Raw genomic sequence first — 72089 nt, 5'->3', positions numbered from 1 at the left:
GAATGGTATCTGCAAGCAGTGATTGACTGTTGTGAAGCTAAAGGCAATACAATGATTCTGAATTATGATTTAGGTTTATTTCTGATATTTTTGTTTTGGCTAGTAGAAGTAGATTTTTTTTTTTTTCTAAGGCAAATTTATAAAAGCTACTTAAATTACCTAATTTATCTAAGGCCTACTCTTGGCTTAATCTAAGCCCTGTCTCTGAAACCAGGCCTATATTATTAAGCTGAACTTAAACTAAATGAGTGCAGCAGAGTTCTAGTTTTTTTTTTTTTTTTTTTTTAATTAATAGAGAGAGAGATGTGTTAGCGTGTAATCTCCTGTTCCCATTCAGCCGGTCATGTTCGACGTACGTCTCCGTTCCCTCCTTCAGGGAACGAGGGTTACCTTTGTAACCGAGACATTATGTTGGGATTCAAAGGCGTTTCTGTTATGTTACAGTTTTAAAAGTTACCAAAATTTGAAGACTATGAATATGGCATGTTGAGGACATGCAAATGTAGTGATGGTCTCTTTGCTAGTTACATTATAATATAAGATGCAAGTGAGCTATTGTTAGCTATAGCTATAGCAGCTATTTGCAAGATATTTAAGATGAATGATATTTATGCAATCAAATTTGAGTTAGCTTTGTCAATATTTCAAAGAAATTGCAATTAAGATGTTTGTGTAGTACTATATATATATATATGTGTGTGTGTGTGTGTGTGTGTGTGTGTATATATATATGTATGTATATGTATATGTTTTACTAACTGCATCTTAGAGTTTGTTTACTCCTCTGCAGAGGAGAACTGGCCTCCCAAGGTTTTTTTCTCAATTTCTGTCACCTGATGGAGTTTGGGTTCCTTGCCACTCTCAGCCTTTGGTTTGCTTAGTTGGGGGTATTTAATATTCAGTGATATTACTGATTTGACTGCACTGACACTATTGGATGAGAATAACACTTGAACTGAATTGAGCTGGATTAAAGCAGTATTGTCATCTGTAAGGCCCTTTGGCAAGGTAGGTTTATTTATATAGCACATTTTATACACAATGGTAATTCAAATTGCTTTGCATAAAAAGGAAACAAATACATAAGAATAAAAATAGAATGCATAATAAATAAAAATAAGAATAAAAGCACAGAATACCCCTGGATCTGGATGGAAGAGTCAGTCAGAATATTTGTCAGGTAGCTGTGTGTTTAAACAGTACCCTTGAAGACAAATCTTCCTGGAACCACCAGGGCTAACTCAACTTTGTTGTCCATCAGAGCGGATCTAAATGGATCTTTCTCGTGCTAGAGGGATAACTGTAAGAATATTTATATTTGTCTGGTAGCTGTGTGTTTAAACAGTACCCTTATAGACAAATCTTCCTGGACTAACTCTGTCCAGAGCTCTATCCAGGGATAACAAAGGCTTACTTCCTAATTCTCCCAGCTCTTCCAACCAGACAGCAAGATTTAAAATGCATTAAAATAGTCAGAAATAAAAAGAGGATGCATAAGAGATTGATATAAAATGCATTAAAAATAAAATAAAAAATAAAAATAATTAAAAGAATAAAGAGGTGATACATATAAAAAAGTGCAATCAGTGCAGACATAGCACAGTGCTCATTCAGTAAATTAACGGTTAAACAGAAGTCTGGATTTGAATGTGACTACTGTTGGAGCACATCTGATCTCTTCAGGAAGCTGGTTCCAGCTGCGGCTTGCATAACAGCTAAAAGCAGACTCTCCTTGTTTTGAATGAACCCTAAGTGACCTAATCCTGATGATCTTACTGATCTGTTAGTGAGGTTTATATTCAGTGAGCATATCTGCAATGTATTGAGGTCCTAGGCCATTGAGTGATTTATAAACAAGTAACAGTACTTTAAAATCAATTCAAAATGCAACTGGAAGCCAGTGCAAGGACAGTTTATGTTCATATGATATGTTCATATTTTCAGGTTCTGCTCAGAATCCTGGCAGCAGTGTTCTGTATGAGCTGCAGCTGTTTTATGGTCTTTTTGGGAAGGCCAGTGAGGAGTCCATTACAATAATCCACCCTGCTGGTGATGAAAGCATGAACAAGTTTCTCTAAGTCTTGACTGGAAACAGGAAAACATTTTAATTGATGCAAACAGAATTTAATTCTGTCGTAAAACCGCTTTAAAGAACACAATAGTGTCATACAGCTGAAGAACTGTAGAACTGCTTTATAGCTGATTCAACTTTGTTTCATAATTTGCAACATCAGCACTGGTATTGAACTGAACTGAATCAACATTGAACTGACTCAAAGTGAATAACAGCACTATTGTCTTCTTTAAAGCTGCTTTACAACAGAATTAAATTCTGTTTGCATCTGTTTTCCTGTTTATCACTGTAAAGCTGCTTTGAAAAAAAAAATCTGTATTGTGAAAATCGCTAAATAAAGTTGACTTTTAAAAAATACTATTGGACTATACCTTTATGAAAATTGTGTTTGTCTATTGTTGTGACCTAGTTAAGCGTCAAATTGATCATGAATTTCTGCATAAATCTAGGTAAATCCAAAATGTTTTTGTAGCACATCCTGATTTTAAGTTAGGGTCAACATATTTTGTTGATCCTGGAACAACATTCCTGTCTGAAAATTTAATCCTAACCATATCCCTACCCCTAAACCTACCCCTACCCATAAGTTATCCCTAAAATCAGAGGGAAATGAAAGGTGAATAACACTGATGTAGAAGCACCTAACCTTGGTTGTAAGCATAAACTTGACATAAACTGTAAATTTGTCCACAAATCTGATTCGTTGATTGGAATGTTGTCCCAGGATCAACAAAGACTCACTTGGTGAAATCAAGTTCTGCGTTTTTGTAAGTTATGAAGCAACTGTATCCCATGTTGTTATTTGTGTATTTTTTTTTTTTTTTTTTTAATCAGCAGCTGTAATGTATGTTGCTAGTAAAGGGTTAGTTCACCCAAAAATGAAAATTCTGTCATTGATTACTCACCCTCATGTAGTTCTACATCCGTAAGACCTTTGTTCATCTTCGGAACACACATTAAGATCTTTTTGATAAAGTCTGAGAAGTTTCCCTCCATAGAGATCCAACGCAACTACCACTGCAAGGTCCAGAAAGGTAGAAATAGGATCATTAAAGTACTCCATGTGACTCCCGTGGCTTAGTCTCAATTTTATGAAGTGACGTGAGTGCTTTGTGCAAAAAAAAACAAACAAACAAACAAAAAAAAAAAAAAAAAAAAAAAACGCATAATTTACCACTGTTTTCATGTAGTTAATCATGTGAGTGGTTAAATATACTTGCACCTTGGTTCAGAATGCTTTTATGATGCAAAATTAAAATATCAGAATCGACCCAGATTCTTTGTATCGTGAATCGATGTATTGTCCCAGCCCAAGTAACTTGATTTGTGCACTGTAGTCACTTTGGTAAGGAAATGCTTGCTTACAGCTCAAAAGTAATAATAAGAACTTAATACATAAGAACTTAATATGTATATAATTGTATTATAACAAAATTTATACTGCATTTATGTATCAGTTAATGTGCGGCCTAATATATTAGCAAGAAAATTGTTGAAAACTTTAAATGGACAAATGCTACATGCAGTTCTATCTATAAGCAGAGATGGACATAATTTTAACATAAGAGAAAAGCAGCCTTTAGAGAGTTTGTTAAAACTGTTTTTAATGTTTGTTGTCAAAGCAATTAGCATGAGACCAGTGTCCATATATATAGCAAACCAAATCAAATGTTTAGGGAACACAATGGGAAACATAGAAACGGAGAACATGGTAAGATTTCAACTGTGAATTCTCAACAAAAACAGTGCATGCTGCCGTTAGAGGATATTTGCTTTGTGCAGCTGAGCAAACCTCACGTAAAAATGTATAACATACTTGGATAATATTATAAGTTATGTGGTGGGTTTTCTCATTTTCAGAATTCATGACAGTTTAAATGAATACAGCTTTTATATAATAATAATAATAATAATAATAAACTACTGCATAATAATTGCATATCATTCCAGATGCAGTCACCGCTGGAGAATGAGTCCAGTGTCTTAATATTTACACTCTCTGGACTAAATGAAACACTGGAAAACAGATTTGTGTTTTTTTCCCTCACTGCACTGTTTTATCCCCTAATGGTGTTGTGCAATGTAGTTGTTATTTTCACTATAATCTCACAAAAGATGCTTCATGAGCCAATGTATGTCTTTATATGTAATTTGTGCATAAATGCACTTTACGGCACTGCTGGATTCTACCCTAAATTCATGTATGATTTGTTAGTAGAGGATCACATTATTTCTTATGTTGGATGTATGATTCAGATATTTGTCATTTATTCATTTGCCTTGTGTGAAGTGTCAACACTAACAGTGATGGCATATGACAGATATGTGGCAATATGTAGACCACTGGAGTATCATTCAATAATGACCAATCAGAGGGTTCTTGAATGTATCCTTTTCTGCTGGCTGACTCCATTTTTTTGTATGTTTGTTTTAATTGTATTAACAACTAGACTCACTTTATGTGGCTCTACCATTGAAAAGTTATATTGTGAGATTTGGGCAGTTGCAAAACTGTCGTGTTTTTCTACCACTGTAAATAATGTGTTTGGGTACATTGTTGTTTTTGTATGCTTTGGACATGGTGTATTAATATTTTGCTCATATATTCAGTTGATTAGAAAGTGCCTAAAGTCAATAGAGGTCAGGCGCAAATTCATGCAAACATGTGTGCCACATCTGCTTTCATTGTTCAATGTGGCTATTGCATTGTTTTTTGATGTACTGTACAGTCGTTATGGCTCAAAGAATGTGCCTCAAGGTGTGCGTAATTTCATGGCCATGGAATTCCTACTTATACCACCCATTTTGAACCCCTTTATTTATGGACTAAATCTGACAACAATTCGGCAGAAAGTTTTGAGGCTTTTTTTCAAGAAACAAGTGGGAATATCTGAGTAAATATTTAGTCAAAAGATCCTATGCCTTTCTTGTCTGTGATCCTTATAATCTCAGAATCAGAATGAGCTTTTTTCACCAAGTGTGTGCAAACAAGGAATTTATTGTGGTTTTTCAGGAGCTCTTGATACATACATGCATGACACGAGAACAGAAAGAACACTGAAATAAGGCTAAGGAAAAAATAAACAATGATAGTAATAATGTGATATACATCTGGAACAGAAGACTTAATTACAGATTTGTGCATTGTGTACTGTATGTACAGCTGTATAAATAAAATCTGCTTATGTATTTACATAATATCTAATATTTGCCTCTCTCTCAAGTACTGAGTGCTGTGTTATCTGTTTAACCTGGAGATAGCATGGGGCCTAGATGTTCTAGTGGACAGAGATCTGTAACGTCTACCTGAGTGCAGAAGTGCAAACAGGTTTTGGCGGGGGTGAGACGGGTCTGTGATGATGTTACCTGCCCTTTTCTTTACTCTAGAGTTGTACAAGTCCTGAAGGTTGGGCAGGTGCACACCAATTATCCTTTCAGCTGTTCTAAAAATCCGTTGCAGTCTTCTTATATCTTATATGCTGGCTGACCCAAACCAAATCTAAAGCAAATTGTCCCTGTTAAGTAGTAGGCAATAAGCCACAGTAGGTTGTGTGTAAAAGTGATTTTACTATGATTAAGGAGTGTTCTTAGGAATGAGATGAAATGGAATCCATAACCCACAATAAAACCTTTTGGTTCTAACATTAAACAAATTTTCTGCCAAGTAATATTTTTATAGTTATTGTTTGTAGCAACTTTGCTTATTAATATGGAATTAATTTAATGTGCAGCCACAGGTACAGTAGTGGCCAAAAGTGATGTCCGGCCTGGGAAAATTGACATCTTCACTCTTTATACACACACATACAGTGCCCTCTACTAATATTGGCACCCTTGGTAAATATGAGCAAAGGCAGCTGTGAAAATAAATCTGCATTGTTTATCCTTTTGATCTTTCATTCAGAAAATTCTAACCTTTCATTGAAGTAAAACAATTGAAAGTGGGGGGAAAATCTCATTATGAAATAAATGGTTTTCTCCAATGCATGTTGGCCACAATTATTGGCACCCCTAGAAATTCTTATGAGTAAAATATCTTTGAAGTATATTCCAATTCATATTTACGTTTTTTTTTAGCACACCAGGGTGACTAGGAGCATGAAATTGTCCAGCCTGCAACTGTCCTGTTCCACAGAAGTACAAATATGAGGAAACACAAAGGCCAAATTTCCTTAATCATTCATCACAATGAGTAAAACCAAAGAATATAGTGCAGCAAAAGATTGTTGAGCCTCACAAAATAGAAAGTGGCTGTAAGAAAATAGTTAAAGCATTGAAAATCCCCATTTCCACAATCAGTTCAATAATTAAGAAGTTCCAATCAACTAAAGATGTTACAAATCTGCCTTGAAGAGGACGCGTGTCTATATCATCCTAATGCCCAGTGATCACAGCTGGAGAATTGCAGAGATTAGTTGAGTCTTGAGTCTCAGAAAGCCTAAAAAAATGATCAAACAGCACCTACATCCCCACAAGTTGTTTGGGAGGGTTTCAAGAAAAATCCTCATCGCTCATCAAAAAACAAAATCCAGCATATTCACTTGTCAGACACGACTTGAACATCAAAAGGGACCGGCTTCTATGGTCAGATGAAACAAAAAAAGAGAGAGCTTTTTGGCAGCAAACCCACCAGATGGGTTTGGTGCACACATGGATAAAAAGTACCCCATGCCCACGGTTAAATATAATGCTGGATCTTTAATGTTGTGGGCCTACTTTTTTGCTGGAGGTCCTGGACATCTTGTTCAGATACATGGTGTCATGGATTCTAGCAAATACTGACAGATAAAAAAACAAAACCTGTATGTAGCTCTACTATTAAAAAGTTATACTGTGAGATTTGGGCAATTGCAAAACTTTGTTTTTCTACAACAGTAAATAATGTGTTCAGGTACATTGTTATTCTTACATACTTTGCACATGCAGTATTGATTTTTTGCTCATACATTCACTTGATTAGAAAGTGCATGAAGTCAATAGAGGTCAGGCACAAATTCATGCAAACATGTGCCACATCTGCTATCACTGATCAATGTCACTGTTGCATTGCTGTTTGATGTACTTTACAGTCGTTATGGCTCAAAGAATGTGCCAAAGTGTACATAATTTCATGGCCCTGGAATTCTTACTCGTACTACCCATTTTAAATGCACTTATATATGGACTAAATCTGACAACAGTACGCCAGCAAGTTATGAGAATGTTTTTCAAGAAACAAGTGGGAATATCTGAGTGAATATTTTATCAAGTTAAAAGACCTTTTGCTTTTTTAGAATGATTGTGATTGTGAATAATCTTTTAAAATGTTTATTGAGAACATAATGGGACAAAAAGCCACAAGAGGTTGCATGTTATAATGATTTTAGCATGATTAAGTGGTATTTTTTAGGTAAATGCCCCTTAATCATAAAATGGAGTAGATGGATCTAACCCCCCCTTAGCCACTATAAAATCTCTGTACTACAAAGTCTTGACAAAACAAGTGCGTTTGGAACACCAAAAAAAGTTTAGAATTTTTATTTTGGGGTGAACTTCTCTTGCATTCAGGTACATTCAGTCAATGTTTTTTTTTTTTTTTTTTTTTTTTTCTCCATGTAAAATAAACAGCTGTTCAACAAATGTCTATGTGTGTATGTGTTTTAACCCTACTGTGTTTGATAAACACAGACCTGTCATCGTTGGGAAAATATTTTGAATATCACATACTTTTGCACTTCTTTGCTTTGCATATGGTCATTCTCCCACTATAGACCTATAAAGACCTACAGTTGTGAAGTTGTGACCTACAAAGACCTATAGCATGTATGCTTTTATAGCAATGTCCCAAGCCCTTGTTACTAGTTCTAAATTTATGCTTTCAAATTAGTAATGGCTGCTTGAGTGCAAGATACAGTACATACATTTAAAAAATGCATAAAGGTGTGGGTTAGTCTATGCAGTGTTCCAATTTAGTTAGTTAAGTAAGTAAACGTGTGTGTCACAACATATTCTCTATGCTGTAGACAAAATGTCTTAAATGGACATTTTTTGGTCCCCATGAGGAACATAGCTTACAAATATATATATATATATCAGAGCTCAGCGTAAATGAGTACACCCCCTTTGAAAAGTAACATTTTAAACAGTATCTCAATGAACACAAAAACAATTTCCAAAATGTTGAAAAGACTAAGTTTTACATAACATCTGTTTAACTTATAACATGAAAGTAAGGTTAATAATATAACTTAGAGAACAAAATTTTCAGTTTTACTCAAATTAGGGTGATTCAAAAATGAGTACACCCCACTGAAAGTCTCTTGAGCAAAGCTAAATTTTAGACTACAAATGTCTAATTTAACAAGAATTCAACCACAGGTGAGTCTAATTATTCATTACACAGGTGTCCAGCAGACAGTTGGCTATAAAAGGGTGTTAAAACCCCTTCCCATTTCATGCTGCCAGCAATGGCACCACATGGAAGAGAAATGTCACAAGACCTGAGAAAGAAAATAATTTCTTTACACCAGGAAGGTGAAGGCTACAAGATCAGCAAAGCTTTACTTATCAGTCAGAATGCTGTAGCAAAAGTGGTACAAAAATGTAAAAAAGATGGAACTGCAACCATCTCACAGAGACGTCCAGGTCATCCACGGAGGTTAACACCTTGACAGGAACATCTTCTGATGAGAAGGGTTGAAGAAAATCGGCATGCAAGTTCACTGCCATTATCTAAAGAAGTAGAAAGCCAAACTGGGGTGACTATTTCCCGTGACACAATATGGCGTACACTGCAGAGGAATGGCATGCATGGGTGCCGTCCACAAAAGAAGCCTCTCCTAAAGCCCAAAAAAGCCCTCCTAGAGTTTGCCAGGGCCCATGCTGACAAAGATGAAGACTACTGGGACTCTATACTCTGTAGTGATGAGACCAAGATAAATGTTTTTAGGAACTGATGGCTTCAAAACTGAATGGCATTGCAAAGGTGTTTTGAACATGTAAAAATGCAGAAAGTTTTCTGTGATGGGTAGGTTTAGGGGTGGGATAGAATTTGTACAGTATAAAAATCATTATGTCCCCATAATACATAGAAACCCAACGCGTGCTTGTGTGCGTGCGTGTGTGCGTGCGTGTCACAATGGTTTTGAATGTAGGCCTATTCATTGTTTTTAATTTCATGCAATTTTTTTGAGTTCAATAGAAGTATATTGGAAAGTAGTTTCTTTTTTTTTCTTTTATGTCAAAGTTTTGAGTAAATGTTATATATCAAATGAAACAAGAGTCTGCTGATTTTGTTAAACCAGTTTTGAAATTTAATGTACAGTATTAACATGATTGAATCAAATCAAATAATAAAACAGAAGTGAAATATAGATTTTTCTATGTCATATATATAGTTTTTATTCTTATTTGGTAGGAGGTAGGATGACGATTCTTTTTAGGTGATAGCATAAAGTAATCAAAAGTTACAGCATTTGGAACCAAGGTAGCCTTTCTGTTTCTGTTGGTTAGCGCAGCCCACACACACACACCATCTTACCTGGTCCGTCTTCTGTTCCCTGCTGGGGCGATGTGGGTGCACACACACGCCAATAGCACGCTGGTCTTCATACACTCAAACATATCCACGCTGCGCATAACACACACACATACCTTAGTTGTCTTTTGTTTCTATGTTTTGTCATGTTATCATGTTAATACATACCTGTGTTCCGTGTTTGTCAGCGTCTGTGTTGACGGTCTTTCGCGTTGCTTCTCCATCATCAGTTGGCCGAACCCGAGCGTCACCCAGCGGCCTGGATAAATAGTGCCGGGACCACTGTGTGTGGGCGCGTCGGTGCAAAGCAACCGGAAGTCAGCTCGTCCATTGCCTCGTTAATAAGGGGGGATAATGGAAATGTTGCATTATTATTATTATGTTTATTATTATTATTATTTATGTCTACATTTGTATTTGTTATTTTTGACTGGATTTTGTTTCTATAAATATTTCGTTATTTTATGTGTGTATATATTTATGTGATGTTGTGAAAATGTATATTCTCACCTGAATACTTACCCACTAATGATTGTAATGGTTTTAACAAAAGGGGCGGGGCTTGGACTATAAAGAGGAGCCCCAAAGAAGTATGTGTTGTCAGTTAACCTGGCGAGCGGGCGAGCGAGCAAGTGTGGTGCCGTGAGCAATTTATTTGTCATTGAAGTGGTTTGCGTGTATATATTGATATAATTTTTTTCTTTGTTCTTTTGTACAGTTTTGTCATTTGATTTTTTTTGTTTGTTACTTTTGTATATAGCTTTGGGTCGTTTGTCTACTGGGACTGTTTCACCTCTCGAGCACTGTAAATAAACATCACTTTACACCTTACATCTCTGCGAGTATTGCCATATTTTTGGGGGGGATTTTTTTATTTTATTTTTTTCCCGGGCAAACCCAGTTTCGCCTGACAGCGGGCCTGCGTAGACCCATTGTCCCACGTAACACCACCTTTTTTCTGCATAAGGAATACCTCGTGATCGACACATTGAATTATGCTGATTTTGGACTCATTTCAATCGGGTTTAAAATGATACCAATTTTTTGTTATTCCTGTCAGTGGTCGCTTTATAATTTGATTGTTTGTTTTTTTGTTTTTTTTGTAGGGAGTGATGTTCGGGCTTAAAGGGTTAAATATTACTTGTATTCTAATTTAAAAAGCATAATTTCACTTTTGGCTCATCTCCTGAGGCCACAAGAGGGCATAATGAGCAAAATATTAATGCACCGCATAAAATGGTTTATTCAAAGCAATGAAAAAACATGAGTAACTGTACAAAAAAAAAAAAAAAAAGTGCATTATGTTTAAACTAATGTTTATGGGCCATTCTACCCAATTGGTACAAACTGTTGCCCAACAACCAAAAAAACACATTTAAAAAGAGAAAGCCTCAGGGTAGAGTACTTTGTCTCCTCTCCTTCAAGGTATGGAGGGCTGTTGTAGTCGAAGAGACGAGTGCTTTGATTTTAGATAGATTAAGTGTCTAGCGTCGGCCCACAGGGCCGCCTGACATTGTTACCTGGTTAGTGTCACTCTTCCTAATTCTAATTAGGATAGCTAAGGCATTCATGATAGTTTTAGCCACCTTAGCGGTTTCAGATTGGGTGATTATGCCTCCTCTTGCTTGAGAGTTGTTCTGTAGAGACTGCTGCTCCGAGGAGCGCCAGATAGATCTATGCTTTGTGGGCTGGCCCTCACCAGGGCCACTCTGACAGCTGGCCTAGGCTTAGCACTAGGGGTAGTGAAGGTGGTCTGCTAAGCATTCCTGCCTCTGACTCCTCATTAGGTGAGTGTATGTTCCCTTTGGCATCCCTAGTGCTGGCCTCCTCTCTATTGAGAGTCGTCTGGCCAAGGCCCGCCCCCTTCTGCATTGGGGCATAATGCAGGTTGGTGTAGAGGCAGAATAGGTAGCGACTAGGGTTGTAGGCCGCTGGATAGACCTCCCTGGTGCAGTTGTCTCCTGGGTGGTGTTAGGCCCCTTTCACTTTGTGAATAGAATGCTCTTTGCTGTGGCCCCGCATTTCAGAAGCTAGTCTTTGTTAGGCCCTTGCTAGGCTCTCTCCTAAGCCCACTGAACTAACGTTTAAGCGTTGGCTTGATTGTGGGTGGCTTTCTATGAAACGCCCCCATTCCCATATCTGTCATGATAGAGTCTTTGTGGTAGGCCTCCACCCTGTAGCTTTCTCAGGGTCAGCCGGATAGTACACCCTTGTAAAACAAGGTGTTTTCTGAGTGCTTCGCTTATAGCTCTGTTTTTATCTGCCCTGCATCATCGTGGCTCAGGTCGAGCGGTATTTTGACCTTCATTTTGGGCTGGCAATTTAGTAATTTAGTGGCCTTGTAGCACGAGCATTGCCATGAGCTGACATCTATCTTCATCTGGAGTAGTAGGCCCAGGTGGGCCTCCTCCAGGGCATGTTGGCCTCCTCCAGGGCATGTTGGCGTATGTTTGTAAATGTGCTTTTACTGAGTACACTGCTTGCCAGCTATGTAATAGGTCCCAGGCTTAGATGCTGTTTAAACAATCTATCTCTACCACTAGACTTGAAATAAGGTAGCTTGCCTTAGCAGGCCTCCCTTCAGAGTGAGTATATAAATAATATGACTCAAGTAGGAGTAAATAAGCAGTCTACTGAAAAACTACTCAAGCTACTACATTACTAAATATTTTAGTGTTTTTTTTTTTTTTTTTGGTTGCACTTTATTTTTCAGTACATGCACTTACAATGTACTTACCTAAGAAAGTACTGGGTAATATAAGGTAAGTGGAAGTTATTACCCAATTATTGTAATTATTATAATAAGTGCATAGTATGTACATGGGAAACAGGACTGGAAAACAAAGTGCTACCATTTTTTATTTTATTTTATTTTATTTTTAGCCAAAACGGGGCAATGCAAGCATTATAAAGCATGAAACACTCATGTAATGTTTGTTTCATACATAATGGAAGCTGGAGGGCACCCTCTTGCAGAAAGACCACAAGTGAGACTCATAGAAGTTATGTTCCAGGAAATCCCTTATATGGACAAATGCATCCAGCTATTGCTGTAGTGTAGCTGAATAAAATGCTGATTGAGACATTTGACTGATGAAACTTCAAGACAATAAACACACAATTGCGACATATGGTTTATCTGTGTTCTTCAAGCCATCTTGGGTATTTTTATAAGAATATTGTGTATTTATAATGCAGTGCTAATCAACATAGCCTTTATATAGAATACTATATAACAGTAAACAGTATACTTTATAAATAGCAGGTTTCATCCAGACCGCGGGACATAAATGCGCCATTTTATTGTTTCTACAGATTAAAGCAGCGGGTTAAAACAACAGAGAGGTTCACAACACAAGTGCTCAGGGTCATTCATGCTACATCCTCTAATATTTTTATCTAGAGCCAAACGCGCTTCATTTAAGCCCTTTCTGCTCCATGCGCATTACTACTCTCTCCCGTTAAAGGCATAAAGCACCACATTAAGAGCTGCAGATGACACAGTTATTTTAACAATAGTAGCAGAAACACGGTGAGAAGAGCAGCAAAATAGATACTTTTGATAAAACGTTGCAGAAAACGAGAATGCAGCAAATGAAAATAATTGTATCTGTCATACAGATAACTCTGACCATTTAACTAAACCAGGTTTGTGACAAGTTAATGCGTGGCTCCTTTAGACGTTTTGTTTTTCCCCATACTGCAGTGGAAACTGTAGATGCCCATGTCTTGCGTGCAGAGATCACGGTCCTACTGGCGAAGGACGCGATAGAGCCGGTCCCTCCAGCCAATATGAGGCCAGGGTTCTACACTCCCTACTTCATTGTACCCAAGACAAGCGGTGGGTTACGGCCGATCTTGGACCTGCAAGTTCTGAATTGGAACCTCCACAAGCTACCGTTCAAGATGCTCACGCAGAACGCAAACACAGGGACTTGGTGCTCAGTCACCTCAGCCAGCTGGGTCTTCAGGTCAACTGAGAAAAGAGCAAACTCTTCCCTGTGCAGAGGATCTCTTTTCTCGGTATGGAGTTGGATTCAGGTCAAACAGACAGCACGCCTCACAGAGGAACGTGCTCAGTCGGTGTTGAACTGCTTGAATAAGTTCAAAGGCAGGACTGCGGTCCCACTGAAATTCTTTCAGAGGCTCCTGCGGAATATGGCAGCGGCAGTAACCCCACTCGGTTTGCTTCATATGAGACCGCTTCAGCATTGGCTTCACGGCCGAGTCCCAAGATGGGCGTGGCAATGCAGCACGTATCGAGTGGCAATCACTTTGGAATGCCACCAAGCCTTCAGCCCGTGGTCAGACCCCTTGTTTCTTCGGGCAGGAGTGCCCCTTAAGCAGGTGTCCCGGCATTCTGTGGTGTTCACAGATGCCTCTGCCACTGGCTGGGGTGCCATGTACAATGGGCATGCAGTGTCAGGGGTGTGGACGGGTCCTCAACTGCATTGGCACGTCAACTGGCTCGAGTTGCTAGCAGTACATTTTGCCCTGAGCCGCCTGAAAGGGCCGTTACAGGGCAAGCATGTGCTGGTCCGTATGGACAACACTGCGACCGTTGCGTACATCACCCGTCAAGGTTGTCGCATGTCGCAACTCGCCATCTCCTCCTTGGAGTCAGAAGCATCTAAGGTCGCTTCGCACCATTCATGTTCCTGGGGTGCTCAACCATGTGGTCAACGAGCTCTCATGAGCTGACCTGCCGGGAGAGTGGCGACTCCACCCCCAGGTGGTAGGGATTTCTATTCGTCGATCTGTCCGACGTACGTCGAACGTGACCGACTGAATGGGAACGTCTCGGTTACAAAGGTAACTCTCGTTCCCTGAAGGAGGGAATGGAGACGTACGTCCTGTCACCATAGTCGCTGGATCCCACTGATGCTGCCGCCTAACCTGTTCGGCTCCGAAGTGAAAACCTGAAGATGCAACGCACCTGCTGCTCATTATATACCCGCGCTGCGAGGCGAGCAGCTGCTGCATATGATTGCATGCCAATGTGCATTGGCTCGTTTTAGTTACACTCAAAGCAGATTGGCCTCTCTAGCAAGATTCCTATTTGTCGGTCTGTCCGATGTACGTCCTCCTTCAGGGAACGAGGGTTACCTTTGTACCCGAGATGTTTTTTTTTTTTCAAAAACAAGCTGAAACATCGACTTATCTGACCACAGCACACATTTCCAATGTCTTTTAGACCATCTTTGCATTTCTTGATGCAGCGTCAGACTGTTAAGTGACAAATGTTTTCCAAAGTACTCCTGAGTCCATGTGGCTATATTTGACACAGTAGCATGGCGGTTCCTAATGAAATGCCATCCGAGGGCTCAAAGGTCATGCAAATTAAACTAAGGTGTCCTACCTTGCCTCATACAGACTAAGATTTCTCTTGATTCCCTGAATATTTTTACAATATTATGTATGGTAGATGGAGAAAGATACAAATTCTGAGAAATGTGATTTTTGAATTGTTTGACAATTCTCTCATGACAGACTGAGAACCTCTTTTACACCCAAACATGATACCCTCACCTATTACCAATTCACCTGCTAATTATGGACTGTTTAAAAACAGTTTAACTTGGATATTATATAATCTTTTATTATTATCTCTTTTACACCACAGGAACACCGGTTAGATCCACCGCCTCCTCCTGCAACATAGAAAAAACAGAGCCAGAAGACGAAGCAGCACCCAGACAAAACTTATGACAAAAAGAGCTCCACGTTAACACAGAATTCTCTGACCAACTCACATGGGGATTGTGCTTAACCAGCCATGGGTACCCCAATACAATGGCGGTGCTAGGAGACTTAAGGAGGTAGAACACAATCTTCTCATGGTGATTGCCTGAGATGACTAGGCTTACAGGGTCAGTAACATGGGTTATTTGGGCCAAAATGGAGCCATTAAGTCCCCTAGCTGTGATGGGTTTCTTGAGAGGGGAGGTAGGAATTCTCCAACGAGCCACCAAATCAGCATCCATAAAGTCACCCTCCGCACCAGAATCAACTAAGACAGAGCAACGTCTCGAGTAGGGGCCCCAACCGACTGTGGCAGGAAGAAGTGTGCGTGAAGAGGGGGAACAAGACAAGGGGGTAACGCTCACCAGTACTTCCCCAACTACTGGCGAGCCCTGGCTTTTAACGGACACTGAGCTGCATAATGTCCTGGTTTGCCGCAATAAAGACAGAGTCCCTGGGATATGCAGCGTTGTCTTTCCTCAGCTGCCAGACGCATCCGCCCCACCTGCATGGGCTCCGGCTCTGGATGAGGCTCAGGACCAAAGTTTATTAGGGAAACAGATCAAGGAGTAACAAAATAGCAGCAAGAGCTAGACTGGATAATGTCCACAGTCAATGACAGCCAGTAGCAAGACACAGTCCATGGAACTTAAATGCCCAGCCAAGAACAGTCTGCAGCTCAGGAGGTCAAGGATGATGGCAAACGAGACGGGGAGCAATGGGCAGAGATGGCAGGTCGAGCGGGGAAGTCAAAAGAATCGGGAAGATGAGCACAATCCAGCAGCCAGAGAAACAGGGAGACTGGAGAGAAAAATAAAAAAGTAAAAGAAAAACTAAACTGACTGATCTGAAGGCAAAAACCACGAGAAAAAAAAATAAAAAATAAAATAAAAATAAGTAACCATAAAAAACTGTTATACCAAGGGGAAAAAAGAAAAGAAAAAGAAATTAAATCAAGTTGGTTAAAACTAAAAATCAAAATAAAACTAGAAATCAAACAGAGCTCTAATCACTGCAAAAAACAACATAGTAATAACTTGAGGCACAAAAAAAAAATTCAAACTGAAGAAAATAAAGCTTGACTAGAAAACTAGGAACAGCACAAAAAACAAGACGTGAACAACAAGACGCATTAACACGATCTGGCACGGAACAAAAAACACAAAGGGAATGTAAAGGGAAGCTAATGAGGAGTAACATGTGAGATTAATATGTGAGACTTTACACCAGCCCATGAACATTCTGATTTCATGTTTGTCATCTCTGTGTTTGGAACAGCTGGCTTTTTCTCAAGAGTTCTGACAGACTTGCTTTTGATACACACTCAATCTCTCGTGAAGCATGTGTCTTACAGTCTTATGTCATTTTCACGTATGCAGCAAATGAAAATACAATATTAATGTTAATAGCATTTGACAGATTTGCTGCGATAAGTAAACCTTTGCAGTATCACAATATAATTATGCCAAGATTTCTAACTGTTTTAATAGTTATAATCTTGACTTATCCAATGATTTCTCTTGGTACTTCTGCTATTTTGACTTCCAGACTGACATTGTGTGGTAACAAATTGTTTAAGGTATACTGCCATAACTTTGAAATGGTTAAACTGTCTTGTGCAAACACTGCTGTTAATAATGTCATGGGCTTTTTTATATTGATCACAACTGTAATCATCCCATTAAGTTTAATGTTATATTCTTATGTAAAAATTATTATCATTTGTCGAAGAAGTTCAGCACAGTTCAAGAGCAAAGCGTATCAAACTTGTATTCCACACATTGTGATCCTTTTGAATTTTTCAATTGCCATTATTTCTGAGGTCACTTTGAGTCAGGTTGTGACTTTACAACTTCCTATATGGCTGTCAGTTTTACTTTCACTTAAATTTCTTGTTATACCACCCATCCTAAACCCTCGTTTATGCTGTAAACTTGCCCAATATTCGTAAAAAAATTATCTGTCTTATAAATGGATCCAGGTAAATTATTTATCTAGCATAATAAAGGGGTAACGCTTCACAATAAGGGTACATGAATAATCAATACCTGAATTAATACTTAATTCGACATGAACTAATGATTATTGAAAGCATGAACTAATCATGAACCGATGAAGAGCTATCCTTAACTACAGTTGGAGTCGTCATGGATTTATGCATGAATAACAGCAGCCTTAACTACATGTTAGTACGTTTGATAGTTAATGCATTAATTAAAATTTGACTAAACCAAATCAATCAGCCTCTTTAAGAAGGAATAAGAAGTTCTCTGACTTTGAAACAAATTTAAATTTAATATTATCATAGTTTGAACTTTTGACTGCAGTTTTGTCATAAACAAATGGTCTGGATGGCACAGGATTAGTTGATCCTCCTCATCAAACGTAGAGAATACTAAAAATAATAACTGACCTTAAAAGGTATTTATCTGTTTTGTGGTGTTCTATTTCCCTTCAAACTCACCCTACTACTACTAAATAAGAAATAAAAATTCAAACCCCAAAGAACATTTGTGGAACAGTTGCCAAAAAAAAATGGCCAAACTGGAATCATGGTCAGAGAGTTTGCTGGGTATCAGTAGAGTTCACTCTCCATCCAGACGCAGGCTGTGATGATACTGTACCTCCATTCTCTGACTTCTTGAAAAGCCACACAACATCTTTCAACTGGCCTGAATACTAGTTGTGTTAGTACATGTGTATCTGATAGCAAGTTTATGATAAATCATGAGCTGAACTTGGCAAGTATTTAACAGTGAATTAATTATGATTGGGCCCCCTCTAGTAAAGTCATGACAAAATAATGCATTAACAAGGCATGAGCTGATGTTCGTGTATGGGTAGCTAATCATGAGTTAGTAATGATGTGCCCCTCAATGTCATGACACGATGATGCACTAATAAATCATTAAATAAAATATGATTAAATAATCACTAAGAGTGCCATTCTTATTCTTTTACACCACCAGTACAAAAAAACAAAGATAAAGGTAATTAATTAATCGCTTGTGTCCGATGTTGTGGAGAGCGTTACACAAAACACATTACCATTCTGATACACTGACTTGTGGATGAGACCGTATACTTGCTTTTCCTCTGAATCAATCAAATCTGGTTCAAACATATATGGCTGAATTAAACCAGTATTTCCACTTGCCGTTGTGCAGAGTTTACTAGAGTTGGCCAAGTGAATCTCTGATCTGGTGTGAATGAGTGGAGGCGGGGCTAATTTGCATATTCATCCACTTATACTAAATGAAGCAATAGTTACATTCAAGCTATTTTAAGGCATGCATTTTATAAAAAAAAAAAAAAAAAAAAAAAAATGTAAATATCTAATTTTAGTTTTAAGGGATAAGATTATTGACTACGGGGGACTTTAATTGCTTTGATGCCTTGTTTGGTGGATGCATAACCGACACACTGTGAGGATAATAAAAGATTAGTTAGATTAGCTTACTCCTTATTTCAAAAACAACTTGTTTAACACAAAATACTTCTTGATTCACAAAAATATTCATTTTTTCAATATGGGCCACAAGAGAAATATTAAGAAAATAAATTTGATTCATCTCTCATCATCTCCAAGTGTAACACACTGGTTGTGTAAAAACAGGAAGATGAAGATGAGCGCAAACAGGCAGTCTTTAATAATCCAAACAGGTTAAATCCAACATATAGGCAAACTATCCAACACAACCATAGTAGAAACGAGACCAGACAAAGACACAAACATAACTAAACTTAAATAGTGAGAGGATAATGAGATAATTAATTAGGCACAGCTGAAACTAATGAGTGTTCATGACAACAAACTAAAGGACAGAAACGCTGCCAATGGTGATAAAATCTAACGATCATTTAGCTCGTATCGCATCAAACCGTGCAAATTATTATTGTTATACTTTCTCAAATTGTTAGTTAACAACATAAGCATTGCGTGACTGTATATTTAGTGTGTACTAGCATTACCTGTAGATTTCAATTTCTGTAGGCACTCTGCAGTCCGAAGTCTTTTGCTTTTTGACCATGCTCGAATCTTCAGTTGTCACTGAAGATTGTCATTTGGACCTTTCTGGATTACAATCTGCCATCAAAATGATAAATTTAATTATTGCAGCTGCTGTGAGAAAAGGCTATAAATTATCTGCTACCAGCAACTTCCTATATGCAGGGACTCCTTTCTTTCTGTTTACAGACGTGATGCAAAATCCACCAGTATCGATTATAAAACATTATTACAAGCTTACTGTTGTCACATTATACTCTTTCATGTTCAGTGCAGTCTCAAAATTCTGGTAATACCATACCATGGACAGTAGATTCTTGTCCTATTTAGTGCCCAAACTCTGAAACAGTCTTCCTAACATTGTTTGGGAAGCAGACACACTCTGTCAGTTTAAATCTAGATTAAAGGCCTATTTCTTTAACCTAGCATACACAACACAGTATTACAATTAGTATTACAATCCCTTAAAGGATTAGTTCACTTTCATATTAAAATTTCCTGATAATTTACTCACCCCCCATGTCATCCAAAATGTCCATGTCCTTCTTTCTTCAGTCAAAAAGAAATTAAGGTTTTTGATGAAAACATTCCAGGATTATTCTCCTTATAGCGGACTTCAATAGACCCCAAACAGGCTTTAAACGATACCAGTCATTTTCTCAAAATAAAAAAAATATATAAAAAAAATGTATATGCTTTATACAGTGTATATGCCATGTATATGAAACTTTCTCCTCCTTTCTAAAGCGCTTTCGCTCTTGTGGCGTCTGTCGTTGCTATGCAAACATGAACTGCGCTCAGCAAGATGACGAGGAAGTATCATCAAAGGATTAATTGATTTCTAGCCCTTGCATTAGCTTTACTAGATATATGGAGATGAGAAATAAAACCTGGCTGATCTTTTGATGTTGTCACGGAAAGTCCGAAGCTGATCGTTTGGTTCTAGTCACATGACATGCGCTTGAGGCATTCTGAAAAGCATATAGGCGCACCTGGAAACATTTGAAATGAAAAACATTTGAAATAACATGCCTACATTTGAAATAACGAACTGTGAACTCAGCCGTGAGTCCTAAAGCACCAGATACAGCTTAGCAATAGCAGCGTCTCACACTCAGGTACAAAAACAGTTACAGCCTACTGGTTTATAGCCTAAATATGGCAAGAATAAAAAGGTAAAAACATTATTCTTGAAGTATTTGCTCTTTTTTTCTCTCCATAAAAAAAATATTGGAATCGAGAATTGATAAGAACCAGATTCGATAAGCAGAACCGGAATTGGAATAGTTAAAATTAAAACGATAACTAACCCTAATCCTGACCCAGATCCTCAGCGAAGAACACAAAAACCAGACCTGACCCCTATGACCAGCTACAACTCTTCCTCCAACCAAATGCCAGCATGATGTATCCGAATTTTCAAGCAGAAGCAGCTGGATGAAATATTCTGAATGATAACAATCCACAATCTGACTGCAGCCATGTCCGTTTATTTGGCCACACTGTAAACCCAAACAGTGACATTAACCAAATTAAATTAGTTTATTTTACTCACATATTATTGAAAGTTCATTGTACTTAACAGAAAAAAGTTAAGTTAACTCAATAACTGATTACTGCCTGGTTTCACAGACAAGGATTTAGCCTAGTCCCTAACTAAAATGCATGCTTGAGCTATTTTACCCGAAAGCAACTTGCAGTGGCATATCTTAAAATATGTCAGCGCCATTGTTTTGTCTCAAGATGCACACAAGCAGAGTTTGAAATTAACACCCACCAACTCACTAAATGCGGGTTCAAATTCACTGTGGCCGGTAAGGCATATCAACACACTAGCCAATTTGGTGGGTTATGATTCATCAATTCGAACACATTGTTTTCTATGATCACACGCACACCAGCGGCGCTCAACTAAGACTCTGGCTGTGCAAAATCATGACTTCCCCTACAGGATTGTGTATTGTGCATTTTTCAGTAACGGGTTTGTTTTTGTGGCTTAAGTAAATATTCTTCATCATATACATGCTTTCTCTTTCCATTTGCTCTGTTTTTTCAAATACCATAATTCAAACTCATATCCGCAACTTTGTTCCTACTTGAAGTGAATTTTGCCTGTATTGTGATTAGATTCACTGTTTTGGACTGCCACCTCATGGCAATCATTAGAGAAGTCACAGAGAATTTTGTTTTTATTTCCATTTTATTTTATTTGAATGGTATCCGCAAGCAGTGATTGACTGTTGTGAAGCTGAAAGCAATACAATGATTCTGAAATTTGATTTAGGTTTATTTCTGATATTTTTGTTTCGGCTAGTAGAAGTTACATCAAGTAAAATAACAATAAAAATGAAAATAATTCAAAACTTGTCAGTTTGAACAGATGTCAATCCATGGAGCAAGTGTATATGTATGTGTGCGAAGAAAATAGTCCTCTGTATCCAAATGTATCCAGTGTGCGCAAATGTCTGTGGTGTAAATGTTCAGTAGTGCAACAATCAGTACTGTGCAACATTGAGGTAAGTGATGAGAAATACCAATAAGGCTGAAATGAATTCCACTTGTGAGAGCAGATAAGGCACGGATCACTTCACTCTTCTTTTCATCTCTTTTAGGGTTCTCAAACTGTGAGGCTCGCCATCTCAGGATCACAGCTTATTCCAGACTTTCACAGAAAACCTGACCTGTTCATACAAACAGCGCCATAAACATCATAGGCAATTAATATGACTTTTAAACGCAACATATCTTACATACAGTGACTCAACTGGGTGAAAAATACAATTTGAGCACTTTTGTCACTCAATACATAACCAATCATTTACATAAGTGATAACACTCTGCTGATAAGCATTTTTTTTTTTTTTTTTAGCTCTTCAGAATTATAATGCATAGGCTACAGTTACAATAATACACATACCAACTAGACAAATAAATGCATATAAACTCACATAAAACACTTAAACGTGAATGTAACTCATTAACACTTAATTTCAGAGAACTGAACATTATATTATTTTGAAACTCACCAAATCCGGGGGATTTCAACACAATTACTAAACCACATCGGATTCTACAGGGCCCACAATCGGCAATCATCCACTTCAGTATCGTCAATCATTGCACTAAAATGACCCAAATAAGTTTTATACAAGAGTTATAACATCATACAACATATTATTTATGCATATTAAACAAGGATGATTGTTATATTTGCCTTTTAATCCGCTTTGATAACATCCGCGATCTGCGAAGCGCGTGCTCTCTGTGCAATTATTTCGTCTCATCTCTGTCACGTGATTTACAGCGCCCATCATATAACAAAACATCACGTTTGCATTTATATATTTAACTTTTTTTTCTTCGTTCATAGCACAGCAGAACAACTTTAATAACACATTATATTACTCTTTTTTGGTATTTTAAGTGGAAATCTAATTATTATATATAATATATAATTATTTTATATATATTTTTTTTTTCTGATCAGCTCAATTCTGACCTGTGTTACAGATGTGTTAGTGTGTAATCTTCTGTTATGTTTGGATTCAAAGGCGTTTCTGTTATGCTACAGTTTTAAAGGTTACCAAAATTTGAAGACTATGGATATGGCATGTTGAGGACATGCAAATGTAGTGATGTCTCTTTGCTAGTTACATTATAGTATAAGATGCAAGTGTGCTATTGTTAGCTATAGCTATAGCAGCTATTTGCAAAATATTTGAGTTAATGATATTTATGCAATCAAATTTGAGTTAGCTTTGTCAATATTTCAAAGAAATTGCAATTAAAATGTTTGTGTAGTACAAAAAAAAATTGCTTTACATTAAAAGGAAACAAATACATAAGAATAAAAATGGAATGCATAATAAATAAAGATAAGAATTAAAAAAACAGAATAAAAAAACAGAACTGAATCAACATTGAACTGACTCAAAGTGAATAACAGCACTATTGTCTTTTTTTAAAGCTGCTTTACAAAATAATTAAATTCTGTTTGCATCTGTTTTCCTGTTTATCACTGTAAAGCTGCTTTGAAAAAAAAAAAAGTATATTGTGAAAATCGCTATATAAAGATGACTTTTAAAAATAATTTTATTTTTGGGTGGACTATACCTTTAAGCGTCAAATTTATCATGAATTTCTGCATAAATCTAGATAAATCCAAAATGTTTTTGTAGCACGTCCTGATTTTAAGTTAGTGTAAATATATTTTGTTGATCCTGGAACAACATTCCTGCCTGAAAATTGAATCCTAACCATATCCCTACCCCTAAACCTACCCCTACCCCTACCCATAACCTATCCCTAAAATCAGAGGGAAATGATAGGTGAATAACACTGATGTAGAAGCACCTAACCTTGGCTGTAAGCATAAACTTGACATAAACTGTAACTTTGTTCTCAAATCTGATTGGTTGATTGGAATGTTGTCCCAGGATCAAAGGTGCACCTGAAATCAGGTTCTGCGTTTTTGTACGTTATGAAGCAACTGTATCCCATGTTGTTATTTGTGTATATATATATATATATATATATATATATATACACATTTATATACACAGTTGCAAGAAAAAGTATGTGAATGACTTGCAGAATCTGTGAAAATGTGAATAATTTTGACAAAATAAGAGAGATCATACAAAATGCATGTTATTTTTTATTTAGGAGTAAGATATTTTACATAAAATATGTTTACATATAATCCACAAAGCAAAAAATAGCTGAAGTTATTAAAATAACTAAGTTCAAAAGTTTGTGAACCATTGATTCTTAATTCTGTGTGTCATTACCTGGATGATCTACGACTGATTTTTTGTTTTGTGATGGTTGTTCAAAAGTCCCTTGTTTGTTCTGAGCAGTTAAACTGAGCTCTGTTCTTCAGAAAAATCCTCCAGGTCCTGCAGATTCTTCAGTTTTCAAGCATTATTTGCATATTTGAACCCTTTACAGCAGTGACTGAATGATTTTGAGATCTGTCTTTTCACACTGAGGACAATTGAAAGACTCAAACACAACTATTTAAAAAGGTTCAAACATTCACTGATGCTCTGGAAGGAAACACGGTGCATTAAGAGCCGGGGGGTGAAAACTTTTTGAATTCGAAGATCAAGGTAAATTGTACTTATTTGTCTTCTGGGAAACATGCAAGTATCTTCTGTTGCTTCCGAAGGGCAGTATAAATGAAAAAAAAAAAAAAAAAAAGATATTTAAACGAAATAAGAAAAATTTGGACATCTTCATCCTGTTCAAAAGTTTTCACCCCCCGACTCATACTGCATCGTGTTTCCTTCTAGAGCATCAGTGATTGTTTGAACCTTTTTTAATAGTTGTGTTTGAGTCCCTCAGTTGTCCTCAGTGTGAAAAGACGGATCTCAAAATCATTCAGTCACTACTGTAAAGGGTTCAAATTTGCAAAAAATGCTAGAAAACTGAAGAATCTGCAGGACCTGGAGGAATTTTCTGAAGAACAGAGCTCAGTTTAACTGCTCAGAACAAACAAGGGACTCTTGAACAACCATCACAAAACAAAAAAACAGTCGTAGATCATCCAGGTAACCACACACAGTATTAAGAATCAATGGTTCACATACTTTTGAATGGGCTAATTTTAATAAATTTTAATAAATTTAATAATAAATATGTAAACATCTTTTATGTAGAATATCTTACTCAGGACAGTACTAAATAAAAAATAACATGCATTTTGTATGATCTCTCTTATTTTGTCAAAATTGTTCACATTTTCACAGATTCTGCAAGTGGTTCACGTACTTTTTCTTGCAACTGTATATATATATTTTTTTAATCAGCAGCTGTAAGGTATGTTAATAGTAAAGGGTTAGTTCACCCAAAAATGAAAATTATGTCATTAATTACTCACCCTTGTGTCGTTCCACATCTGTAAGACCTTCGGAAGATCTTCGGGACACAAATTAAGATCTTTTTAATGAAGTCTGAGAAGTTTCTGTCCCTCCATAGAGATCCAATGCAACTACCACTCCAAGGTCCAGAAAGGTAGGAATGGCATCATTAAAGTACTCCATGTGACCCCCGTGGCTTAAACTCAGGTTTATGAAGTGATGTTGTGCTTTGTTTGTGCAAAAAAAAAAAAAACATAATTTACCACTTTATTCATGTAGTTAGTCATGTAAGTGGTTAAATATACTTGCACCTCGGCTCAGAATGCTTTTATGACTCAACATTAATGTAAACACAGCCCACTGTGAACACCCTTGTAATTCTCTTCAACCTTTTCGAACTTTATGAATGATTGTTTTAGGTTTAAGTAGTGAGTGTAAAGGAACTGGAAGCAAGCAGAGTGCAAGTGTTTTTAAAGCATGTAGTGCCATCTGCTGTTAAAAACTAAGCTCTGAATAAATTTGAGAGAGAATCGTGATACATTTGGAAAATATCAGAATCGACTCAGATTTTTTGTATCGCGAATCGATGTATTGTCCCAGCCCAAGTAAATTGATTTGTGCGCTGTAGTCACTTTAGTAAGGAAAGGCTTGCTTACAGTTCAAAAGTAATAATAATAACTTAATACATAATAAATTAGTAAGTATATAATTTGGTTCTAACACAGAATTTATATTGCATTTATGTATCAGTTAATGTGGGGCCTAATATATTAGCAAAAAAATTATTGAAAACTTTAAATGGACAAATGCTACATGCAGTTCTACCTATGAGCATAGATAGACATAATTTTAACATAAGAGAAAAGCAGCCTTTAGAGAGCTTGTTAAAACTGTTTTCAATGTTTGTGGTCAAAGCAATTAGCATGAGACCAGTGCCCATATATAGCAAACCAAATCAAACGTTTATGGAACACAATGGGAAACATAGAAACGGAGAACATGGTAAGATTTCAACTGTGAATTTTCAACAGAAACAGTGCATGCTGCTGTTAGAGGACATTTCCTTTGTGCAGCTGAGCAAACCTCATGTAAAAATGTATAACAAACTTGGATAATGTTATAAATTATGTGGTGGGTTTTCTCATTTTCAGAATTCATGACAGTTTAAATTAATACAGCTTTTGTATTATTATTATTATTATTATTATTATTATTATTACTAACTACTGCATAATAATTGCATATCATTCCAGATGCAGTCACCGCTGGAGAATGAGTCCAGTGTCTTAATATTTACACTCTCTGGACTAAATGAAACACTGGAAAACAGATTTGTGTTTTTTTCCCTCACTGCACTGTTTTATCCCCTAATGGTGTTGTGCAATGTAGTTGTTATTTTCACTATAATCTCACAAAATACGCTTCATGAGCCAATGTATGTTTTTATATGCAATTTGTGCATAAATGCACTTTATGGCACTGCTGGATTCTACCCTAAATTCATGTATGATTTGTTAGCAGAGGATCACATTATTTCTTATGTTGGATGTATGATTCAGATATTTGTCATTTATTCATCTGTTTTATGTGACCTTTCAACATTAACAGTTATGGCATATGACAGATATGTGGCAATATGTAGACCACTGGAGTATCATTCAATAATGACCAATCAGAGGGTCCTTGAATGTATCCTTTTCTGCTGGCTGACTCCATTTTTTTGTATGTTTGTTTTAATTGTATTAACAACTAGACTCACTTTATGTGGCTCTACCATTGAAAAGTTATATTGTGAGATTTGGGCAGTTGCAAAACTGTCATGTTTTTCTACAACAGTAAATAATGTGTTTGGGTACATTGTTATTTTTGCATACTTTGGACATGCAGTATTGATATATTGCTCATATATTCAGTTGATTAGAAAGTGCCTAAAGTCAATAGAGGTCAGGCAAAAATTCATGCAAACATGTGTGCCACATCTGTTTTCATTGTTCATTGTGGCTATTGCATTGTTTTTTGATGTACTGTACAGTCGTTATGGCTCAAAGAATGTGCCTCAAGGTGTGCGTAATTTCATGGCCATGGAATTCCTACTTATACCACCCATTTTGAACCCATTTATTTATGGACTAAATCTGACAACAATACGGCAGGAAGTTTTGAGGCTTTTTTTCAAGAAACAAGTGGGAATATCTGAGTAAATATTTAGTCAAAAGATCATATGCCTTTCTTGTCTGTGACCCTTATAATCTCAGAATCAGAATGAGCTTTTTCCACCAAGTGTGTGCAAACACACAAGGATTTTTCCGTGGTTTTTCAGGAGCTCTTGGTACATACATACATACAGATATGACACGAGAACAGAAAGAACATTTAAAATAAGGTTAAGGGGAAAAAAACAATAATAATTATGTGGTATACATCTGGAACAGAAGACTTATGTACAGATTTGTGCATTGTGTACTGTAAGTACAGCTGTATAAATAGTTGGTTTAAATTGTTGTGCCTATATGTTCTAGTGGACAGAGATCTGTAACGTCTGCCTGAGGGAAGAAGTACAAACAGGTTGTGTCCAGGGTGACACAATATCTTCTTCTATCTGATATGCTGGCTCACCCAGACCAAATCTAAAGCAAATTGTTCCTGTTAAGAAGTAGGAAATAAGCCACAGTAGGTTATGTGTAAAAGTGATTTTTCTGCCAAGTAATATTTTATATAGTTTGTAGCAACTTTGCTTATTAATATGGAATTAATTTAATGTGCAGCCACAGGTACAGTAGTAGCATATATATATATATATATATATATATATATATATTGTAGGCATATTATGTATTTGTGCTTGGATTCAACTGTTTTATTTGTGATAATGCAATGCCAAATTGCCAAATTGTGCAGACACAATTTTTGGCCATGATGTCATACAAAGAAATTATGAACACATGTAAAGACAAAAGAGAACATGAAATATTAATAACCGATTATGTTGTAGTCAATGTATGATTTTTCCTGTGAGCTTTTTGTTTTTCTATGCATTTTTTTGCATAGTAGAATAAAATCTCTTACTGTAGAAATAATTTCTAATTTTTATTTGGCAAATATTTTTGTCACATAAATACCTTAAAGTTTAGTATTTAGTCTTCCTACATATTTAAAATATTAAAAAAAAAAAAAAAAATATATATATATATATATATATATATAAAATATTTTCTTCATATATTGACGGTTTAATCAAACTTGTAATTAACAAATAAAAGAGCAGAACAAAGACAGAGCAAAGAACAAAGGAAACACTTTATGGTGTGTTAATAAAATATGTACATTTGTACACAAACACAATACACAATGGTACAGTATACTTTAAATAGTGCATAACATGTATACTATTAGATGTATTAGAGGGCTGTGTAGAGTTATACCCATATTCAATAGCCACGTTTCCAATGTCAGTGCAAAAACGAGCGTGCTAGTGTGTGTCAGGGCCAGTCACGTTTCAACTGTCCCTTCCGGGGCTTGATTGGACTATTCATGGTTTCCTCTGGGCCAACAGGCAGGGGTTTTTGGTCCGCTGAATACCTTGGTCCAAAGCAGGCCAACTGGGGCTTCAGGAGTGGTCATGAACAAAGGTGGAGTTTCTCAGAAGAGGATCAAAGCCACTGCTCATTTCTAATGTTATATCAGGCTACCAGCTAACATAAACATTTCAGACATTTTTCAGCTCAAAACTCACTTTCAGAAACCAGCGAGTGTCTGAAATAACTTCAGATTGTTATCTGATGTGGATTCTGATCACTGTATGAGCCTGAAATATATTATATGCAATGCTAAACACTACTTATGCTAACCGTTGCAATAATAAATACAGATATGATTATGGAAAATACCAGAGAATGCTTGACGAACTTAGACAAATCATGTATAATTATAATTGTGTATTTTTTTGATTTCATGTTTCATCTGTCTCTCCCCTGTGCTTTTGTTGAGACCAGACTTCTGCATTTGCATGTGTCATATACTCAGGTTATCTCATATGACTCATAAACTTCTGTTTTCTGTCCACGAGCTCCCTCTGTTTCTCTGGGTGAGAGGATAACAGTATAGTGAGATGGAAGATATTGCTCAAAGAAAATCTTTCTAAAGAAGTCAAAGTCAAAAGTCTTTAATTAATAATCCATATAGTGTAACAAAGATGAAGGCAGGCAAAGCAACAACCATTAAACATAGATGAGACTGGAAACACAGGAACTTAAATACAAGAGACAAACAAAGGTAATTAATAACACACATCTGAACAGAATGACAAATCAAAGCATGTAACCATAGTAATTAATAACGAAACTCAGGAAGGAAAAGTTGTTTTGTGCATTCCTGTGATCACAAATAAATGGAAGCAGGCACGACTGAATAAGTATGAGTGTTCTCTTTTTATGTGAGATAATGATAAATACCAGTTTGATTCGCAATGACTGATGTGCACTTGTAAATATTTTTTTTTTTGTAAATCATTGGTCAGATATAGATGCTGGAGTCTTAAAGGGTTAGTTCACTTTAAAATGAAAATAACCCCATGATTTACTCACCCTCAAGCCATCCTAGGTGTATATGAATTTCTTCTTTCAGACGAATGCAATCAGATTTATATTAATAATCACCTTGATGCTCCTAAGCTTTATAATGGCAGTGCATGGATACTACCTGTTTGAAACAATAAAAAAAAGCATCCATCCATCCATCATAAACGTACTCCACACGGCTCTGGGGGTGTAATAAAGCCCTTCTGAAGCGAAACGTTGCATTTGTGTAAGAAAAATATCCACATTTAACACATTATAAAGTTAAAATTAGCTTCCGCCAGACCGCCTTGTTATTTTTGGTAAGGATCACACCGACACAAGCAGTAGCATCAACTTATCGTATCTTTTTACTTAGTCTCTCCGTTATCAGACCCCAGTAAATGAACCCATACATAGTCAGGCATAACAGAATGCTTTCTGCATAATCAAACTCTATGCATCACTGAACACTAACTCCATGCATTATCAAAACAACACTTGTGAGAGAACAAACATCCCCCCCCCCCTCCTACAGGTTTTCAAACATGAAATGTTGACACAAAGTTCTGTAAGTGCCCCGGGCGTGAACAAGTGCGAACAGGCCGTGGAGAAACACGGGAATGGGGCAGGGCAGCCTGTGGTGGGCAGGCACAAATCTCAGCCGGCAGGTTGATAGGCATGTCTGGAGCCCATGCGGGAGCTATCTGAGGTGTCAGCTGAAGAGCTGGGGTGTCCTCCCAAGCTGGGGGTGTGTCTGGAGATGTCACACCTGTTGTATGTGCCGGAGGCGGCACTTTGCGGAGGTGGCTTGCATGCCACCGTGTGCCGTCACTGAGCAAGAAGGTGACTGGGCCCAGCTGGTGAGTAACTTGGAGAGGGGAAGACCAATACAAAGCAAGTTTGTGGTCTCTGTGGGGCCTGCGAACCCTGACCCAATCTGCAGCCTGTATGTCAGGGACCTTAGCGTGTGCTGAGAGATTGAATTTCTGCTTCATCCGCCTCTGCTGGTGAGCAACAGAGGCCCTGACCCTCGGTAGTGGTCCCTGAGGTAGTGTGGGGCTGAGCCTTTCGAGGGGAAGGTGGAGCTCATGGCCAAGCATGAGGAAAGCTAGTTTGCTACATATTGTTGCACAGACTCACTGGGCAGCTGGCGTCTTTGGCGGAACAGAAAACGGCGCAAAAGCGCACTCTGTGGGGGCGCAAAGTGTGTGTTGAGTAGTTCTACGGCTGTGTCATAATTGTGGTGCCCGACTCGAGCATTCCCAGCACACACTGTCCCTCAGCTCCCAAACAATGCAGTAACAGTGCCTTTTTGCGGGCTGCACACACGTCAGTCAGCCCCGCTGCCAAGATGAAAGTCTCGAAGGACTGTAACCAGTGAGTCCAGGGAATTGGAGGCTCACCAGGTAGAGCGAGGAAAGGAGCAGGAGGTGATAGTACGATATCAGCCATCCTTGTCATCAAATGTTACATTTGGAAAGGATCACACCGACACAAGCAGTAGCATCAACTTATCATATCTTTTTACTTAGTCTCTCCATTATCAGACCCCGGTAAATGAACCCTTACATAGTTAGGCATAACAGAATGCTTTCCGCACAATCAAACTCTATGCGTCACTGAACACTAACTCCATGCATTATCAAAACAACACTTGTGAGAGAACACAACACGCCTTCCGTATTCAACTTACGAAAAAGTTTGTTAAAAGTAAGTTGAATATGGAAGGCATAGGACATAGCGTAAGTGTTTTGAACTGCGAGAGGCATTACACTATCTTCCCAAGTTGAATACGGAAGGCGGAAGCTAGATATTTTACTTTATAACTTTGTAAATATGGATTTTTTTCTTACACAAACACTTCGCTTCAGAAGGCATTTATTTACCCCCCAGAGCCGTGTGGAGTATCAGTGTGATTATTAATATAACTCCGATTGTATTTGTCATATACACCTAGGATGGCTTGAGGGTGACTAAATCATGGGGCAATTTTCATTTTAAATGGTCTTTACTTAAGACCTGAGGTGTGAGCTGACTCCACTCACCAAACAGGTTTGCCATGTGGCTTGAAGCCACAAAGGACACAAAATGGACACACAATTGACAAAACTGAGCAAATCTTTCTCCATTTCTATTTACAGAACTGTATATAATTAATGAATGCTGTTTATGTACATACAAAATATGCAAACTTACCTATTAAGGTATACATGAATGCATAGGTAAAAGTTCAATATAACTCAATGATGTTTGGTCTTTATGTTTTCAGCACGATGCCTAGGTTAATCTGAAATTGGTTTGGAAAGTGAATTATGCATAGAAAAAACCTTAAAGACATTGTTTACCTTATTTCTTCTAGAGAAACTACAGTTTATTTTTCCATTAGATTAACTTATAACTGCCATAGTAACATCCAACTCATTTACTTGCACTTATCAATCTTTTTGCACTTTATCCATTCAGTAGTTGTTAGTTACTATTGTCTATCCTTTTGTTAATAAAATCCTTTATTACACTTGTGTCTTCCTTGTGTTGATAATACAGTAAGAGGCACTACAAGTTAACAATATCTCACAAATCCTTCAGATTGGTCAGATGATGAACTTCCTCCAATTTATATAATTGTAATTCAGTCAACAATCTTCCATGATTGAGATTCCTTGGCTGGTGTGCTTCTGTGCTTCATTAGATTCCTTCCTCCTGAAGCACAGAGAAGGCCCTTATTCTGTGTTACGTTCCTTAAAGTTTTACTATTATTATTTAGGCTAGGGGAGTCTGGGGAAAATAACATTTAAAAAGATGTGCGTGTGTAAGAAATGGCAAAGTTGTGCAAAAATTCACTCAGTGTTTAATGTTCAAAATGGTGCAAAGTATTCAAGTGAAAAGTGAAAAGAAAAACAATCTGTACAATATTTACAACAAGAAGAACAAATAACAATAACAAAGACAAAGGTGGGAAGGGGAGCATGAGAGGTGCCAAATAAACGAAATAAATAAAACAAAACACTAGGCTTGCGGCTCTTGATCTGGGTCTGCGGTGGGCTTCTGGCTTTGTATCCGAAGTAGTTGTGGTGATTAGCCAACTCACAAAAGTGGATGGAATATTCCCACAGAGGAAGTCCCTTCTGGAGGATTCAGTTCAGAACTACAAACGTGAATAAAACAAACATGGAGGATGTGTGTGAGACCTACGGTTAAGTAGAAATGTTTTTTTTTTGAGTTATTAATAATCAATATCTAACCTGACAAAAAACATTTAATGTTATCTTTGTTATATTTCATCTATTCATATTTCAACAATGTTGTGAACTTTTATAAAAATACAAGTAGCATAAAAGCAAAGCAGATGTTTGGCCATTATATTATACTGTGGCCTGGCTTCACAGACAGGGCTTATCCTAAATCAGGATTAGTTACTCTTGTCTATCCTTTTGTTAATAAAATCCTTTTTTTACACTTAATTACACTACTTCCTTGTGTTGATAATACAGTAAGAGGCTCTACAAGTTAACAATATCTCACAAATCCTTCAGATTGGTCAGATGACAAAATTCCTACAAATGTCCCAAAATATTGGAATGAATCATCTGACAATCTTACACTCACCTTAGGTGATGTGTGACCAAAACCTCAATATTAATATTAATATTAATACAAAATTATGAAAAACTCATGTATTAAAGTGTCTGGCAGAGGCGGAACAAAAGAGGTGGGAGAACCCACCATAGTACTGGTGGGTTTCTACGGGAAATTCGACCATGCAGCTGTTCGTCTTTGCATCATTACATCACATCTGTAGAAAGAATGAGTCAGAAAGAACAGAAAGAATGAGTCCCAGCTAGTAGGCTATATGTGAAAATGCTACTGGTAGCAGATTTATAGCGTGTAATCGTCAGAGGCATCTCTATAGTTTTGTTGCTGGAGTAATCCTGTGGTTGCATCTCTCTCCTATTTACTAACATGACATGCACTGATCAATGGGTTAGGTTAAAGAGGCAACGATGTAGAAGTAGGAGTTAATTTCCTTTTGTCGCACTATTACATAATAATATGACAAAATCCAAAACGAGTCGTTTTGGCAGCTTGGTTTCAATAAAAGCTTTTTTGGCTTACGAGGAAGTTTTGAGTTCTGAAACATAGTACTATATTTTTATAGTACAGTGACCTCTTATACAGTGCCCTCCATAAGTATTGGGACAATAAAACAAACGAGCTCTGTTAGCTGTGATGTCAAGACAACTATAAATCTATAAATATGATTAAAAGATTAATATGAGGCAGAAGTACAGAATGTCACTTTTTATTATTGGCTGTTTCGACACAAAATGGTTTACCAACTAAGAAGAACAGCACTTTAAGATTTTTTATCCCTCTGCCTAATGTGAGCATAAGTATTGGGACGGTTTAAATTAAAGCAAATGTAAAAGTGTAAAAGCTAATATTTAATTGTAAATCCTTTGCAAGCAATCACAGGAGTAAGTCTGTGACCCATAGACATCACCAGACTCTTGGTTTCACACTTTGAAATGCTTTTCCAGGCCTTTAATACAGCCATTTTCAACAGTTGCTTGTTTTGGGGAGTTTCTGCCTTTAGTCTCCTCTTAAGCTGGTGTAAAGCATGTTCAATAGGTTTTAAATCTGGAGACTGACTTGGCCTATATAAGACCCAAAATTTCTTCTCCATGATAATCTTGACTAAGTTGGCAGTACTCCCCCTGGTTTCACAGACAAGGCTTAAGCTAGTCCCATGTTTGAGCTGTTTTAACTGAAAGCAATTTGCACAAATTTTGACGAATTTTAAAATATGTCAGTGCCATTGTTTTGTCTCAAGAGGCACATCAGTAATGTTTTTTTTTCTAGAGTACATTTATAAATGCTACTTAAATATCCTAATTGAACTAAGGCCTAATCCTGACTTAGGCTAAGCCCTGTCTGTGAAACCGGGCCATAGTGTTTTGGGTCATTGTCCTGTTGCCATATGAAGCACTTCCCAGTGAGTCTGGTGGCATTTTCTTGAACATTGGTAGGCAAGATTCTTTTGTACACTTCTGAATTCATTCTTCTGCTGCCATCATTGAATAAGTCATCAATAAAGATGAGTGAGCCTGTTCCAGAGGCAGACATGCATGCCCATGACATGACATTACCTCCACCATGCTTTCCAGATGAGCTTGTATGCCTTGGATCATTTGCAGTTTCTGTTTTTCTCCACACTTTTGCTTTCACACTTTTAGAAAGGTTAATCTTTGTCTCATCTGTCCATAAAACTATGTTCTAAAACTCTATTTTAACTCATCTCTGTGTGTTTTTGCAAATTCAAATTGGCTTTCCTATTTTTGGTACTGATCAGATGTTTGATCTTGCTGTGTTTTTCAAAGTGTGATTGTCAGGGTTCTGCCCTGGCAGCCTTGTCTGTGTTGTCTTTGTTTCATGTTTCTATGTTTGTGTTGTGTGTCAGCACATGGCTTTGTCTTTGTTTGTGTTTGCCATGTGCTCCTCGTGTCCTGCCTCCTTGTTTGCTGTTACCACGCCCACTCGTTTAGTCCTGTCTAGTCCTCATTTCACTAATTGTGCTCACCTGTTCCACATGTGCTCTGGTTCCCTTATATTGTGCCTCCTTTCCTCATGTCTTGGTTGGTTCATTGTGTGTGCTTTGTGGTGTTTTCAGATTTGCTCTCTTGTAGTTATCTTGGCTTTTGCTCTAGTTTATTTTTTATCTTATTTTCAGTAACAGAGTATCTTTGTTGCTATTTTGTTTTAGCTCTTGTGCATTCTAACCCAGTTTAGGTTTTCTTTTGTTTTTTACTCTGGATCTGGTTCTGTGAGTCTCTACCTGGCGGAAAGACTGGTTCTTCATCTGAGATCTACTTCAAGCTACGAGTTCATTGTGTTCCTGCCTGGTCTTTCCTTTGGAGTTGCCTCTATTGCACTCACGTCATCACCAACTTACTGATGGGTTTAGTGGTCATCCCTCCTGCCTGCCATCGTGTTGTCTGCCCTGCCCTACTGTTTCACGCCTCACTTTCCCTGCTGTCTCAAGGCATTTAGTCTTTTTAATAAAAACCCCTTGTCTGCTCAGTTGTGTCTGGGTCCTCCCTCTCTGAAACCTGACAGTGAAACCAAGAGTCTGGTGATGTCTATGGGTCACAGACTCACTCCTGTGATTGCGTGCAAGGAATTTACAATTAAATATTAGCTTTTACACTTTTACATTTACTTTAAGTTAAACCATCCCTATACTTATGCTCACATCAGACAGAGGGACGAAACTAAAAGTGCTGTTCTTCTTAGATGGTAAAACATTTTGTATTGAAACAGCCAATAATAAAATGTGACATTCTGTACTTCTGCCTCATATTAATCTTTTAATCATATTTATAGATGTCTTGACACCACAGCTAACAGAGCAATTTGGTCTTTACTGTCCCAATACTTATGGTGGGCACACATGCCAAATGATCAAGGAAAATTTGATTTCTTAATTCATGACCCCTTTAAGGCCTATCATAACAAGTCTTACATGTTTTCTTCTGTCTGCCCTATATATTTGTTAGTAACTTAATTTGTTCACTGTATTGTAAGCCACTTTGGAGGAAAAAAGGTGCCTGCTAACAACATAAAAAGCTATATATTCTATATTCATGTAGTTTGGGAACTAATATTTTGGCAATACATATGATGGACAATATAATGAAGAGGTAATACATGCAATTCTTTTGGCATACAATGGCATAGATGAGAAGTTATTTTAACTCAAAATAAAGTAGTCTTTAGAGAGCTTGATTTTTTTTTTTTTTTTTTTTTTTTTTTATCAAGGCAATTAGCATGAGACCAGTGTCCATATATAGCTAACCAAATTGAACCTTTGCAAAACACTACAGAAAGCATGTGAACGGAGAACATGGTAAGATGTCAACTGTTTCGTAACTAAAATAAATAAATAAATGCTACTGTTAGAGGATTTAATGTTTGCTTTGTTGATGTTTTTTCTTCTGCAGACTTCCAATAGACAGAGACAATTCAGCTTGATACAACTTTCTATGTCTAATTAGTTTTCCAATAACTTTCCAAAAACAAAATCCACATAATAATTACATATCATTCAACATGCAGCCACCATTAAAGAATGAGTCCAATGTCTTGGTATTTACACTCTCTGGTCTAAATGAAACAATGGAAAATAGATATGTTTTGTTTTCTTTTACTGCACTGTATTATCCCCTTATGGTCTTTTGTAATGTAACTATAATTACTACTATACTCTTACATAAGAAGCTTCATGAGCCAATGTATGTGTTTATATGTAATCTGTGTGTAAATGGACTTTTTGGCACTTCTGGATTCTACCCTAAATTCATGTATGACTTATTATCCCATGATCATGTGATTTCTTATATTGGATGCCTGATTCAGATATTTGTCATTTATTCATCTATTCTGTGTGACTTTTCAACACTAACAGTGATGGCATATGACAGGTATGTGGCAATATGTAGACCACTGGAGTATCATTTAAAAATGACAAATCAGAAGATTCTTAAATGTATCCTTTTCTGCTGGCTGGCTCCATTTTTCTGCATGTCTGTTCTAATCATTTTAATATCTAGACTCACCTTATGTGGCTTTAATATCGAAAAGTTATATTGTGAGATTTGGGCAGTTGCAAAACTTTCTTGTTTTTCTACAACAGTAAATAATGTATTTGGGTACATTGTTATTCTTACATACTTTGGACATGCAGTATTGATATTTTGCTCATACATTCATTTGATTAGAAAGTGCAGGAAGTCAATAGAGGTCAGGCACAAATTCATACAAACATGTGTGCCACATCTGCTTGCATTGATCAATGTGACAGCTGCTTTTTTGTTTGATGTACTGTACAGTCGTTATGGCTCAAAGAATGTGCCACAAGGTGTACGTAATTTCATGGCTCTTGAATTCTTACTTGTACCACCGATTTTAAATCCTCTTATTTATGGACTAAATCTGACAATAGTGCGCCAGCAAGTTATGAGACTGTTTTTCAAAAAACAAATGGGAATATCTAAGTGAATATTTTATTATATCAAAATATCCTATGATTTCTGTTTTTTAGAATGATTGTGTCACTAAAAAAAGTCTAAAGGAAGAGTCTTTATGAGACATTTAGAAGATTTATTTAATGGGAATTGTTACTTTGTTATGAATACATTTATTTCATGTTAAGTATACTTCAAATACATTTCCATATTTATCCACTTAAAAAAAATACCCCGCAATTGTACTTTTCGTATACTAAATTGGTATACTTAAAGTCTGCTAAATTGGAACAACAAATTTTGTACTTAATGCACTTTAATTGTCAGGAAGTAATGCTGAGGTCCAACTAAAGATATTCTTAAGTATATCTGATTGTGCTAAAATGGAACTATTGCAAGAACACTATTTAGGTACACTTTAAATATCTTGAATTTAAAGACTGTTATACAGAGATCATACAATCCTTATTAATAGTGATATTAAAACACTTTTAGGCTTAATATTAAGAAACGTGCATTGTGTAATAAAGATGTACTCCAAATAAAGCTTAACCCATTTAATCCAAATTTTTTCCCCAGACATGAAAATATCCAAATGATGTGTCATTAGTAACCCCTTGAAATAATCAATAATTATTTTTTGAATTTTTTTTTTTTTTTTTTATGGGAAAGTGTGTGAAAAAATGTGTTTTATGGTGAGTCACAATTGTGACCGGTGAGATAATGAGTATATCATCAACTTTGTTGTCTGTGGTGAAACACTGGTAAGGAAGCACTGTTGTATGCATGCTGTCCACTGGATAAGGTGGGTAGGCCCCTGAAGTGTCCAACCTAGTCTTGTAGCTTGATAGCTGCCAAACCAGTCCTCCTGGTGGGCCCAACCTCACTGGCTCGATAGGGGTGAGCAGATGGGGGTGATCAACACAAGTGGCTTGACATGCTCAAATGGTTTGATAGGGAGGCCTGCCATATGCGTATACTTCCTTCTTCAACATGGAAATGGGATATGAGTGACCTGCCAGGCTGAAACGCTGTGATGTGAATGCCTCCATAATCAGAAAGCTTCTTCTGGGATGTGCAAGTGGTGATCTGCAGAAGGAGATGGATGAGGTCTTCTTCTGAGGTAAATTCAAGGCGTGTCTTCTTCCAAACTCGATGAAAAGCAGATGAATCTGATGAAGCTTGATGCTTTGTTTATGACGGTGATGGGGGGCATTTGAAGGCTCAAATGGCTCAAATGGACAATTACCGTATGAGTAGCCTGCACTGCGCGTGGTTGTGGCCACATTACAGATAATGAACAGAGACTGGAGAAACTGTATGTCTCGTTGGTTTCATACAGATTACATAAAGAATATTTGTTTTCAACATGACTTGCTTGTGCTCTGCATTTCACCCATCCAAGTGCACACACACAGCAGTGAGTATTGAACACATTGCAAACACCTGGAGCAGTGGGCAGGGAGCAGTAGTCTGACACACATTTTGGTCTTGCTCCTCTCAAAATAATTACTGGGCACTGGTTTTTAAAACTATAAATGATACCCTTGGGGTGACATTGCGGCCTTGTCCTTTAATAGGTATTTTCAGAACTCCCAGTGACACTATAATCATTACTTTAACTGCAACCCAGAGGGACATTATTGCTTACACTTCTTTATTGGCCTGCAAAAGAATTTTGTTGAGTTGGAAATCCCCTACCCCTCCTTCTGTGACAGATTGGCTGGAAGATATGATGTTCTTTTTAAAATTAGAAAAGATCAAATTTACACTAAGGGGGATCTGTGGACAGGTTTTACTCAAAATGGGAACCCATTTTGTCATGTTTTAAAAACTTGAAAGAATTACCAGTTGTTAACTTTTACTCTCCATATATGTACCTCTCTTCTTACCCTTTTTATGATGCTGTATTTGATGTTTTGACCTTAGTGTAATTTGTCTCACAGAATGGCTAAATTGTTTTTCTTTTTTTTTCTTTTATATATTCATACTGTAATAATATTATTGTAATAATAATTACAAAACTAAATTAAAACTATTAAAAACTATTATTATCATCACTATGTAGTGGTATGCAATGGGTCCATGCCTTGAAAAGATGTAATAAGATTGTTTCATTTTGCCAGACACTACGCTATTTTGTTGTAGCTAAGCTGTCTAGGGAAGGGATGGGGTGGGTGGGTGTGTAGTTGTTATAGTAAAAATAGAAGGAAGGAAAATATAACTTTTATTGTTGCTTTACTCCTTCAATAGAAAAAAAAATAAAATACTTGCCATCTTTATAGAACCACTCGCAATATCAATACGACAAAACAATGAAATTCAAGGAATACAAGATACCAACACACAACATAAAATATGTCTCTATGCAGACAATTTATTATTACGCTTACAGGATCCCTATCACTCACTACAAGAAACCTTCAAAACTATTAATATTTTCTCCCAAATTTCAGACTACACAATAAACTGGGTTAAATCAATTCTACTACCATTTCGCAGCACATGCAATGATGAATCAAACAGCAATTGGGATGGATCGATGGACTAATGGCAGTGCTATTCTACGCAAACCTGCTGAGATATAAAGCAAATTTAAGTAGAACATAGTGAATCACTGAGTTAATTCGCTATGCCAGCTTAAGCTCTGTTAATCATGGAGCCTAAAATTGTGAGGTAATGCAGCGCTGTTTTACTTGGTCTAACGTTATACTATCATTCTAAACTGCATTTGAGTATGTTTAAAGTTGTAATGCCATTCTATGTATTAGTCTGTTGATTGTAAACTAGATTAAATTATAATATCATACCGATGATATTCTTACATTTCATTGTGTTGAGCTTCATAACATTAATTCATCTTAATTCATCTTATTAATTCCTATCTATAACGTGCAAGAGTGGCATCTCTGTCAAATCGAAGTTCATCGCAAAGCTCCCGCCATTTCGAATATGCCACGTTGTTATTGATCCTCGCTCCAATTCTCCTTTTATTCCAAAGTTTGCTTGCCATGCTCCATAATGTTTGAATGAAACAACAGCCTGCCGCTAGACATCATACAGCTGTCAATCTCTGTTGAAAAAACCAGCATAGGACCAGCTCAAACCAGCATACCAGCTTCAAAACCTACCTTACCAGCATATGCTGTTTTTTTTTTTTTTTTCAACAATTGAACAACAATGCTCGTGTTGTTATCCTTTTGCAAATGTTTGCTAGCTTTTGCAGGGTTTCAATAGCTAGCTAAGGTTAGCTAGTAAAGGGTTATCAGTTAAACCATTTTCCCTTCTGCAATGGCATTGTACAACAAGGTTTCTCAGTCTTTATCTATGTCTATGTATTTTTAGGATTTCTTGTACTTATCTGTCATGTTATCTGGTTAATTTTCTTTTGGGGGTTTTCTTGACAGGTTCTGATGGCTAGATGGAGTCCTGTCAGTTAAGTTCTATCGAGCCATTAGCGGGAGTCACGCCCAAGCATATCGAATTTCAGTACTTGTGCTTTAAATGAGTCTTTACTTTAGACACTGTATACCTTCTATTAATTTAACTAAAATATCTGTCTTCCAATCACAATGCAGTGGTTTAGAATTCTCCTAACAGCAGATGTAAAGGACTGCTGTGTTCCAACTTGAATGCTCATCATTAATCAAGTAATTTTTATGCAAATACTGGTGGTGGTGTTATGTTTTATCTCAATTTTTACTAATCATTGATTGTTTAGTTAGTCTATAGCTTTCATGACTTTTCTGTGGCCTATCGTGGCCTCCACCAGGTGGCGTAACGTGACCTTGTCTCTATGTGGCTTGTTGTGGCCTTGTCTCTTTGGCTGCGTTTACACTGGCACAAAAAATCCAATCTTTTGCTCACATCTGACACAGATCGGAATTAGTTGCACACGTGTAAACACAAAAATTCACACAAGATCCGATTTTTTCGCATCCGATCTGAGCCACTTCCAAATATGGTTTTAAATCTGATACATATCCGATCTCTGGACATGCGACCTACGTATAAACACGCATATCCAATTCCCACTGGAATTCCAAGCCATCACAAGCCATCACGTTTGCTCACTATAAGGTAGCATTTATGTTGTATTATGGAGCAGATGTGCTTGTATGTACTTGCACTATTCGCAGCTTTATTATTGAGGTGGGATATATGCTCTCTCCCTAGCTCGCTCGAATTCATTAAAAAAAATGGAATTCTAAAACTGATAACTGTAGATAAAATATCAAATGCAAATTACCTTTATTTTCCAGTCTATATCCGTTCAGTCAGAATTCGCCCTGCAATACATCCATGACACTGACAGCTGTTAACTTATCCATTCTGACAGGTAATCATGGCCATTTGACATGAAATATATAAATAATTTTAATAGCACAGCCATTCAAATCCAGAGGGTCTGCTATGTGCATGTAAAACTATTAATGACAATCATTTTGGGGCAGGAAGTAATGTAAACACAGATATCGGATACCAGTCGCGTCTAAAGTGAATGTAAACACACTGGCCAAAAAATTGGATATGGTCAAAAGATCAGATTTGTGCTGGTTTGGCAGACTTAAGACCTTTGTGGCCTAACGTGGCTTCGTCTTTTGTCGCTGTTCAAAGCTTTTGTGTCTATGTGGCCTAAGTGGCTTTGTCTTTGTTGTCTTTCAAGGCTTTCGTGTCTATGTGACCTAGCATGGCCTTTGTTGCTGTTCAAGTCTATCGTGTCTCTGTGGCCTAACATGGCTTTGTTTTCATGTCGCCAATCAAGGCTATCGTGTCTATGTTGCCTTTGTCGCCATACAAAGCTTTCGTGTCTATGTGGCCTAACGTGGCTGTTGTCGCCGTTCAAGGCTATCGTGTCTATGTGGCCGAACGTGGCCTTTGTCGCCATTCAAGTCTTTCGTGTTTATGTGGCTAATATAGCTGTCTTTTGTCACTGATTAAGGCTCTTGTCTTTATGTGACCTTTGTCTCTATGTTTCTATCGTTGCCTTCCCCTCCATCCTCCCCACCAGCACCAGGATGGTCCCTGTCCGTAACTCCCAGGGGGTCGGCTACGCCCCTGCCTTCATCTTCAGGCAGGAAATGCAGAGTCCAAAACCCTCAGGATGTGAGCTAAGGACAGGGCCTACACCAAAGAACTTTCTCACAACATTGTGCTTGCTTATTGTTAATAAATATTGTTGTATTTGTATTTATTATTTATAAAGCACATTTCAATACAACTGAAGTTGTCCAAAGTGCTGTACATTAAAAAAAAACAAACACAAGGCCCAATTAATATAAAGCATGCAAAACATAAACACATACACATCTAAGGGTAAAACCAACAAGAAAACATAAAACACATACACATCTAGGAATTAACCACCCGAAAATTTAAAAGCCATAGTAAGTAGATGAGCTTTTAACAAGGATTTAAAGCTAGAAATTGTCTGAGCGGATCTAATAGAAAGGGGCAGTGAGTTCCATAACTTTGGGGCAGCTACTAAGAAAGCCATATCTCCTCGTAGTTTTAGTCTTGATCTGGGAACCACTAGAAGAAACTGGTCAGAAGATCTCAGGGGCCTAATAGAGGAATATCGGTTCACTACAGTCTCCAGATACTTTGGTGTCAGCCCATTCAGAGATTTAAAAACAAACAATAAAAGTTTATATTCAATTCGGAAATGGACCGGCAACCATTTAAGGGACAATAAAATAGGAGTGATATGGTCACGCTTCCAGGTACCTGTTAATAGCAATCTCGCATCCGCATTTTGGACTGTCTGTAGGCAAGACAGGTCTTTCTGGCTAACTCCTATGTAAAGAGAATTACAGTAATCTAAACGTGAGAACACAAGAGCATGAACAACTATTTCTAAATCTCTAAAAGAAAGAAAGGGCTTCATCTTCGCTAAAAGTCTCAAATTGAAAAAAACAAGATTTGACCACAGAATTAATTTGCTTGTCAAATTTTAATTCTGGGTCAAATAGTACTCCTAAGTTTTTCACCACTGGTTTACTATACTTAGCCAAGGGTCCAAGAACAGAATTTATGGTACCCTGTTTTCCGCCTGAGTCAAAAAAAACAATCTCAGTTTTATTTTCATTAAATTTTAAAAAATGTAACGCCATCCAGTCCCTGATGTCCGTTAAGCAATTCAAAAGAGGCAATTCAATACGTTATCTTGCCTTCCGAGTCTTTCTGGTAGAACTGTTAATATATTTTCTGTGACTAGCAATACAAATCTACAACTTATACATTACAAGTTAATTCACAGAACTCATGTCAATCAAAAGAAAAAGTTTAAAATGGGTCTAAGCAACACAGACATTTGTTCACAATGCACATTGGGTAGCAATGATGACAATTTGCATGCCACATGGATCTGCCAACCTGTTTATTCATTTTGGATATCAGTGACCGATAAGCTTTCCATCATTATGGGCTGTAGGATTTCTCCATCTCCATCACTTTGTTTATTGGGTAATACCATAGAAATTGATAATCTTATGATTAAATACAAAAATCCACTCCTCATCTCTCTAACTATCACCAATTAAATAATTCTGTTAAACTGGAAATCAAAAAATATATATACATATTATTCACTGGACTAACCTTCTTACAGAATATATCACAAAAAATAACATACCTAAACATGAAAAATATATTTATATTTACTGATATTTGGAACCCATTTCTGATTCATCTTAATATACTTCAGAAACCTGGCACCGGACCCACACACTCTCCAAATTCTCCTAACAGCAACTTTACAAAGTTATAGAGAAAGAAATGGAATAAGGGGGATATATTTATAGATATAAATATTTGTATGTATGTGCATATGTGTGAATGTGTACACATGTATTGATCTACATTATTGCCATAATGTATAGTTTTATTATTATATATTCTGTTTCTACTATTATAATAGCACCATTGAATGTATATATTCGATTTATACATCTATCTTCTTTCTACCCCTCCCTTTTATTTAGTTATTTATTTATTTTCTCCTTTTTTCTCTTTCTCTTGTTTTTCTCTTTTTTCCTTTCCTTCCTTTCTTTCCTCCTTTTTCTTTCCCTTATTTTATTTAGTTATCCATTTATTTATGTATTTATTAAGTATTATACTCAAACAGAGCATTCCCGGCTGTTCCACTCTGTGCCCCCATACCACCTCATCCTTTTTTTTTTTTTTCTTTTAAAAATATTTTTGTTCTTTTGCAACTTATGTAACTATTTACAGGTGCTGGTCATATAATTAGAATATCATCAAAAAGTTGATTTATTTATTTATTTCACTAATTCCATTCAAAAAGTGAAACTTGTATATTATATTCATTCATTACACACAGACTGATATATTTCAAATGTTTATTTCTTTTAATTTTGATTATTTTTTCTGACAACTAAGGAAAATCCCAAATTCAGTATCTCAGAAAATTAGAATATTGTGAAAAGGTTCAATATTGAAGACACCTGGTGCCACACTCTAATCAGCTAATTAACTCAAAACACCTGCAAAGGCCTTCAAATGGTCTCTCAGTCTAGTTCTGTAGGCTACACAATCATGGGGAAGACTGCTGACTTGACAGTTGTCCAAAAGACGACCATTGACACCTTGCACAAGGAGGGCAAGACACAAAAGGTCATTGCAAAAGAGGCTGGCTGTTCACAGAGCTCTGTGTCCAAGCACATTAATAGAGAGGCGAAGGGAAGGAAAAGATGTGGTAGAAAAAAGTGTACAAGCAATAGGGATAACCGCACCCTGAAGAGGATTGTGGAACAAAACCCATTCAAAAATGTGGGGGAGATTCACAAAGAGTGGACTGCAGCTGGAGTCAGTGCTTCAAGAACCACTACGCACAGACGTATGCAAGACATGGGTTTCAGCTGTCGCATTCCTTGTGTCAAGCCACTCTTGAACAACAGACAGCGTCAGAAGTGTCTCGCCTGGGCTAAAGACAAAAAGGACTGGACTGCTGCTGAGTGGTCCAAAGTTATGTTCTCTGATGAAAGCAAATTTTGCATTTCCTTTGGAAATCAGGGTCCCAGAGTTTGGAGGAAGAGAAGAGAGGCACACAATCCACGTTGCTTGAGGTCCAGTGTAAAGTTTCCACAGTCAGTGATGGTTTGGGGTGCCATGTCTGGTGTTGGTCCACTGTGTTTTCTGAGGTCCAAGGTCAACGCAGCCGTATACCAGGAAGTTTTAGAGCACTTCATGCTTCCTGCTGCTGACCAACTTTATGGAGATGCAAATTTCATTTTCCAACAGGACTTGGCTACCAGTACCTGGTTTAAGGACCATGGTATCCCTGTTCTTAATTGGCCAGCAAACTCGCCTGACCTTAACCCCATAGAAAATCTATGGGGTATTGTGAAGAGGAAGATGCGATATGCCAGACCCAACAATGCAGAAGAGCTGAAGGCCACTATCAGAGCAACCTGGGCTCTTATAACACCTGAGCAGTGCCACAGACTGATCAACTCCATGCCACGCCACATTGCTGCAGTAATTCAGGCAAAAGGAGCCCCAACTAAGTATTGAGTGCTGTACATGCTCATACTTTTCATGTTCATACTTTTCAGTAGGCCAAGATTTCTAAAAATCCTTTCTTTGTATTGGTCTTAAGTAATACTCTAATTTTCTGAGATACTGAATTTGGGATTTTCCTTAGTTGTCAGTTATAATCATCAAAATTAAAAGAAATAAACATTTGAAATATATCAGTCTGTGTGTAATGAATGAATATAATATACAAGTTTCACTTTTTGAATGGAATTAGTGAAATAAATCAACTTTTTGATGATATTCTAATTATATGACCAGCACCTGTATATTAGGGTACTTGTAATAGAGATATGCACATACTTAACACAATTTTACACACATACACTTCACATAATTATATGTACATCCTACTTTCTGTTCCCTTTCAAGGGAACTCGCGCTGCGTCAAAGCGCTTTGGGAACGCTTCTGCGTGAATGCGTCGTGAAGCACATGTTAAATCTGTACAATGGCGTGATGGAACATCATAGGCGGGTGACGTCATCACCAGGAAACTATAAAGCACACCCGAACCAAATAGAGTTAGCTTCTGTGTCTTCAGTAAGCGCTCTCTGTGAAACTGTCTGTCTTATTTATTGTTGTTTGTCTCTCACGTTATTCAAGCACACATATCTAAGACACTATTATGGCGACACAAGTGCAGCAATTCAGGCCGTGTGTGACTCCTTGTCCTCGTTACATTCCGGCAGGAGATGCACACGAGCTTTGTGTTGTTTGCTTGGGAGTGGAGCATGCGGCTCGCGCTCCCCGCGGCTCGGGTCACGCTGCTGCCGAGGCACAGCGAAGGCTCGCGTCGTGGGTTTCGCAAATGGATCTTGCAGAGGGGTTATAAACCCTTTCTCTTCCTTTACCTGCAGGGTCCAGCGCTTCATTTCAGGAACTAGAAGCACGCTCTGCGGTTTCTTCTGCCCCTGGTGAAGCGCGGATGCTGCAGTGCTCTAGTTCTGAGGAACTAGACGTTGTCAGCATCGATCAGTGTGAAGAGTCGCCACCACACTCACAAGCATATGAGGAGCTCGTGGAGGTTGTTACTAGAGCGGTGGCCAGATTGAACATAAGCTGGCCGACCGAGAAACAGGAAGCCCGTCAAGCAAGTTTATTAGACGAGCGCTTTCTTCCCTCTCGCGCACAACCTCCACGCCGGGGCTTGCCTTTTTTTTCCCGACCTCCACACCGAGGTGTCGAGGTCGTGGAACAGACCTGCGTCCTTCCGGGTCTATAGTCCTCAAATATCTAACTATAGTAACATCTTAGGACTAAAAAGGCATGGTTATGTGGAGATGCCTCGGGTGGAAGAGACGCTCGCGAGCTATCTCTCCCCCGAGTCGGCAGCCTCCCTCAAAGCCCCAAAGTTACCCACTAAGCCCCTACGTACATCTTCTGCTTTAGTGGGTAAGGCGTACTCGGCAGCAGGTCAGGCGGCGGCATGTTTACACACTATGGCCGTCCTTCAAGCCTATCAAGCTGACCTGCTCAAAGACCTTGATGAGGGTGGGGAAGTCAGTCGCGAGGTGTTCTCTGAGCTTAGGAAAGCTACAGATCTCTCTCTCTCTGTGCCACCAAGGAGACCGCCAGATCTATTGGGCGGTCTATGGCAGCCCTGGTGGCCACGGAGAGACACCTTTGGCTCAACCTCGCTGACATGAAAGACCAAGATAGATCGTTCCTTCTCAAAGCTCCGCTCACGCCGCCTGGCCTCAGTGTCCACCCGGCAACGTAGTGGCGCTGGGATGTTCGCTCCTTCCAAGGATGGAACAAAAGTGGCCAGCTCTGTTGCTCCCTGCCGGGTCGCCACTTCAGGGCACCGGGCTGGTCACCCATCTAACACCAGAGGTCAGTCTCGAGAGACTGATTCCCTTAGTAGATTCACTGGCAGCGTGGAAACTTCTGTCAAACGTATCTCAATGGGTCCTGCGCACAGTAGAATTTGGGTACAGAATTCAGTTCAGGTTGCGACCGCCCAGGTTCAAAGGGGTTTTGTTCACCGAGGTGAGCCCCGAAGTACAGACTCTCTTGCAAAAAGAAGCCATAGAAAGGGTTCCTTCTCCCAGCAGGGAGTCGGGGTTTTACAGCTGGTACTTCATAGTTCCAAAGAAGGATGGAGGGTTGTGTCCCATTCTAGATCTGCGCCTATTAAATCGATCTGTCAAGAAGCTCAAGTTCAGAATGCTAACTCTGAAACAGATCGTGTCACAAATCAAGTCCAAGGATTGGTTTGTCACAATAGATCTGAAAGACGCATGCTTTCATATATCCATCCTTCCTCAACACAGGAAGTTCCTGAGATTTGCTTTCGGGGGCGAAGCGTACCAATATCGGGTTCATCCCTTCGGCCTAGCTTTATCTCCCCGCACCTTCACAAAATGTCCCGGTGTTGGGGGCTCCTTGTCGTTGCTTAACGCTAACGACGGATGCATCCCTCACCGGTTGGGGGGCGATCATGAGTGGTCGCTCGGCTCGGGGTCTATGGAGGGGTCATTATCTTTCCTGGCACATAAACCAGTTGGAGATGATGGCTGTGTTCCTGGCACTCAAACACTTCCTCCCAGATCTCAGGGGCCATCATGTGTTGGTCTGCACGGACAACACAGCGGTGGTCTCCTACATAAACCATCAGGGGGGTCTGCGGGCCCAAGGGAAGTTGCTGTCAGTCAGGGCAGTGTACATCCCAGGGCGTCTGAATCAGGAAGCAGACATCCTGTCGAGGCAGGGGCCGAGGCCCGGGGAGTGGAGACTCCACCCCGAGGTGGTGGAGATCCTTTGGGAGTGCTTCGGGAAAGCGGATGTGGACTTGTTTGCGTCTCTGGAAATGACCCAATGTCCTCTATATTTCTCCCTCTCACGCTATGGTGCAGACGTGGCCGAGGCTGCGTCTGTACGCCTTTCCCCCGATTACTCTGCTTCCGGGAGTTTTGGAGAGAGTGCGCCAGGACGGGGTCCAGTTGCTTCTAGTAGCCCCGTTTTGGCCGGGCCGAGTCTGGTTCTCGGACCTTATGTCCCTCCTCGACGGCTCTCCCCTGGAGATTCCGATCAGGAGGGACCTACTCTCGCAGGCGGGGGGGGCTCAATCCTTCATCCCTGCCCGGAGTTGTGGAAATTGTGGGCGTGGCCTCTGAGGGGGCACAGCTCATAGATTCCGGTCTCCCTACTGAGGTAGTGGAGAATATGCTCCATTCCAGAGCTCCCTCCATGAGGAGGCTGTATTCCTTGAAATGGAATGTTTTCTCTTCATGGTGTAGAGAACGTAACTTTGATCCTGTTAACTGCCCAGTCGGTACAGTTCTGGAGTTTCTTTAAGAAAAGTTTTCTTCTGGTTTATCTCCTTCGACGCTAAAGGTCTACATGGCGGCCATTGCGGCTTACCATGTTCCTTTAGAGGGTGCTTCTCTTGGCAGACACCCATGGGTTACTCACTTCCTCCGTGGTACTCTGAGGCTGAGGCCTGCGGCACGTCAGAGAGTTCCGATTTGGGACTTGGCCATAGTGTTGGAGGGCCTGTCTACTGCTCCTTTCGAGCCTATTGAAGAGGTTCATGTAAAATTCCTTACTCTAAAGACTCTTTTCCTCCTTTCTATCTCGTCGTTAAAGAGAATTGGTGACCTACAAGCCCTTTCGGTCTCTCCCTCTTGCTTGGACTTTGCGCCAGGCATGGTCAAATCCTTCCTTTTTCCTCGGGAAGGTTATGTCCCTAAGGTCCCCACTAATGTGCCTGGGCTTTGGATGCTTACGTCCACAGAGCTGCCCTGTGGCGTAAGACGGATCAGTTGTTCGTCTGTTTCAGGGCCCCACGTAAGGGGCACCCCGCATCTAAGCAAACCTTGAGCAAGTGGGTAGTTGAGGCTATCTCACTTGCGTATGAGTCTGCCGGTCATCCTTCTCCACTTAAGGTCCGTGCTCACTCTACACGGAGTATGGCGGCCTCTTTGGCCTTATTGTCTGGAGTGTCCCTCCAAGAATTTTGTGATGCGGCGGGGTGGTCCTCGCTGCACACTTTTGTTAGGTTTTATAACCTAGATGTGGCCTCTACCCCGGGGTCAAGAGTGCTGGTGTCTTAGTGTGCGCTGAACAGTTTCACACAGACAGGCACTCTGTCTTATGGCGGAGTAGGTATCTCATTCCCAAAGCGCTTGATGCAGCGCGAGTTCCCTTGAAAGGGAAAGTCTCAGGTTACGTATGTAACCATGGTTCCCTGAGAGGGAACGAGACGCTGCGTCCCGTTGCCATACTCCCTGCATGCCTGTGATCGACTTACTTCGACCTTTCAGAAGCTAACTCTGTTTGGTTCAGGTGTGCTTTATAGTTTCCTGGTCATGATGTCACCCGCCTATGACGTTCCGTCATGCCATTGGACAGATTTCACATGTGCTTCACGACGCATTCATGCAGAGGCGTTCCCAAAGCCCTTGACGCAGAGTCTCGTTCCCTCTCAGGGAACCATGGTTACATATGTAACCTGAGACGTTTTCTTACTTTGTGTTGTATTGATGAAATCGTCTGACTGTGTTTTGTCTTATGTCCTGCTTTAATAATAATAATAATAATAATAATAATAATAAATAAGATGAAAATGATTATTTTATCTTTAGCAGTTTGTCTGTTTTATTTGCTAGGGAGCGGAGATTCGCCAGATGAATGCTCAGCAGAGGAGCCCTGCCTGCCAAGTGCACCAGCACAGTTCCCTTTGTTTGTGTCTCTTATAGCGCTTGTACAGGATCTTCTTGCACAGGTCTTCCAACTAGAATGTCCAGTAAAAAGTCTGAATGCTTAAAAGTCGGCAAAAACTTATTTGGTGTGTTATTTCTGATGTCTAGGAGTTTGTTCCTAGTAAAGCTGATTGGAAAAAAAAAAGTTATTTAAAACAGGACAAACAAACAAAAATAGTAAAAGTACTAAGGAGCTACAAACCGAGGCAGCTGACGCCATCTTTGAATGACCCAAAAGCTGTTTTTAGACTAACAAGGAAGTTTTGAGTTTTGAAACGCACAGGATACATTTTATAGTACAATGACATCTTAAATGCCAAAAGATCAAGGAAAATTTGATGTTTCAATTCATGACCCCTTTAAGGCCTATCAAAACAAGTCTGACATGTTCTATTCTGTCTGCCCTTGTATTTGTTAGTAACTTGATTTGTTCACTGTATTGTAAGCCACTTTGACCAAAAAAAAGTGCTAACAACATAAAATAAAATTAAATAATTTTTTTCATTATTTTGTTATTATTCCATATTAAAGTAGTTCAATAGATATGATCTGACAATATGATGACGAGATAATACATGCAATTATACTTTTGGGCATAGATTGGCATAGATGGGCAGTTATTTTAACTTTAAAAAAATGTAGCCTTTAGAGAGCTTAGTAAAACTGTTTTCATTGTTTGTTATTAACGTAATTAGCATGAGACCAGTGTCCATATATAGCAAGCCAAATCAAACCTTTGCAAAACACTACAGGAAGCATATGAATGGAAAACATGGTAAGATGTCAACTGTTTTGTAACTGGAAAAAGTATGCTACTGTTTTGATTTGGTACGGATTTGATGTTTGCTTTGTTGGTGTTTTTTTCATCTGCAGACTTCCTCCAGACAGTGACATTTCAACATTGTACAACTTTCTATGTCTAATTTTTCAATAACTTTCAAAAAAAATAAATAAAAAATCTACATAATTACATATCATTCAAGATGCAGTCATCATTAAAGAATGAGTCCAATGTCATGGTATTTACACTCTCTGGTCTGAATGAAACAATGGAAAATAGATATGTCTTGTTTTCTTTTACTGCACTGTATTATCCCCTGATAATCTTTTGTAATGTAACTATAATTACTACTATACTCTTACATAAGAAGCTTCATGAGCCGATGTATGTCTTTATATGTAATCTGTGTGTAAATGGCCTTTATGGCACGTCTGGATTCTACCCTAAATTTCTGTATGATTTATTAGCACAGGATCACATTATTTCTTATGTTGGATGTATGATTCAGATATTTGTCATTTATACATCCTTAATGTGTGACCTTTCAACATTAACAGTGATGGCATATGACAGGTATGTGGCAATATGTAGACCACTGGAGTACCATTCAAAAATGACAAATCAGAAGATTCTTAAATGTATCCTTTTCTGCTGGCTGACTCCATTTTTTTGCATGTCTGTTCTAATCATTTTAACATCTAGACTCACCTTATGTGGCTTTAATATCGAAAAGTTATATTGTGAGATTTGGGCAGTTGCAAAACTTTCTTGTTTTTCTACAACAGTAAATAATGTGTTTGGGTACATTGTTATTCTTACATACTTTGGACATTCAGTATTGATTTTTTGCTCATACATTCACTTGATTAGAAAGTGCAGGAAGTCAATAGAGGTCAGGCACAAATTCATGCAAACATGTGTGCCACATCTGCTTGCATTGATCAATGTGACAATTGCATTTATGTTTGATGTACTGTACAGTCGTTATGGCTCAAAGAATGTTCCTCAAGGTGTACGCAATTTCATGGCTCTTGAATTCATACTTGTACCACCCATTTTAAATCCTCTTATTTATGGGTTAAAACTGACAACAGTACGCCAGCAAGTTATGAGACTGTTTTTCAAGAAACAAATGGAAATATCTGAGTGAATGTTTTAAGTCATATGATTTCCGTGTTTTAGAATGATTGTGTCATTAAAAAAGTCTAAAGGATGAATCATGTTGAGATGTGTTGAAGATTTATTTAATGGAAATTGTTATTTTGCTATTGAGAATATAAGTCAATAAGCCATAAGAGGTTCTGTGTTACATTTTACCATGATTAAGGGGAGTTCTTAGGTATGAAGTGAAGTAGAGGGCATTACTCACAATAGAATCTCTGTACTTCACAGCCTGTTTGAAACAACACAAAAATTCAGAATGTTTATATTTGGGTGAAAATTCCTTGCATTCAGGTGTACTATTCAAAAATGCTCTCTCTCTCTCTCTCTCTCTCTCTCTGTGTGTGTGTGTGTGTGTGTTCTTGTATACATGGTTTATGAGGGCACAAATGTGTATAATGACATGGGCATTACAACGTAAACAAGGTTTATGAGGACAGTTCCTGTGTCCTTGTAAAATGAATGGCTTAAAAAACATACTAAACTGTGTTTTTTGAAATTAAAAAAATGCAGACAGTTTTCTGTGATGGGTAGGTTTAGGGGTAGGGGTAGTGTAGGGGGATAGAATGTACAGTTTGTACAGTTTGTGTGTGTGTGTGTGTGTGTGTGTTGATATATTGATAAACATACGAACAAGGCTAAAGCTTCAAACTGGTACACACTGCAGTGCATACAACACAAACAATATTAGTCTGAAAATAGTAATCAAACAGCAGAAACAGAGGTATTTTTTTACTAAGAAAAAACAACTGTGCCACTCTGGGACTTGCAGGAATCTGCGTAATCAAATACATTGAGACTCTCAATGTATTGTGCATTCATTGTGCTCTGCAATTTGGTTTAAGCTTTCAATAATAATTAAAATATTAACAACAATGGCAATGATAAATATAGGTGCAAGCAGTAATTATGGGACCAAGCACAAAATAGTCATGATGAGTTAACCTGTTAGCCCGCACATGCGCATAAGGGCTAGTTAGCATGTTAGCACAACATCAAAACATGACAATCTATGAGTTTAAAACCATGTTTTGATTATGTACCTTGTTTTTTTAAGTTGAAGCATAATAATAAAAAACAATTGAACATGTTTTTGCTCCAAACTGGAAATTAACTGATATTGTTTTTTTTGTTTTTTTTTACTGTCTCTTCATTCTCTACCTGTTGGTGGCAGTATAACATCTAAGTGTGACGTCACTGTTAATTTGATTATTTATGGGTGGTGAGTATAAATGTTTGTACTGATCTGCCCAGCAGTACTTCCTCTGGTGGAACGTAGTTTTGCTCCAACTTGTTTTCTTTTAGTTGTTTATTATTTATCAATATCTCTTACTCCATTGGATTATTATTTTCTCTTGTGTATTTAAATCTCTAGACATGGTGTTATATTTTTGTGTAACAAATCATTTACTCCTTAAATAAATAGTCTTGCAATTCAAAATATTCGTTAAATGTTTAATCTTCTCTATGTGATGGTCGGGAATGAGCTGGCCATGACATAAATTGGGTGGCTCATCCACGATCCTTTGGTGTGGGAATGTTGGTGAGTATGTGATTATTTTTGTGAATGATCACCTATGAATAAGAACTCTGGTTAGGAAGAGTGTATCCAGCTGGGTTGTGTATACAATCCTTCTGACGGAACACTGGTTGTTGTTTTGTTTATTATGTTGCCTTTTTTGTTTTTGAGGGTTTTCCTGGGTAGAGATTTATATCTCTGCCGGGGGTACTGTGGGATTACAAATTTAATAATCTGTTTAAGATCTGCTGATCCTACATCCTGACATAACATCACATCACATGAAATACTAAGGTGAAGTACATTGTATTTAGCATTTTAAGGTAAAGATGATGCCATCAGATAAATGATTCTTTTAAGCCTCTTACCTTTTGTCTTTAACCCTCTGGAGTCTGAGGCTGATTTTGGGCCCTGGAGAAGTTTTGACATGCCCTGACATTTGTGCTTTTTTCAGTTGTTCATAAACATATTAATGGAAAAGGTGTCATTACACTTTATTCAGCACGAACTTGGCTACCATAATATGTGAACAATATGTATGTACATGTTCGTATTTTTGAAGGAATAACGTTTATGTGTGGTTATTAAAAAAACAAAAAACAGGAATGATTTTACAGGTGGAGGCCACTGACATTTTTTTCCCTACTCATCTTTTCTGACTGTTTTTCACTAGTTTTGCATTTGGCTAGGGTCAGTGTCACTACTGGTAGTATGAGGCGATACCTGAACCCTACAGAGGTTTCTCAGGCAGTCCAACTCCTGGATGGCACATCAATATGTGCCATTGCCAGAAGGTTTGCTGTGTCTCCCAGCAGAGTCTCAAGAGCATGGAGGAGATTCCAGGAGACAGGCAGTTACTCTAGGAGAGCTGGACAGGGCCGTAGAAGGTCCTTAACCCATCAGCAGGACTGGTATCTGCTCCTTTGTGCACGGAGGAACAAGATGACTGCTGCCAGAGCCCTACAAAATGACCTCCAGCACTGTGTGGTGTGAATGTCTCTGACCAAACAATCAGAAACAGACTTCACGAGGGTGGCGTGAGGGCCCGACATCCTCTAGTGGGCCCTGTTCTCACTGCCCGGCACCGTGGTGCTCGATTGGCATTTGCCATTGAACACCAGAATTGGCAGGTCCGCCACTGGCGCCCTATCCTTTTCACAGATGACAGCAGGTTCACCCTGAGCACATGTGAGAGACGTGAAAGGGTCTGGAGAAGCCGTGGAGAACGTTATGCTGCCTATAACATCGTTCAGCATGACCGGTTTTGGTGGGGGGTCAGTGATGTTCTGGGGAGACATATCCATGGAGGGACGCATATACCTCTACAGGCTAGACAATGGCACCCTGACTGCTTTTAGGAATCAGGATGAAATCCTTGGACCTATTGTTAGCTACGCTAGTGGATCCTAGGTTTCTCCTGGTGCACGACAATGCCCGGCCTCATGTGGCGAGAGTATGCAGGCAGTTCCTGGAGGATGAAGGAATTGATACCATTGAATGGCCCCCACACTCGCCTGACCTAAATCCAATAGAACACCTCAGGGACATTATGTTTCGGTCCATCCGACACCTCCAGGTTGCACCTCAGACTGTCCAGGAGCTCAGTGATGCCCTGGTCCAGATCTGGGAGGAAATACCCCAGGACACCATTTGTTGTCTCATTAGGAGCATGCCCTGATGTTGTCAGGCATGCATACAAGCACGTGGGTTGCATACAAACTACTGAGTACCATTTTGAGTTGCTGCAATGAAATTTCAGCAAAATGGACTAGTCTGCTGCATCATTTTTTCACTTTGATTTTCAGGGTGTCTTTGAATTCAGTCCTCTGTAGGTTGATAATTTTTACTTCCATCAAGTGATGTGGCATCCTTTCATTCCTAACATATTACCCAGTCCATATCAGTATAGATATCCAGCATGATATTTTTCCACATTGAGATCTGATGTGTTTCCAAAGTGTTCCTTTAATTTTTTGAGTAGTGTATATTCAGATATCAATTCCTTCATTAAAAATCCTGCAAAATATATAAATATTTACAATAAATATAAGTTAAGTAAAATCCAGGCATTGCAATGTGTCTTTGAGTGGTACACTCAAATAATACACTCTTTGCAATATTATGACATCTTCTTCTGCAACCATTTGCATGAACAAACCCTGCAACTTTTGGTTGAATGTTGCTTTTTCTAAGCTAGCAGGATTGGAACAAGTGCATGGGCTGCAAAATTGTCATTGAGCCTTTTTTACAGGGTCAGTGTTGTATGGTGCTCTTGTTGTCTTTTAAGTTTGATTTTATGAATTTTTACTTTCAAGATTGAAACTATCAGAGAGAAAATTATAACCATGCAACCATCTGTTACAGTATAGAATCAGACAATGCAAAATTTCCAGTCATTTTCTGCCTTAAGAGTTTGGGTTCCTTGCCACTGTCTCCTTTTGGCTTGCTTAGTTGGGGACACATAATATTTAGCAATATTATTAATTTCACTGTACTGAGACTATTGGATGAGAAATGAACTGAGCTGAACCATGACATCACTGTTTCCTTTTGAGGGAACTCACGCTGCGTCAATGATGCTTTGGGAATGCATTGCATGACGGAACATCACAGGTGGGGTAATGTCAGGACCAGGAAGCTTAAAAGCGCATCCAGAATGACCGGCATTAGCTTCTGTGACTCAGCAAGTGCACTGTGTGAATTTAGTGTTGTTTGTCCAAATCACAAAGGCACAAGACATTAATGGCAAGCAAAGAAGTATTTAAATTGTGTGTTCCTTCCTGCCCTCGTTAATCACGGTGGTTTGTTTGGGAGCGGAGCTCTTGAGGGAACAGACTGTGTGCACTGTGAGAGATTACGGCTTCACACGCTCCTGCTCCTGCCTGTCACTCTTTAAGGAGGGTGATCAGGCTCACGTTCTGGCCCGTAGCTGCAGAGGCAGTGCAACGTTGAGCACAAATGGATATCGTGGAGGGGTTAGACACTGGGCTCTGCCTTTTATCTGCCCTCACCCATGGCATCTAGCTCTCTCTCTTTGGTTTCGGAAGCCCGCATTGCAGTTTCTTCTGCCCTGAGTGAGAGCCTGTTGCTTCAGCTGTCTAGCTCTGAAAAGGTAGATGTGCTGGGCATCAATGCAGGGGAATTGAGGACTTGCCATCCTCATCCCCTGCATACAAAGAGCATGCATGGTCAGCTCTCGAGAGGGCTCGCTGTGTTCGTTCATAAAACCACATTAAGAAAGGCAGGAATTAGAAATCCCCTCCCAACGGGAAATAATATTTTATTCTTGCATATCTTTTTTTTTAATAAATTTATTTTTATTGCAAACTGTGTCATTCTTGTATTGATAATCAGATGCTCTACAAGCTTGCCAGAATCTCACATATCCTTTAGATTGGTCAGATGGTAAATTCCCTCCAATTTTTCTAATTCTAATTCTTTATTGTCAAGGTCAAAGTCTTTGACTGGTGCCCCGAGGAACGGAGGGAGGTGTCATCTGATACCCACACCCACAAGAAGTGACGTGTGGGCTCTATTATTATTTGGTACACTGCAGTACCAAAACCCAGCAGATGGGAGTTCCCTTTCAAAAGGGAACTCAACTCTGCGTTCGAAAAACGCTATGGGGGATGCCTCCACGTGAACCGGTGTCTGAAAACAATATCAACTCACGACAATCCTATTGGCCGTCGACAGCCTATGACGTCATCATAGCGTGGCCCGGAAGTATATAAGGAGCTCCTAGAGGACCAGTCAGTATCTTTTTCGTCTTCAGGGACTGTTTTGTTTGAAACGATATCAAACCGATGTTAAGGTAAGACAATTTATGTCTGACAAACATTTCAGGAAGTATGTGCATCCATGTCCCATAGAAATGACATCTGATCACATACATAACTTATAACGTTGTCTTTTATGAGAACAAAGAGCATGGACAGGCAGTTCTTGTGGGATCTGTCTGTTTGTTATTGTGAGTGTGTTTTACTTGTAAAATGCTCCACTCTCTTCTGGTCTTTTCCTCGAGAGGAGAAGGACCGGCAGCTGCACCTAATGGTTCAGGTCTTACTCTTGCTGAGGCAGAGTAGAGACTAGATCATTGGGTTCTCAGCTGAAGCTTGTTGTAGAGTTGAAGGTGTGACCTTCGACGGCTGACAGGAGAGAGCTCTGTGATTATGATGATGTGTTGTCTATGGCATCGTTAGATTCAGCAGCAGTTGCTCTTCTTGTTTCTAAGCCAAACATGAGAGCAGGAGATGGCTGATGAGGATGAGGATGATGAGCCTCCTGAATCCTCAAAGCCACCCTGCCCCCGCGTATGTACAGCTGTGTGAGAATATGGAACGCGCCTCTGGCAGACTGCAGCTGCCACTGGAGCAGGTTAAGAAAGAAACCTGCTCGCGGACAGTTCGTCGAACGGTTCCTTTTTTGCCATGATTATCCAGCCACCGTAAGCTTTCCATTCCTTCTTGATCTTCTTACTGAGATCGAGAAGGCATGGAAGGACCTGTATTCAGCTCGCATTCATCAACATCAGCAGGTTAATTCGCTGATGTTGATGGAGTGAGTATGGGTACGCGTCGACTCCTCCTACTGACGAGATGAGTGCAACTATCTCGTGATATAGGTAGGCTCCAACGCTCTATATGCGGCAGCAGGTCGGGCGGGTGTTGCTTACACACAATGTCTGTTTGTAAGCATATCAGTTAGAACTGCTGAAATTGGCTTGGTAGGTTTCTTTTTGTTTTTATTTATAATCAGTTTCCTGGATGCGAACTAAGGGCCCTGAAGTTTCATTAGGTTGGCTGTAACGATATATTATTAGGGTAGTACTGTGTTTGTCCCCTTTTTTTTGGATGTGTTGGTTTCAGATAATGAAGCCACCGTTCATATGTATTCAGATGTCGGCTTTATCTAAGCCGCACTGTTAGCCACCTTTTGGTTAATTAGCTTTTCCCTCTGGTAAATGCTAGAGATTTGAGATTAGCTTTCACTAACTTCAGATAGATCTATGTTTAGCGTCGGCCTTACAGGCCGCCTGACATTTTGTGCTTGGGTTGAGCTTTGCTCCTCTGAGCTTTACTTAGAAATTTAGTATTCTTAGAGTTTGCCTCCTCTCAGTTGAGAGTCGTTGGTAGAGGCTGGTGTTTCTTAGCCCCAGGCAGATCTATGCTTATGTGTTGGCCTTATAGGCCCACAGCTATAGCTGGCCTAGGCTAGAACTAGGGTTTAGGCACTGCTAGTAGCATTTTACGCCCTTTTTATACTACCCCTTATTATGTGAGTGTAGTTTTCCTAGTTCTGGCCTCCTCTTATCAGAGTTGTCAGGCCAAGGCCCATTGTCCCTTCGGTGTAGGTGCAAATAGATAGCAGCTAAGGTAGCAGACTATTGCTAAGTCTCACTGGTGCCGTTGTCTCAGGCGGTGTAGGCCCTTTTCACTATGTGAATATAAACTTTGTTGCTGTGGCCCCACTCCCCCAGAACTATCTAGTGGTACTTTGACTTCAGTGTTTCCCCTGAACCCCTTGAACTATGTTCAAGCTTGAGTGATATGGTTGTAGCTGTTTATGAAAGCTCCTGTTCCCTAGGGTTCAGTACAGATTGTATCTGCTTTTGGTGAAAATTTCTGATGTGAAGTACCCACCCTGTATTTTTCAGGGTTGGATTAATAGTACTCCCTTGTTGTTCAAGGTTATTGTACTTTATTATGTTAGTTCTGATTCCTGCCCTACACTTTGTGAGCTCAGTAACTCTAATACTGCCACAGGCTAGCACCTGTGTGTTCTGGAGTAGTAGGCCTGACTTTGGTATGGTGACGTAGTTTGTACTCCCCTTGCTGAAAGGGTAAAAAGTGTTTTTTACTGAGTATATTGCCTGTATAAGCTCAGGTTAAGTTTAATAAAGTTAACCTCACTACATAGTTTGGTTTTCATATATGGCTCCCTTAGAGCTTGAACACTGCCACAAGCTGACACTCATGTTGTTTGAAGTAGAAGGCTCCATTTGGGCCTCCTTCAGAGCACAATAGCTTGTTGCAACAAAGGCTTGTTGGTAGATGTTTTAGTTAGAGTTTGCTCACTTGGAAACTAGCACTGCCACAGGTTGATGCCCATGTCATTCTGAAGTCGCAGGTCTTGTTTGGACCTCCCTCAGAGCATGATGGCATAAGTTTGTACTCCTCTTGCTTAACCCTCTGGGGTCTGAGGATTTTTGGGGCCCTGGAGAAGTTTTGACATGCCCTGACATTTGTGCTTTTTTCAGTTGTTCATAAACATATTAATGGAAAAAGTGTCATTACACTGTATTCAGCACAAACTTGGCTACCATAATATGTGAGGAACATGTATGTAAATGTTCGTATTTTTGAAGGAATAACGTTTATGCATGGTTATTGAAAAAACAAAAAACTTAAGTCACTGAAATAAGGCCATAAAACTAATATTATATATGTGTTCACAAGACTTCTGGGTATTGGAGGTTGTAGACTAGAGTTTTTGCTTCAAAATGATGTAAAAATTATCCTGCCTACTCGTTCATATAAAACAATATATTAATTTAAATTTTGTAAGATACTTTTTGTCAAGAAACACAGTATGCGTGGAGGCGTGAATAATGTTGCATCTTCATGAATAATGCTGTGATTCACACCTGAGAAGACAAAGACCTGCATAATGACCTGCATAATGACCCGCATAATGAGCCCTTTCAGTCAGGTAGGCTATGTGAAAAAAACCCTCTGTGAACATGCTGATAAAAGTATTAACGTAAATATAATGTCCACTCTTGACAAAAAAAAAAAAAAAACATTATTTTTGTGATCTCATGCATGCACGTATTAGGGTTAGGGTTAAGGAGTCTCAAGTCTCTAGCCAAATAATGGTTTTCTATTTTAATATACTTTGTTAATGTGCAGTTGATAAACTATACATCATTAAAAATATCTAATACTCAAGCTTCACACAATTTGACCTCTGTTTTACTCTTATAGCGACCGTAATTTGTTAATAGCCTATGCGTCAGGAGTTATGAATATGAAAAACAGAGTCGTTACCTTTGACAAAACAACATCCATCAGGGCTTTTAGCTTAAAGGCATCATGCCACACAAGATTAGCCAGTTCAGAAGCTTCAGCTGGATGGTTCACAGTGGCGTTTGCTTGGTCACCAACAGCACCATGTTGTTTACATAGATTTGCGTCAGACCTCTGCCTCATGGTGTGCACAAAGAAAGAAACCCTTTTTGGGACATTTTCTAATCTTGTCTTACTTCTATTCGCTCTGGCGGGTGGGAATGGAAAACAAGACATTAGGCCTTGAATCCCTCCACTCAGGGTCCTGTAGTCTTCCCTGATAGCTCTGCTCTTAAAGGAACACTCCACTTTTTTTGAAAATAGGCTCATTTTCCAACTCCCCTAGAGTTAAACAGTTGAGTTTTAGCGTTTTCGAATCCATTCAGCCGATCTCCGGGTCTGGAGATTAAATTATATTACTTTCATATTGTGGTACTTGGATTATGTTACTGAATACTTTTTTTATGAAGTAATTTGTAACTGTAACGGAATACATTTTTAAAGTAACCCTCCCAAGTCTGCATGCAGCTGCTGGTTCAGACTGGTCTAATGCAAGAGTCCCCGTATTAGAATTAGAAATGGAAGCTTTGGGGCTTTTCCTAGTACCTATAACATTGAGCTTTCTAGAGAGCAAAGCTTTGATGTCACAGGATGTGTCCTAATGGGGTGCTGATGCTAATATGTTAGTCTGGGTCAAGGCCCATCGAGTTCTTTAGTGCTTAGCCTGACAAAATTGTGCTTGGTGGCATTACAGCTTACAGGCAGGCATTGGTCAGTATGGTGTAGTGGGTTTTAATACCCCCATAGTGTCAGCAACTGACACAAAGTTGAGTTCCCTGAGTTGAGTATGTAAGCCTGGTTGCATTGCCATGCTTTGAGCATGTCTGCACATCTTAGTGCACGGGAGGTCCATGTGAAGTCATAAGACTCCTGTCAGGCAATAATATTGGCGTGATTTCACCCATGCCTCAGACATTGAGTTCCACAGGACGTGTCCCTATAGCAATATAGTCTTGTTCCCTTCTCAGGGAACAGGGGTTATATACGTGTGATGTTTTATTTGTTTAAGCAGATTTTCTTTTTGACAATACAAATGTTAAACATCAGATTAAATTTTATGAATATGTGCAGAAAACTAGATGAATTCAAAGGGTTTACATAGTTCTGGGGGAAAAAAAGTTGTTATATATAATGTGTTTGAGTTGTTTTTTTATCTGCAGTTGTTAAGAACATCGCTATTAAGGCCTATCATAGCAAATCTTAAATATTCTCTGCTATATGGCCTGATTTTTTTACTAAAGATTTGTTAACTGTATTTTAAGTCAGTTTGTGAAGAAAGTGCCAGCTAATAACATAATAAAAAAAAAAATTAAAATCATTTTGTAAATAATTGTATTATATATTACAAGTTTCATATTGTATGTAGTGTTGGAAATGATGTATTGGCAGGAATGGTTGGCAACTTTAAAAGGCAGGTAATGCCTGCAAATCTCATAGATTTTAAATTAAGAGACAATAAGCCTTTAGAGAGCTTATTAACACTGCTTTCAGAGTTTGTGGTCAAGTCAATTAGCATGAGACCAGTGGCCATATATAGCAAACCAAATCAAACCTTTATGGAACACAATGGGAAACATGACAACAGAGGAGATGGTAAGGTCTTGTCACTGAAACAGCAATATATGCTTCTGAGAGAATTTAATATTGGCTTTTTTCATCTACAGACTTCCTAGCTAATGACAATTCTAATTAACTTTCTATGTCTAATTAGCTTTCCAATAACTTATAATAACAACAAAATCTACATAATAACTACATATCATTCCAGATGCAGCCCCCACTGGAGAACAAGTCCAGTCTCTTAGTATTTACACTCTCTGGTCTGAATGAAACAATGGAAAACAGATTTGTGTTTTTTTCTTTCACTGCACTGTTTTATCCCCTAATGGTGTTTTGTAATGTAACTGTAATTTTCACTATAACACTACATAATAAGCTTCATGAGCCAATGTATGTGTTTATATGTAATCTGTGTATAAATGGACTTTTTGGCACTTCTGGATTCTACCCTAAATTCATGTATGATTTACTATCCCATGATCATGTAATTTCTTATACTGGATGTCTGATTCAAATATTTGTAATTTATTCATCTGCTTTGTGTGACTTTTCAACATTAACAGTGATGGCATATGACAGGTATTTGGCAATATGTAGACCACTGGAGTATCATTCAATAATGACCAGTCAAATGGTTCTTAAATGCATCCTTTTCTGCTGGCTGGCCCCATTTTCTTGTATGTCTGTTTTAATTATTTTAATATCTAGACTCACTTTATGTGGCTCTACTATTGAAAAGTTATACTGTGAGATTTGGGCAGTTGCAAAACTTTCTTGTTTTTCTACAACAGTAAATAATGTGTTTGGATACATTGTTATTCTTACATATTTTGGGCATTCAGTATTGATTTTTTGCTCATACATTCACTTGATTAGAAAGTGCATGAAGTCAATAGAGGTCAGGCACAAATTCATGCAAACATGTGTGCCACATCTGCTTTCATTGATCAATGTCACATTTGCATTGCTGTTTGATGTACTGTACAGTCGTTATGGCTCAAAGAATGTGCCTCAAAGTGTACGTAATTTTATGGCTCTTGAATTCTTACTCGTACCACCAATTTTAAATCCACTTATTTATGGACTAAATCTGACAACAGTACGCCAGCAAGTTATGAGAATGTTTTTCAAGAAACAAGTGGGAATATCTGAGTGAACATTTTATCAAGTTAAAAAAAAAAAAAAAAAAAAAAACCTTATGCTTTCTAGAATGATTGTGACCTTTTTTAAAGAATAATCTTTTGAAATATTTATTGAGAACATAATGAGACAAAAAGCCACAAGAGGTTGCACGTTATAATGATTTCACCATGATTAAGTGGTATTTTTAGTTAAATGCCCCTTAATCATAAAATGGAGTAGATGGATCTAAACCCCCTTAGCCACTATAAAATCTCTGTACTTTAAATTCTTGACAACACAAATGTGTTTGGAACAACAAAAACAGTTTAGAATTTTCATTTTGAGGTGAACTTTTCTTGCATTCAGGTACATTCAGTCGATGTTTTTTTTTATTTTATTTATTTATTTGTTCCATGTAAAATAAAACAGATCTGTTATAATTCATATAAAGTCCTGTTCAACAACTGTCTATGTGTGTATGTGTTTTGACCCTAATGCGTTTGATAAACACAGACCTGTCATCGTTGGGAAAATATTTTGAATACCACAATAGTGTAACACTCAGATCACATTCTTTTGAACCTTGCACTGCTTTGCATACGGTCATTCTCCTACTCTCTCCTGCCATATCGTCAAGTTGGGGATGCAAACAGTAATGACAAAGACCTATAGCATGTATATGCTTCTATAGCAATGTCCCAAGCCCTCGTTACTAGTTCTAAATTTATGCTTTCAAATTAGTAATGGCTGCTTGAGTGCAAGATACAGTACATAAATTTAAAAATGCCGTGTGTGGGTTAGTGTAAGTCTATGCAATGTTCCAATTTAGATAGCTAAGTAAACGTGTGTCACAACATATTCCCTAAATGGACATTTTTTGGTCTCCATGAGAAAACAGCTTACAAATCATTAAAAAAAAAAAAAACATGTAAAAATGCAGAAAGTTTTCTGTGATGGGTAGGTTTAGGGGTGGGATAGAGTTTGTACAGAATAAAAATCATTATGTCCCCATATACATGTAATACATGGGTGTAAACCCAACATGTGTGTGTGTGTCACAATTGTTTTTGTTTTTATGCAATTTTTGTGAGTCCAATAGAAGTACATTGCAAAGTAGTTTATTTCTCTTACGTCAAAGTTTTGAGTAAATGTTATGTATCAAACGAAACAAGAGTCTGCTGATTTTGTTAAACCAGTTTTGAAATTTATTAACGACTGAATCAAATAATAAAACAGAAGTGAAATAAAGATTTTTCTATGTCATGGACTTTTCCACATTACCTGGAAACTTTTGATGGCAAGCACATTATGAGTGCTCTTGAAATTCTGGGTCTTTAAAATAAAAGATGATACTTCAGTGGAGTGCTTGAAGTGGGCCGGTACCGGCACTTCTCTATTTTTACTTTTAGCGTACCGCCAGTTTTCCTTGTGTACCGACACTTCCAACACGTTGCACGTATGGAAGCCCGCCACGCCCTCCCTTCTTTAGGAAGGAGTTTTGAACCAAGCATCAGGAGTACCGGCACTTTTATTTTTCCACTTCAAGCACTGCTTCAGTGTCAAATTCATCTATGGCACTTCATCTCCATTTTTCTCTTGTTCCAGATTTTCTGGTGCCTGCAATTAAAAACTGATTTCCAAACCAAATTTCATAGACATTGCTGTATTTTTTTTTTTCATGTTATATAAAGATTTATTTATTTATTTATTTTATTTTATTATTATTTTTTAATAATAGATTTTAGAACTATAACAGATTTTATTTCAAAGTTTATGAAACTTTTTGAACTACCCTTTCCATTCTTCTTTAGCCCAGGAGCTTCTTACATCAGGCCTGTGGCTGGGCCAATGATAAGTAAATTATGATTCAGATGGTCTGCCATTAGCTTGATAAGTGAGAAGGCTCTTTCGGGCTTGTAAGGGTGGTAGACCCACGTTTTCCATGATGGTAGGTCGCCACCCTGTGGCCGCAGGGTGAACTGTTCCAGGTCTTTTAACTATTAATAAATACTAATGGATTTCTTTGTAGACCGCTGTTCCCTATATAGGATGTGTGTGGGCATTCATATAAAAATAGGAGAAGAATTTTATTTCTTCTAATGTTACAATTAGGGCCCTGAAGTTCCCTGTAGGTTGGTTAGAACGATTTTAGAAGAGAGAAGTACCATTTGGGTCTTCTTTGGTGAGTGTGCTGGTTTTACTTATTGTATGTTCTCAGGCGAGACCACGGCTCTTTTTTAGCTCTCTTATTAGTATCAAGTGACCTGGTCTCCTCCCACGTTGGGAGTGGTTTTGAGGCCGCCGCTCTATTGTGGGCTGGCCCTCGTCAGGCCACCTGAGAGCCACCTCAGGGTAGAGTAGTTTGTCTCCTCTCCTACAAGATTTGGAGGGCTGTTGTAATCAAAGAGATGAGCGCTTTGACTTCAGATAGATTAAGTGTCTAGCGTCGGCCCACGGAGCCACCTGACATTGTTACCTGACATTGTTACCTGGTAATTAGAATAGCTAAGGCTTTCATGGTAGTTTTAGCCACCTTAGTGGTTTCAGATTGAGTGATTATGCCTCCTCTCACTTGAGAGTTGTTCTGTAGAGGCCGCTGCTCTGAGAAACACCAGGTAGATCTATGTTTTATGGGCGGGCCCTCACCAGGGCTGCCCTGACAGCTGGCCTAGGTTAAGCACTAGGGATAGTGAAGGCAGTCTGCTAAGCATTCCTGCCTCTTACCCCTCATTAGGTGAGTGTAGGTTCCCACTGGCATCCCTAGTGCTGGCCTCCTCTCTATTGAGAGTCGTCTCGCCAAGGCCCGCCCCCTTCTGCATTGGCATTGGTCTGCATTGCCCCCTCGGTGCAGTTGTCTCCTGGGCGGTGTTAGGCCCCTTTCACTTTGTGAATAGAATGCTCTTTGCTGGGGCTCTGCATTTCAGAAGCCAGTCTTTGTTAGGCCCTTGCTAGGCTCTCTCCAAAGCCCGCTGAACTAACGTTCAAGCTTTGGGTTGATTGTGGATGGCTTTCTACGAAACGCCCCCATTCCCCTATGACTGAGTACGGATATCATTACTGAGTACACTGCTTGCCGGCGATGTGATAGGTCCCAGGCTTAGGTGCTGTTTAAACAATCTATCTATGCTACTAGACTTGCTATAAGGTAGCAGGCCTCCCTTCAGAGTGAGTCGCCACCATGTTGGGCTCTTAGCAGCCAGCGGATGTGCTGTCGGGTAGCTGGCCTTAGCAGGCCTTCCTGTGAGCAGCCCCCAATAAACGTGTTTCTGGTAGCTATTATCATTCCCATCAGGTAGCTGGCCTTAGCAGGCCTCCCTGTGAGCAAGTCCCCAGCACTTTGGGTATGTGACAGCTAGCAGAAGTTTGCTGTCAGGTAGCAGGCCTTGGTAGGCCTCCCTGTGGGCAAACCCCCTATGTTTTGGGGTTCTTAGCAGCTAGCAATAACTTGCTATTGGATAAGTAGGCCTTAGCAGGCCTCTTTGTGAGTCCCCTATAGTGTGGGTTCTTTTTAGCAGCAAGACTTGCCCTGGGCTATGGCCTTAGCAGGCCCCGGTGAGCGAGTCCCCATCTTGTTGGTATGGCAGCTAGCAATGATTTGCTATCAGATAGATGGCCTTAGCAGGCCTCTCTGAAGGTGAGCCCCAACAGTGTGGGTGCTGTATCTAGCTACTTAGAAGTACCTGTACCTGGCTGCCAAGCAGCTGGCCCTAGCAGGCCACCCTGGAGTCTAGTCCCCACCAGTAATGTGTTTTTTTCTGGTAGATGCGCATGGATTTTCTTCAGATAGTAGGCCTTAGCAGGTCTCTCTGAGGGTGAGTCCCCAGCAGTGTGGGTTCCTGGCAGCTGGCAAATGCTTGTTCTCAGTTGTTGGCCCTAGCAGGCCTGTCTGAGAACTAGCAGGCCTCCCTGTTAGCCCCAGTGTTGCAGGTCCTGGACAGCTAGCTAGCTAGACTGCTGAGGCCAGGTAGCTGGCCTCAGCAGGCCTCCCTGAGAATTAGCAGGCCTCCCTGTGGGCGAGCCACAGTGTTGCAGGCCCTAGACAGCTAGCTAGCAGGTAGCTGACCTTAGCAGGCCTCCCTGAGAGCCAGCCCCCAATAAGTGGGAGCATGGCGGCTAACAATGTCTACTTCAGCCAGTGAACTTTTGCCATCAAGGTGTTTGGCCTTACTGGGCCCCTCTGAAGGTAAATTCCCCACAGTGCAGGTATTTCTCTGCCAGTTAAGACTCGATACCAGGTAGTTGGCCACTGTAGGCCTCCCTGATGCAAGTACCCAGCAGTTGGGTATCGGTCAGCAAGGTCTTGTTGTCAGGTGGTTGGCCTTTCTGCCTACCCTGAGACCGCATGTTACTATGTGCGGTATATATCTGCTTATATACTTTCGGGTCCCTACAGGGAACACATAATATTTTATTTGGGGGAAATAAACAACATTTTAGTACAGTTATGTAAATCATTAGAATTTTTGTATGTTTTATTATGCCAATCATTAGTGTTTTAGTATGTGAGTTAAAATTCTGTAATGTGATGTGATCGCTACAAAAACATTACTGTCACTACAGAAAATACTCCGCATTGATCTTCTTTATCTCAACAAAATTTTGAATGAACAATGCCGCATCAAGTGGGTTCGACTACATAGGCTAAGAAAATATTAAAAGGCACCAAATTTGACAAGATGACATCATCATTGCATCTTGTGTGCCGCCAACTGACAAGGCTGCCTTTCGCACACCTAAAATTCGAATGCACATTTTTTTGCATTCAAATGTGGATTTATATTTTAAATTCAACAAATATTCGAAATTAGAATTTTAATTGACACCCCTACGGTCGAGCCCCTATGGGATCCCTTTGACTTGGCGGAGTTGGTGACTGGAAGATCCGAGGCATGTCCACGCAGCATAGTGGAGTAGACAAAAAAGGAACCGAGGAGCTGAAGGGAACCAGTGGAGGCGGGGCCGTCGGACTGGCTGGATTTGGACGACACAGGAGACTTGGAGGTGGGGAGGGCCAACAGAGACACACAAGACTTGGTTCATAAGATAGTTTGCAGAGGCCAGCTGCAGTGTGGGTGGGGCTTTCCTTCATGCCCTCGTAAACTACTAGCAGCCCCACAAGGATGGACGATGTTGCCGACTCACACACCTGGTCAGACTCACTGTGGTGCTTGGGCTCCGGGGCGATGGCTGGCTCAGTCCTTCTATCTGGCTCGTACATTGCAGAAGGTTCAGGCTTTCTGTCTGTGGTGGGCTCAGGCGTTTGCTCCGTGCAGAGTGGTGGAGGTGGCTGGCTGGGCTCTGGGTTGTAGTGGGGCTGGTGGCATCCTCCTCTGCTGGGCAGATAGTGAATGGTGATCCACAGTTCACCAGCACTCATTCCACAAATTCAGCGAAATCCTTTCGAGGACCATTCCTAGGTGTGCCTAGGCATGGCAAATCCTAAAAATCTATAGTGTGGTACTGCAGAGCATGGTCCTTCTGCTCAAGGCATAAGAGTTGGACGGTGGGTAGGTCCATTGTGAGGGGGAGAGGGAAAAAGAAAAACACCACAAAAATGTAATCCTGTTTTGGTCCGGTATTCTGTCAGGCACAGTGTAGGCTGTAGTAAACGCACAATCACAAAGCATAATAATAATAATAAAAAAGTCTTTAATAGTAAATTCCACTAGAAACATGTAGAAGAATCACAGTGAAGAATCTCAGGAAATAAACATAAATAATACCGGGCAATGAAACAAAGGAAACTGAAGGCTTAACATAAACAATATCAGGCAATGAAACAAAGGAAACTGGAAGCTTAAGTACAAGGGAGAGAAATCAACTGGATAGAAACAGGTGCGCAGAACTAATTAATAACCAAGGAGACTAATTAGGGAATACTGGCAAACCAGAACATAGAAATCAGAACCAAAACACAATGAAACTAAACCATAACAGAACATACATGTTAAAATTAAGGCATATCATAAGTTTTACACGTTCTCTGGTGTCTAAGGATATTTGCTACTATTTGATCTGTACACATTAAGTCCATTTTGGAAGAAAGTGCCATCTAACAACATAAAGGAAAAATGAAAACTAATTTTGTAAATCATTTTACAGGTTTCACATTTATGTAATGTTTGACCTGATATATTGCTAAGAATATTGTTGGAAACTTTAAATGTACAGAAGTAGAATTCTACCCATGGGCATGGATTGGCATAGACAGGCAGTTATTTTAACTTAAGAGAAAACTAGCCTTTAGAGAGCTTGTTAAAACTGTTTTCAATGTTTGTGATCAAGGCAATTAGCATGAGACCAGTGTCCATATATAGCAAAACAAATCAAACCTTTACAAAACACTACAGGAAACATGCTAACCGAGAACATGGTAAGAGTTCAAGTGCCTTTATAAGTGAAAAATAACAACAACAACAACAATGCATGATGTTCTTTGATATTTTGATATTTCATTTCCACAAATACAATGCAGCTGAACAAATGTCATTTAAAAATTGATAACATATTCAGATAACTGTATAAATTAAGTGCTCTTTTATTTGCATACGCTATTGATGGTGAAAACTTATGCAAATTTGTTTCTTTAATGTAATAATAATAAAAACAGCTGCATAATAATGCCATTTTATTCCAGATGCAGCCACCACTGGAGAATGAATCCATTGTTTTAGTATTTACACTCTCTGGACTTAATGAAACAATGGAAAACAGATTTGTGTTTTTTTCCCTCACTGCACTGCTTTATCCCCTAATGGTGTTTTGTAATGTAACTATAATTTTCACTATAATTTCATATAGGAAATTTCACGAGCCGATGTATGTGTTTATATGCAATTTGTGTATAAATGCACTTTATGGCACTGCTGGATTCTACCCTAAATTCATGTATGATTTATTAGCCCAAGATCATGTGATTTCTTATGCTGGATGTCTGATTCAGATTTTTGTCATTTATTCATTTGCCTTGTGTGAAATTTCAACATTAACAGTGATGGCATATGACAGGTATGTGGCAATATGTAGACCACTGGAGTACCATTCAATAATGACCAATCAAAGGGTTCTTAAATGGATCCTTTTCTGCTGGCTGGCCCCATTTTTTTGCATGTCTGTTTTAATTGTATTAACATCTAGACTCACTTTATGTGGCTCTACTATTGAAAAGGTATATTGTGAGATTTGGGCAGTTGCAAAACTTTCTTGTTTTTCTACAACTGTAAATAATGCCTTTGGGTTGACTGTTATTCTTATATACGTTGGACATGGTGTATTGATATATTGCTCCTATTTTCAGTTGATTAGAAAGTGCATGAAGTCAATAGAAGTCAGGCACAAATTCATGCAAACATGTGTGCCACATCTGCTTTCACTGATCAATGTGACTGTTGCATTTTTGTTTGATGTACTGTACAGCCGTTATGGCTCAAAGAATGTGCCTCAAGGTGTACGTAATTTCATGGCCCTGGAATTCCTACTCATACCACCCATTTTAAACCCCCTTATTTATGGACTAAATCTGACAACAGTACGCCAGCAAGTTATAAAAATGTTTTTCAAGTAATAAAAATAAGTAGGAATGTCTGAGTGAATATTTCAGAAATTCAAAAGACCTTTTGCTTTCCTTCTTTTAAAATTCTTGCTATCTACTGTAAATGTTCTAAAACAAAAATCATTGAGTTGTTCTTTAAAAAAAACTTTTTATGGACATAATTGTTTTATGAAAATATAAAAAGTTAGTAAGCCACAAAAGATTAAGTGGAGAGGCTAAAATCCCCTT

The 72089-nt window shown here is 38.7% G+C and overlaps 6 protein-coding genes and 1 pseudogene across 6 annotated transcripts; all 7 read left to right on the top strand.

Annotated features, from left to right (window-relative positions):
- Positions 1-4024: 4024 nt before the first annotated feature.
- Positions 4025-4972, top strand: LOC127495637 (olfactory receptor 6N1-like). The gene has a single exon (XM_051862583.1). It carries the CDS (start codon positions 4025-4027, stop codon positions 4970-4972), a length of 948 nt encoding a protein of 315 aa, XP_051718543.1.
- A 10543-nt stretch (positions 4973-15515) lies between these two features.
- LOC127495516 (olfactory receptor 51I2-like) lies at positions 15516-17317 on the top strand (annotated as a pseudogene).
- A 9138-nt stretch (positions 17318-26455) lies between these two features.
- LOC127495639 (olfactory receptor 6N1-like) lies at positions 26456-27403 on the top strand. The gene has a single exon (XM_051862585.1). The coding sequence runs from the start codon at positions 26456-26458 to the stop codon at positions 27401-27403; it is 948 nt and encodes a 315-aa protein (XP_051718545.1).
- Positions 27404-36358: 8955 nt separating this feature from the next.
- Positions 36359-37813, top strand: LOC127495634 (olfactory receptor 1D2-like). The gene has a single exon (XM_051862579.1). The coding sequence runs from the start codon at positions 36866-36868 to the stop codon at positions 37811-37813; it is 948 nt and encodes a 315-aa protein (XP_051718539.1). The 5' UTR covers positions 36359-36865.
- Positions 37814-51778: 13965 nt separating this feature from the next.
- LOC127495680 (olfactory receptor 52D1-like) lies at positions 51779-56086 on the top strand (the record flags this gene model as incomplete). Its single annotated transcript, XM_051862628.1, has 2 exons — positions 51779-52897; positions 56077-56086. Coding segments are annotated over exons 1-2 (885 nt in total), but the record flags the coding sequence as incomplete, so codon positions are not given.
- A 7309-nt stretch (positions 56087-63395) lies between these two features.
- On the top strand, positions 63396-64579 carry LOC127495659 (olfactory receptor 52D1-like). Its single transcript, XM_051862604.1, has one exon. The coding sequence runs from the start codon at positions 63396-63398 to the stop codon at positions 64341-64343; it is 948 nt and encodes a 315-aa protein (XP_051718564.1). The 3' UTR covers positions 64344-64579.
- A 6085-nt stretch (positions 64580-70664) lies between these two features.
- LOC127495783 (olfactory receptor 52L1-like) lies at positions 70665-71873 on the top strand. The gene is made up of 2 exons (XM_051863053.1): positions 70665-70682; positions 70947-71873. The coding sequence occupies exons 1-2, from the start codon at positions 70665-70667 to the stop codon at positions 71871-71873; spliced, it is 945 nt and encodes a 314-aa protein (XP_051719013.1).
- The last annotated feature ends 216 nt before the right edge of the window (positions 71874-72089 follow it).

Source organism: Ctenopharyngodon idella, chromosome 15, assembly GCF_019924925.1.
Source record: "Ctenopharyngodon idella isolate HZGC_01 chromosome 15, HZGC01, whole genome shotgun sequence".
NCBI classification, from domain to species: domain Eukaryota; kingdom Metazoa; phylum Chordata; class Actinopteri; order Cypriniformes; family Xenocyprididae; genus Ctenopharyngodon; species Ctenopharyngodon idella.
This window is presented reverse-complemented; position numbering and strand designations above follow the sequence as displayed.

What these genes read in the sequence shown, in the direction of transcription:
- LOC127495634 (XM_051862579.1), top strand. Translation starts at nt 36,866, where the DNA reads ATGCAGCCACCATTAAAGAATGAGTCCAATGTCTTGGTATTTACACTC.
- LOC127495637 (XM_051862583.1), top strand. Translation starts at nt 4,025, where the DNA reads ATGCAGTCACCGCTGGAGAATGAGTCCAGTGTCTTAATATTTACACTC.
- LOC127495639 (XM_051862585.1), top strand. Translation starts at nt 26,456, where the DNA reads ATGCAGTCACCGCTGGAGAATGAGTCCAGTGTCTTAATATTTACACTC.
- LOC127495659 (XM_051862604.1), top strand. Translation starts at nt 63,396, where the DNA reads ATGCAGCCCCCACTGGAGAACAAGTCCAGTCTCTTAGTATTTACACTC.